The 60,948-nt window shown below is 47.7% G+C and overlaps 1 protein-coding gene across 3 annotated transcripts; it reads left to right on the plus strand.

The window, feature by feature from the left end:
* The first annotated feature begins 13,129 nt into the window (after positions 1 to 13,129).
* bcam (basal cell adhesion molecule (Lutheran blood group)) lies at positions 13,130 to 60,183 on the plus strand. Of its 3 annotated transcripts, XM_076050914.1 has the most exons (17): positions 13,130 to 13,442; positions 43,783 to 43,910; positions 44,018 to 44,234; positions 45,943 to 46,016; positions 46,115 to 46,211; positions 46,339 to 46,521; positions 47,268 to 47,389; positions 47,476 to 47,617; positions 48,033 to 48,148; positions 49,610 to 49,751; positions 50,870 to 50,994; positions 51,791 to 51,932; positions 52,469 to 52,492; positions 53,152 to 53,184; positions 54,585 to 54,726; positions 55,659 to 55,758; positions 57,604 to 60,183. In XM_076050914.1, the coding sequence occupies exons 1-17, from the start codon at positions 13,379 to 13,381 to the stop codon at positions 57,604 to 57,606; spliced, it is 1,854 nt and encodes a 617-aa protein (XP_075907029.1). In that variant the 5' UTR covers positions 13,130 to 13,378; the 3' UTR covers positions 57,607 to 60,183. The 3 variants fall into 3 exon arrangements, with proteins under 3 accessions (XP_075907029.1, XP_075907030.1, XP_075907031.1); XM_076050915.1 differs by lacking the exon at positions 53,152 to 53,184 and having other exon boundaries at positions 13,131 to 13,442; XM_076050916.1 differs by lacking the exons at positions 52,469 to 52,492; positions 53,152 to 53,184 and having other exon boundaries at positions 13,131 to 13,442.
* The last annotated feature ends 765 nt before the right edge of the window (positions 60,184 to 60,948 follow it).

A 60,948-nucleotide genomic window follows, 5' to 3' on the forward strand; every position in this document is an offset into this window, starting at 1 on the left:
TCTATTGGATGCACACCTCCCTCCCCTCCAAACTCCTGCTGCCTGCCTACTGATAATAACCTTCACCCCTTAGTACCATTACTGGGCTAATACACCCCAACCGCCGCTACCACCACTACCCCCACCCCGACCCCCGCCCTCATTCTCCCCAGTTGTCTCGCTATCTCTCTTATCGGGACCAGCAGTGCGCAGCTTGTGGCATCGTCCTCATCAGCGCCGCCGCTGCTGCTCCAGCAGCATGTTAATTGCAGCAAAGGTCAAAAAATATCAGCTCTAGTATTGAAGTCATTATTGGAAATGAACTTGTGCCCCCCCATCCCCTCCTCTTTACTAGATTCCAACTCCTTTATGTGAAACACAGCAGTGACCCGTGCAGTCAGTGTGTTTACAGCTTCAGCGTGATCGCCTTGTGACTTTTCCGAAGGCTTCCCGATTGAATTAGAGCCGGCGGCTGCAGCGAAGCTGTGGCTCAGCCTGTCCCAGCGCAGTGCCACCTCGCTGGGCTGCAGCGCCGGGACGAGACATTGTGTCCAGCAGGTGGGTCAGTCAGTCAGTCAGGGCCCGGTGTCTCACAACCCTCTTTTGGTTTCTTATCCTTTAACCTGCAAGGATTTTTTTTGTTTTGTTGTTTTGTTTGGCACCGCTGGGACTAGACGGTGTAAACAGGTTGAATTCATCCTTTCTTTTACCTTGTATACCTGCACGGTCCGCCTACGTGTCACTCTCGTCTCTATTATCTCCATCATTCATCTTAGGTACACAAGCGAAGATGGAAAAAAAAATGCTGCCCTTGGACTCTGGAAAATCTCAGTTAATAGGCTTGTGTTTGTGTTGCCTTAAAGAGATAAACATGCTGATCCTTCATTGTCAGAGGGAAACTGGAACTGTGTGTGTGTGTGTGTGTGTGTGTGTGTGTGTGCGTGTGTGAGAGAGAGAAACTCTGCGCGCACTTTCCCGTATGGAGTCAACGTGTCTGAGTGAACACAGTGGCAAGGATGCAATTTCGCGTAAGCACAAATCTAATTACCAGCCGAAGCTGCTTTCAAGTCTTGCTTTTCTCTCTTGGCCCCGCAATTTATTTTTAAATGTTATTTGCCCTGCGCCTCCTTTTGACAGGCGCAAAGATGTGTTTTTCAATCAATGCAAATAAAAGCTCCCCCCCTCCACCCCTTCTGGTTCTGTTTACAAAAACAGAACTCCGCAAATTGGCGATGCTGATTATTTGCCATCAGGTTGACGGTGAAGCTGAGAACAAAAGCTGCTATTTAACAATATATAAATAAATGTTTTTGAAAATTGAATCGCACCAGCAGTGGGGTGTCCATCGTGATGAAATAGTATTTGACCAGCAGGGTCCTCTGTGGCAGGCATGCGCTGGCCTCTGGGCCTACAAAAGGTGCAGCGTCTGGGTCTGCAGGGTCCTGATAGAAAAACTGCTCTCTAGCGCTCCGCCTCCCCTCTTCCCCACATCCCCTCCTTTTCATCATTTCATTTTCATTGTCTTCCATCACACGAGGGTTTTTTTCCTCTCCTTGCTGTCGCTGCCTCCTCCGTCCTGCCGCTGCTGCTGCTGCTGCTGCCTCTGCGGCGGTGGCTGGGGTCAGAACCCCACCAGTCAACTGCGCCGCCAGGAAACGACAATCTCATGAATAGCAATGCGACAGCCCGATGGGGCCTCCGGCATTTGGAGGGTGTGTGTTAGAAAGCGGAAGCCATTTCAATATTTTTGATTGAAATACAGATGGCTTTCCATCCCCTGAATTGGAGCGTCAGTCACTTTCAGTTGAGCCAATGAGATTTATTTAACACGTTCATTTTCTCCTTTTGTCCCCACCACCACTTGCAATGATTATTGTTGTTGTGGTTGGCAATGTTATTGGGATTACTACTGATTACTACTTTAAAAAGTAATCTAATTACTTCTTTGACTACTTTGTTTCATAAGTAATCGATAGCTATTTACTAATTACTTTGGTCGAAAAACGATAAAGTAACAGTTGAGAACATCTTGTTTCCTTCACATAACCTAAGATATTTTTAGCTTGCAAAAAGGTTTTGGAAAAGTAATGGAATCGTTACCCAGCAATTAGGATATAATTACCAGTTTTGCCACAGTAATCCCGTTAGAAAAAAAATAGATTACAATTACAGTAGTGGATTACTTAGTAATAGATTAAACACCAACACTGGTCGTTGGTGACGTTGAGTGACGGTGATTTCTTCCACTCGCTAGCTGTATGACGCAGCATTCGGCCCGCAGCCAGGACGCCTTTCGAAGTGCATATCACTGTGCACACTCAAGTTTGTGTCTGTGTGAGAACACTTTGTGTCTGTGAGACATTGCTGACTCGACTCCATTAGCAGCTCCAGCGTATATTGTCTTAACCCGCTGGGCCTCAACGTTTTCTGCTGGTCAAAACGATTTTCCCGACCTCTCTCATCCTCACTTGCCCTTCAATTTGTTGCTGTCTAACTCTGCTTCCTACATCAGCCCCCCCCCCCCCCCCCCCCCCCACACACACACACACACACCCTCACAGCCCCTTCAAACCCACCCACCCGTGTTCCTTCCTCTCTCTCTCTCTCTCTCTCTACTCAGCTGGTGGGCCAGCCAGGAGGCAGCACACGCGTTTGCCGAGCGTAATCTACTCTTTCTCCCCCTTCCCATTTCCATTTCAATCCCATGTTCACAGCTGGAACCAAGGCGCTGTGCATGCAGATGAGCACGGGCTTGGCTTCCTTTTTTTTCCCGGAGAAAAGTGAGGCAAAGGGGTGGAGGAGGTGCAATCAGGCAGAGGAGTAAAAGTTTGCGACGAAGAAAAGCAACAGTCACCCGCAGGAACATCTTCGGAATTCGGGCCTGTTTTGCGCCAACAGAAAAGAAAAGAAAAGAGCGGTAGATTAAATGTTTCGAGTAATTTTGCAGGTCAAACGTCTGCCAGATGTGAAACAGTTGGGGGGGGGGGGGGGAATTGTAAGAAAGGCTGGTCAAGGAACGGCTGTGAGGAAAATTTGGAGCAGACAGTAGCAGTGGAGGCGGGCAAAGATCAGCAGAGTGATACAATTCAACCATGTGATACAACAAGTAACACTCAGCCAACTCCGCCGCTCAAACTCACGAGTCATTTTCCTGGAAACAAAGGATCCGCTTTGTTCTCTTTGGTCATCGCATGATGTCAAAGCCGCTCATCCCGCTGCTGACGATTGAAGATCACGAGATCATCAGTGAGCACTTCGGTCAGGGGCTTCAGCTGAGTCACAGCGGCCGGTGAATATGAAGACTGTTCACACACTCACACTCACATTGATGCTGCCGCTGTGGGACCGACCGGGAACCCTTAATGTCCTGCCTGCTGCCTACTGGACCCACTTGAGTTTCACCGGATTCCCATTTGTGGCCCCGAACCATCTGCCGCCAATCAATCTCCCCCCCCCCCCCCCCCAAAAAAAAAAAAAAAAAAAACCCACAGACATTGATTTTTAACGGGGGGTTGGGAGGGGCGCTCGGTGGCAGAAGTGATTCAATCACGTGAGGGCAACGAGCTGTGGCCAAATGTGCTGACCACGTAATATGGCCATTAAATATTTAACCCAGTGGGGCCTCATTGTCAGCCCTCCTCTGATTCCACGTATCTTTCTCCCGAAACGGCAACTAATTAACCGGTCACGTGAAACCGGCTAGAAGCGAATGCACCTGACAGCTCTTTCCTCCTCGCACATGTGCACCCAGTCTCCCCCCAGCCCTCCCTCCCTCCCTCCCTCCCTTCACCGCCCCCCAGCCTGCTTTAGCAGCGTGATAAACGGCCCTCGCCGACTCTTTGGCGGCCCGCTGCAGAGCCGCATTAAATCCTGTCATGGCGAGCGGCTCTCTCGGCCCGGCGGGCGGAAGCTCATGAAATAAAGGAAACTACAAAAAAAACAACAAAATGAAAATGCAAGGGACGCTCAGGTGGGCTTGCAGGTGCTCACATTTTATTGACAGAAAGCTCCTCTGTCTGATCTTCTCCTCCTTCTTCTTCTTCTCTCCCCTCACCTCAAGTCGGTGTGAGAGGCATCAGCCAGTCTCTTCTCTTTCCCCTTCAGTCACTCTGGCGCTTTTGATCATGGCTGCACTCAAGCCCGCCCCCCACGTCCTACCCCCCACCCCGACGTCTTTCATCCTCTCTTCATCCCGGCAACATCCCAGCATCCCACACCTACTTTCCCGTCTTTGCTGCTTTTTTTTTCTTTCCTTTCCTTTAACATTGATTGACTCCCAACTTGTCCCGTCGCCACCTATTCGCTTTCTTCCCGGCCGCACTTTACCTTCGCAGCCCCTCTCCCCCTCTGGCCCTCCACTCTCCCCCCCCCCCCCCCCCCCCCTCTGCCGAGCCACAGGACTTTTTTTTTTCTTCCCGTAATGGCGAGCGTCATGCCTCGTCAGCTTCCTCCGCACGGTTATTGTGGTCGTTATGGCGCTGTAATCACCCCCCGCGACGGTGGGTGGGGGTGCGGAGGGGTTTCAAAGAGAGCAAGAGGGGTGGGGCAGAGGGCTTCAGCGGGGCGGGCGGAGTGGGGCTCGAGATTTTAGGGCAGTGTGTAGCAGACAGGAAGGTGGTGCATCAAATCGGTGGTTGGCCCCCTCGTGGCCTCTACTTGGGGGTTGGGTGGGTGGGGAGGGGTGTGGTTGTAATGTTTCAAGCTTCATTGGACACACACACACACACACACACACACACAGATGGGTCCATTACTTACAGCAGTTTTTATCTCTAAGGTCCAATCAATGTCATGGTCAGCCCATGGATGTATTGTTAGAACTGGATACCGATTTTTTTTTCCAGTGACCACTCAAGGTACTGCTGTAAAAAAAAAAAAGAAATCTCATGGAATGCAAATGGATCATGTGAGTTACAGAGGCATGATGGGAAGTGACACTACACTATACTACGCTGGGTGAGCACATGTCCCGTTGAAATGAATGGCCTACGCTTGGGTCAGCCCCACACACTAGTGTGACACATGTGAGCTCTCACCCCTTTTCCCCCTCTGTTTTTATTTCCAAATCAGAGTTAGTGGGAATCCTCTCCCACCTGATGTGGTGTGATGCTCGCTCCGGATGCGCGCTGCTCGTCGTGTCCTTAACAGGCTGAAAATGGACACTGCGTCGTACATATCGCCAATGGCAACGAATGCATATGCATGCGCAATTTGAGAGTACGTGCAGCAAAGGGGATTTCAAATTGCAGGAGAACATCACTGCGGGTCAGAGAAGGGGGGGGAAGAAACCCCACAACAAGGTAGCCATGTTAACGGCACCGATTAAGTTCGACCGAGGTGCTAACACGTTCTTATTCCTATCGCGACCCGGCGGCGGTGAGAAAATGCGATTCCTTGCAGTTCACTTAGTGGTGAAAAGTGATTAATATTCTATAAAACGGTTTATGTATTCGCGCTCAAAGCCTGAGGGGGCCTGAGCGCAGAGATGACACCAACACTGCGTCGGTGCCGGCACGATAAAGTTCACACAGCCCAGCAGGCACAGAGGATTGCAAATGTGTGTGTGAGTGTGTGTGTGTGTGTGTGCGCGCGCACTACTGAGCAACAGAAAGTGAGACGCAGAGACGCGGGAGACTTTGAAGGCTACAAGCTGATTCTTAATTAATACCTCCTCTGAAAGTTTTACATTTGCATGCAATACTGGGAAAAAAAAAAAAAAGTCTGAGGAGAAGCCGCCTGTTCCATGAGGTGTGACGTGCTTGGAAGTTGAAGTTATTCCGTGTGGTCTCTTCCTCCTTCTCCTCCTCCTCCAACTCACCAATGGTCTCCATCATCATCATCTTCTGCTGCCTCCCTCACTCCCAAATTACCTTTTGAGGAGGTAAGGGTTCATTTGGAATTTTAGAAATAAAACCATCTTAATTGGAAAAAAAATATTAGTTTTTAGATCGGGGTCCACTGCGATCATAAAGAAGGGGGTGAGGAGTGAGGTTGGGAGGGGTGGGAGGGAGGCAGGGATCGCACACAAACAGGGTTCATTTGGAATTTTAGAAATAAAACCATCTTAATTGGAAAAAAAATATTAGTTTTAAAGCAAATATGAGCACGCAGTAATCAAGAAACTATTTCAATATATTCAGTTGAATTTTATTCTCCAATATTCACTCATCAAAAAGCATGATAATCCTCACTCCTGACATTGTTTTCTTATTTAAATGTTTCACAGTAATGTAGCATGGTTGAGCTACTTTATGCAAGTGTTGTGCATTTAACCAAGACCTCAGTAAAGGTTCTAATCACAGCCTCAGACGTCAGATGAGACTATACCATATAAATTGTCGAGCAATACCTGGAAAATATTACCTCAAAACTATTTTCCATGGCGTATTAATATAGATGGAAAATGTTGGGAAAATGGGGGGAAAATCCCCATGAAGGGAATTAAATATGCGCAGCACCGGTTAGTCTTTGAAGAATGGCAAGACAAATTTCACTGGATCCTCCGGTTTTTCCCTCACAGAGCAGCTAGGACTGAACAAATTGTAACAGAGCAAACACAATTATAAAAAGGCATTATTTGTGCTGTGCTGAAAATTCTATTTGCCAAGGGTTCGGGGGCATCTCTGCAGTGAATTAGCGCAGGACTTGGGGGGATCAGGCAGCTTTTGTGGTGGAGATACGAGGCAACATGGGTTTTATTTGAATAAAACTGTACAAACACATCAGGCACATAGCTGGTAATGGGCACTGCAGACGTCATGCACTGCTGTTTCTGCAGTGTATTTATTTCACTGTGAGCATGACGTGGTTGACATGTTTTTTGTTCTTTCTTTCTATGTCATGGTGCACAGCCTTTACTGAACTCTGATCGTTTTATTTGTTTATTTATTTGTTTTGGTTTGTATTTATTTTTGTATCAGCAAAGACCTGCCCCTACTTGCTTCTGATTGGATTATGGCTGGGATGATGAAGTCATTTATTTTTTATTCTTAATTAAGTATGAATAGAGTTTGAGGCAGAGTAGTTGCCTATGAGGAGCAAGTAATTACCAATGAGAAGTGATTAGGTGGATTAAACCCCCTAATCACTTCTCTCTGGCCATCAAACTAATGACCCCCTTTGCCGTTATTGCTTTCGTAATGACGAATTTTAGTGTTTCTTCTCTGGAACCTCCCACAACACGGTTTATGCAACTGGTCCACATGTTATGGTGTTGTTGCAGCGTCTTTCTTGTTCACCGACTAATTGAGCAACTTTAAAAATTTAGTGCAGGTGTAATTATCGCTATAAACCAGCAATCCAAGACAAAAAAAAATCTATCTTGTTTACGCAGTAGAACAGAAACAAAACTGCACGTTAGGGAGCTTTTAAACCCCACCAAAGTGTCCTGAGAGTAGTTGACCGCGCCGTTGACTCTGTACGATGCCCAGAGGTTGTGTGTGTGTGTGTGTGTGTGTGTGTGTGTGTGTGTGTGTGTGTGTGTGTGTGACTGCTGCACACCTTCAGCACTGTCTGCTTGTATTCTTGGCACCGTGCAGTGAGCAAGACTCAGACTTGACTCCCACAGACTTACTGCCGGTCTGGGCTGTGATGTGCCTGGCGGTGTTGTCAGATCGGGGTCCACTGCGATCATAAAGAAGGGGGTGAGGAGTGAGGCTGGGGGGGTGGGAGGGAGGCAGGGATCGCACACAAACACATAAAAGACAAACAATCCCTGTGGAACTCTCCGGGGGTGGCGACTTCATCCTATCCCTATGATACATGTGGAGAAGCTCCCTGATTGGTCGGCGCACGACTGCAAATCTGACCGAGATGATGAAATGATGTCACTCAGCTCCCTATTGACCATCGGAGCCCATAAAATACATTCCATCACTGTGCATCACAGTGCGGTATCGGATTGCCAGAGAGCGTCTGTGTCAGAGTACAACATCCCGCACGGTGACTCGCTCTCCGCTGTGTGTCAGTGCCCGGAAGGCTTGTTGGCGTGATGGTGTGAAGCCCAGCCAAGAGACAAGGCAGCCGGGAGAGAGGTGAGACTGGGAGAAATAAGGGTGGGATGGCCAATAAAGATACAAGGAAGATGAGAATGGACAGAGCGACGGAGTGTGTTTGTAGCAAAGGGGGGCTCAAAGAGTGAAGCGTATGGACACATCAAAGAATCATGGTGGGGTGGGGGGGGGACAGATGGAGCATCAGCCTTCGTTTGTTCCTCCTTCCACCGTTGGAATGGGGGAAAAAAAGAGAAGCGGTACAAAACCCCCGGCTAACTTCACTTTCCCTTCCCTCAGCTCCCTCCTCACTTTTTTCCCCGTCCTTCCTCTGCTGCTGCTTCCCCCCGCGGCTAAATGTTACCCATCCCCTGACTTTGGAATTAAAGTCTTCCCCTCCTCCCGCACTTCTAATCTGCTCTCTTCATTATTCTTTCATTACACATCTCCGCCGCCTTTGTAGTGCCTGCGTGTCTCCCTTTTCTCTTTATCCCCCTCGCTTTAGGCTGACGCGTCGGATATTCTCCCCGTCAGGTAGCCTGGTTTCTGACACTAGGGTGGGGGTGCAGGGGAACTCACATGAAACAAGGGACTATAAAGTGGCCCGTCTGACTTGTGTTTTGCAAGGTGCGACAATTTGCCTACAAGGAGGCGCGGCGAGTGTCAAACGATTCTCGCTCCTCGTCAAGCCGAAGACTGCCGACGTGTTTCCGTGCTTGCAGATCTTTTTTGTTTCCTTTTTTGCGTGTCTTACACTGTGTACTGCTTGTAAATGTGGGCACGTTTGATGATTCATGAAAGGCTTTTTATGATGACGATTATGGATGAGATTAACTGTTGCAGTCTGATGGAGGCAGCTCTCGGGCTGGCAGCCTGGTTTATTAGCCTGTCAGTCATCTTGCGTCTTGATTTAGACATGAAAGCCACACTGAAAAATATCACAGCAGCCCTCTTGGAAGACAGACGTTTGTGGTTCCCACAGGATGAATCAAAGGCACTAAATGACTCCAAATTAATGTCTCATCATCTTCACTGGCACAAACATTTTGTTTATGGACAGATTTTTTTTTGTTGTTGTTTTTTGCTGTCCCCAGACAAGGCTTTGGTGAGCTCCATGACTTTACCTCTGGCACCACTGAGCGCTTCGCAGCTTTGAGAAATGTTCACTTAACAGCTATGAAATGGATTGCCATTTAATTTGCCACCGACAGTCATGTCTCCCTCAGGACAAAATGCAATAACCTCGGTGTTCACATAAAGCGGAACCCCACATTTTAGACATCAAAGGCTGTTTGTGGGGTTTGGGGTCGAGAGAAAGTCTGACTGTGGGTTTGAAACTGAAAAACAATTTGAGGATGAAGGCTTGGAAATTAAGTCTACGAGACGGTTCCAGCTTGTCTGAGGCACCTCAGTGTTGCTTCATACTCATCCAACGATTTGCATTGACGGCTGACTTGGGAAATATACAGTTTAAAACTCTGCAAATTTCTTCTTGTCAATCATGAGCTGAGTAGTTTCAATTTAGCTCCAGGCCAGATATATTGATTTCTTCTTTTAATTTCACACATTTTTTTGATCTGTCCCATAATGAAAATATCTTCTGACATATTTCAAGTCTTGCAGAGGATTAGGCCTGCAAGCTCGACTTTCCACGGACTCCAAACACTCAAGTAACACAGTGGTGCATTGCAGATCCATCCTATGTTTTTGGGGGATGTAACTTTGAAGAGAAATGCACAAAAAACAGGTTTTTATTCCATTAAGTTTAGTTCTTTTTGCCTGAGGCTTGACAGTAATAGTGACGCTTGACTCGTCGCCGGTTTATCACAGGGCCTCATATATTGACATCCATCCATGTTTACAGCTAAGGGCAATTAGCCCAACATGCACATTTCTGGACTGTAGGAGGAAACCGGAGAACCTGGGGAGAACCCACACAGACACAGGGAGGACGTGCAAACTCCACATAGCAAGGCCACTGGCCAAGAAATTGAACCCATGACCTTCTGGCTGAGAGGTGAGAATGCTAACTACTTCACCTCTCCACCACTGCAGCGTCCGGTTGCTAAAGTTGACTCATACGGTGAATCTCAAGAGGAAGGAAGAGTTCATTAACCGAGTAGTGAGCCAGCCAAGTATTGTTGCAAAGGTTCTGTCAGTCCAGCAGGAAGTAGTTATGAGGAACACAAGTGCTTTCAGTGCCTACAATGAGAGGTTGGGCCGTTCATGTTGCACGCTAGTTCGCGGTTGCGTCCTCGGCTGCGGAGGTGAAGTGAGATTTGGAACTAGTGATGTCAAGCGGGTTGCTGTCTGTATTACTATTCGGAAAAACATGCAATTGACCAAATTCCAGAGGGATGAAGCTGAGAGCGACTCAAGAGACCTCAAGTCGGTCGGTATTCCGACCTTCTGCAGTCTGTGTGAACTCTGCAAAGAGACCCATGAGGGTCCGCTGAGAAGCCCTGTTGCTGAGCTGTGGTAAAAGAAGGCGCACACAGCAGTTCAGGCATCCCAACGTCTTCCTCTCAATGTATTCTGAGAGCATGGGAGAGATCCTCAGGCAGATTTGGAATGCAGCACTGGGACTGAGCCACATCGGCTCCAGGTGTGTTTCAGCTGCACACACACAAAAAGAAAGAAAGAGTTGCTTGGTAGATTTCTCCAGGTATTCAGAAAGACTGCACTGCACCGGCACCGTTAGATGGCGACGCCTGCGATAGCCGTGCGATAAGTGTTTATGTTGTTTACACAGATACAACTGAAGCATATAATCTTTATGACAAGCTTGAGGAACACGGTGCGCAATACATTTGAACGGCTCCTTGCGCAAGGCGGATTATGTCAAGGAGCTCAAATATGTAATCTCAAAGATGGATGGCGGCCCGGGAGTGGGACTTTTTAAACGACAGTTGGCCGAGACCACTTCAGCAAATTGATTTCAGGGCGTCATGATACTCAAGTTCCGCCTATAGAAGATTGAAATACTCCTTTTTTTTTTTTTAATGGCGCTCTCCTCTCCCGCCTCTCTTGTTTACTACCTTCCCTTCGACTCCTGCCGGTCGTCCTCTCCTCTGTTGTCGTCCCCTCTCCTTTCCTTTGCCTTTACCGCAGCTCCATTAGCTAATGAGCCCGTACAGTAAATCAGGTTGACAGCTACTGTACGGCGAAAGATAGTTTACGTAAGAATTCCCCATGCTGGGCTGAATCAGCATCAAGTGCGGCTCTGCGGCATGATTCAGGTCTTACGTAAGGCAGCGCGAGGTGTAGCATCCTTGCCAAAATAGTTGCCCGTGGATCTCATATTTCACTCCTCATCGTGACTGAGAGGATTATGGCTGTGCTCATGAAAGAGATTAATTACAATATCGATTTGACAATGTCCGTGAAGATTTTTTTTTTTTCCCTTAGGCGGGGGGGTGTAAAACTGAGAACCAAGTCCAGATCAACTATCGGTTCCGAACCACAGGAGCGACTTCTCCAGGTCATGCCGCGGTAGAAAAAAAAAAAAAAAAAAGGGTGCAAGTCTCTTCTCCTTTCCAACAAAGCTCAGAAAATATTAACCAGGAATTTCAGAGCAACTATGTTTGGAATGCTCCCTGAGGATCTGTTACTACCTGCAGGGCGTGTTGATTGTTCAGTGTAGCGCCGCGGTCAACTGGTCTCCACTGGAAACAAAGTAAACAGGAAAAAAACGTCTCGTTGGGGACGTCTGTTGCGTTTGTACCTCGGAACCCCTGTGCTTAAAGGATTTCTCCAGACTCAACCCTGTGTATCACACGGCACCATCTCCAATCAATAAGTCAAGTATTAGAGCTTAGCTGAACAACTCTTTTTCAGTAATTGCCCCTAAATTGAAAATGCCCAGCAAGCTTGCACCACTCGATAAATACCCGAGTTGATTCTGAAGGGATTACATGTCTAGGAATGAATGGTATGTCTGTCAGTGACAGACAGCTTAGCCTACTGCCGAGAAGTGGCCTCTAGGTGCACCGAAAAATGAAAATAACAATATTTGAAACACATGCAAGGTGAGGCCGGTCCAGGTAAGAGTCTCATTCCAGAAGGAAATTTGTCTAAGAACCCAAAAGGGGGCTTTTTTTTTTTTTCCAGCCACTTGGCTGATTGCAAACATGAGTCCTGATGAAAACGCTTGTACTTTATTTTTGTAAGGCAAGGCAAGACAGCTTTATTTATATAGGACAATTCATACACAAGGCAACTCAATGTGCTTTTCGTGATTAAAAGTTCAAATGTTTTAAAAGCATTTAAAAAAAGAAAATAACAGTCTTCAAAGACAAAATGCACAGGAAAAAAAGACAGATTGAAATTAAAATGCATTAAAAGAGCAGAAATAAAGAATAGCGATAAAAAGATGATAATAAAATTCAATAAGATTGACAAAAGCACTCAATTGTAATCATAAGAGAAAAGAAGAGTGTTTAACCTGGATTTTAAAACATTCACACTCAGGGCTGACTTCGCTTCTGTTGGCAGCTTATTCCATTTGTGTGCAGCATAATGGCTAAATGCTGCTGCACCTCTATGTTCAGTTTGAACTCTGTGCTTTTTTTCTGCACTGACCCACATGGCTTGAGCTGGTGTCCCACACTCGCCCTGGAAAAGGCAGGATATCAACAAATTGGCAAATAATACTAAAACAATTAAAACGTACAGGTCCAGTTTATTCATTTAAAATAAGTTGAACCTATTTGTTTTTAAAGCCATATTTTGCCCGTTTTCATTCCCTGATCATTTTCTCTTTTCTCTTTGTACTTCTAGCTGAGTTTTTTTTTTTTTTTTTTGTGTGTGTGTGGTAGGTTTTTTTCTTTCTTTCTTATTTTGGGACTTGCTATGAGTCAGGGATCCTCATGATCAACTGGCTTGAAAGAAATCCTGCGGCCCCCCCATCGGACCTCCACGATTAGTCAAGCAGGTCTTTTCACCGAGGGGGGAGGCGGAAGGAGGGGAGGGGATGGAGGTAGGAGGGGGGATTCGCGGGGGGGGGGGGGGGGGGGGGGGTCACCTTTTGTGCAAATATATCAACCAAGTAAGACTAGCAGCAGCGTCAGATTTCTCCCTCGCGCTCTCTCTTTGTGCGTGCGTGCGTGTGTGTGTATGTGCGTGCGCGCGCTGTAGAGGGAGAGACACTCCTCTTGCTTGGAGGGAGAGAGAGAGAGAGAGAGAGTGAGAGAGAGAGAGAGAGAGAGAGAGAGAGAGAGAGAGAGCGGTCCAGAAAGCTTTGGAGCGTTCGAAGAGGAAAGAAGACCTGCTGCTGCTGCTGCTGCTGCTGCTACTGCCACTGCCTCTGCCTCACTCACTCACTCCTTCTATTCCTTCCTTCCTTCACCCCGCTGCCAGCACAACTACAGTGACTACTTGGGTCCACTCAGAAGTTCCCTGAAGAGGCCATGGACGGGATAACTCTCGGGCGCGTGTCGGTCCTGTGCACGTTGCTGCTGTGGACATTTCAAGGTAAGTCCCAACTCGCACTTCTTTGGCACGTTTACGTTTGAGCAGTTTTTCTCTCTTTTCATTGTCACTTTCACGCGCTACGGATGCCGAGAGCGCCACGGAGCGTTTTTTTTTTTTTCATGGCTCGGGGCTACACTTTTTTGTTTTTCAATGCACCTCTGACTTTCGCGGTGCGCGAGAGGCAAACCTGTCCGCGCGCGGTTCGCAGGCCTGGTTTCGGACCAGTTCGTGGCGAAGTTACGCCGTTCGACCAAACAAGTCCGCGCTTGATTCAGCCCGCAGGTGCATAACATGTTTACGCCGAATCCCACGAGGACCGGGTGAATACTGAAGAGTATTTGTTTCAGGAGGCTCTTTGCGGCACTTTGTGGCTCTGCGCAAGTTCCAGCGCCGAACTTGAGTGCACTTCTGACGCACAAACTGCCGCTACTACAGCCTGCTGCTGGCTTCGCTTCATTCTGTTCTCTGATGACTACAAACATCTATCTATCTATCTATCTATCTATCTATCTATCTATCTATCTATCTATCTATCTATCTATGTTTTAATTGTATCTACAATACATACTGTGTCCATAAATGTTGTTTGTTTGAGTTTATTTGTTGTTTTTATTCAGCTTTTTTTTTTTTTTTTTTTTTATTAATACCTCACCACATACACAGCACCAATATTGAGCTTTTATTCTGAAGAGCTTGTTGAATCTCCGCCGTGCCGCAATGTCTGGCTGCTGAGTGCAGTTTCTATGCTCTTTGATGTCTGATCTGCAGGATTTGCGTCTCTTTCGCTGGCAGCGCTCCTCGCCCCCACCCCAGCACCCCTGGGTGCTGCCAGAAAGACTAAGCCAATTTAAATCCAACCTGACTTCGGCCCGGTATGATCCCCTCCCGGAGATGAGTCTTTGATTACCAAACCCAGTCCAAGTGTTTACTTCGCTTGAGTTGTTCGGTTGCTTTGACGTGTGCATTAATTCTCAGACACTTAGAGCTGTGGTAAGATAATAGACAAATTATATACTGTGTAATTTAATTCTCACAAAATTGTATTGAGAAGTTATTCTATGTTAATTTTGGTTGAGTTGAGCTACGGTAGTAGCTGTGTTTGAGGAGGTTGTGCGCACGGGCACAACTTGCAGTAGTCATTTGGCCGCAGGCCACCTTGTGCAGGCAGGATGAGTGGTAGGGCGGGGCCCCCTATGCTGGGAAACACCCCCCTTCTCATGTACTCAGCCCTTTCCTTCTGCTCAGACCTTTGCACCATGGAATATTTCTCTACAAAAAAAAAAAACAAAAAACAAAAATCATCATGAGCCTTTCACTTTTTTCTTTCTGTAAACATCCATTTCCAAGTGTACCTGGCCTTTCTTCTTTTTTTTTTTTTTTTGCCATTTCATCGCCTCGACCCCACCTCCAGTTTTACCGCCGCCACGTCCTCCCTCTCTGCAGAGACAGACTGCCGACTTAAGAGTCTCTCTGCCCTTCATTGGGCCTTGGCTTCTGCTTAAAAGTGTCTTGTAATTATTGGATGCAGTGTTGATCACACGCCTCTCTGTCTCTGTACAGCTGTTGGCCATTGATTGAAAGGCTGCGTTCCAGCCGCCACCCCCAACCTCCCCATCGCCAGATCCTCTGGTTATTAAAGCCCTTCCAAGTCCGTTCTCTCTCAGGTTTTTTGTTCTTTCCAATTATAGCAGCTCTTGTTGGTCTCTTTGGGATACTGTCACACAGACCTACATTCTCCCAGTTGCTGGTCACACGCATGTTTGACTTTGTGCTATGTCACAATCAGAGGACGTGCAACTCCCAGATGTTCTGCGGTCGCCTACAAGTGTCGCCAACATATTTCTGTGGGCTGCATTTTTTATACATGCGATTGCGACTCTCAAGTATGTGGCGCATGACAGCTGGGTGCTCCCCAAGGTGCACGGGGAGCTGAGAGTCGATCTGACCCTTTGACCCACTCACTGAGATATGTTGGAAGATGACTCCTTCTACTCGTTCCCAGCAGGCCATTGGCCTGTTCTCCGCACCACAAATATTCAAGGTTGAAAAAACATGCTGAAACTTCACTGTGTTTCGGTGCACAAAGTTTGAAAACAGCCTAATTTCAAAGCAGGTGCTTAAGAAACTTCCTAGCCTCCTGAATAAGGAGGGGTGTTGGAAAATGGTACATTGCCTTCCTTTCACTTTAAACTCGCTGTTTTTTCACCACTTTGAAGGGGTAAAACAACCTAAGTGACATTGAGTAAAGAGATGAAAGGATCGTCTGATGGTCAGAGGAGTTTGAGTCAAACTTTCGAGCCCCAAAATTCCTCAGAGAGCCTGGCGGAAAGAATCGGAGTGACAAGCATTCGCAGAGCTCAAGGTGTTAAAGTCTAACACACAGCGTCAGCCTCTTTGTCTATGACCGCCCTTAATTCCCGCAGTCATTTCCTCAGTTTTAATTCTCGCGGCATCAGAAGTGCACCCCCTGCCGCCCTGTGTAATCATTATAGTATTAGGCCAGAAAAAGAGCCATTTACCCAGGAGGAGAGGAAAATCCAGGGGAGCCCTCTCTAATCTGTCCCTGGGGCTCTTGATGTTAACCTTTCTTAAAAGTCCTCTGAGGTAACAAACACTTGCTGGTCAGTGGTGATGCTCGTGGACCCCAAATTTTTTACCGGTTCCAAAATTCTGCACAACAGTGAAACATTAGCTTACATAGCATTTGAGTGACAGGTCGATAATAACAGCCCTGGGTGAGCAAGTTTGTGTTTGCCCCCTTGTCATTAGAGCCTCTGGGGGGGTGGGGGATTGGAATGATGGGGCAATAGTTACTGAGGTGTGTGTGTGTGTGTGTGTGTATGTGTGTGTATGTGTGTATGTGTGTGTGTGTGTGTGTGTGTGTGTGTGTGTGTGTGTGTGTGTGTGTGTGTGTGTGTGTGTGTGTGTGTGTGTGTGTGTGTGTGTGTGTGTGTGTGTGTGTGTGTGAGTGTGAGTAGATCCTTCGGGTGGAATGAGTGGCATTCTCGTGGACACGTCGGAGCTCGCACTGCAATGCATATTCTTTTTTCTTCTTTTTTTTTTTTCGTCGGAAAGCGCCATCCTTATTGTCATGTAAAATCCTCTCTCCCCGCTATACTCAAGCAGTAATCCATGTACAAATAGGCAGCCACAATGTGGCTTCCATGTCACTATTGAGAGACTGCATTATAGGTGCAAAGCCAGAGTTAATTCACTGCCGGGGTGCATTCTTGTCGTTTGAAGCGTTTTTTTTCCTCAGCTAGCTGTCTTGCAGGCACCAGTTAAACATTAGCCACATGAAACAAAGGGGTCGACTTGTGTTGTTGTTTTTTTTTCTAGCCATCAATGAGCTCCAAGTGGGACATTAGAGCGGGTGGCCTCTCACGTGTGTGGTTAGCTGGTAATTATTTGAGAGGATCTTGACACATTAAAGTTCACCGCAGCAGACTGATGCAGAGTGGCAGCCTAGTTGCCGGCACTGACAGTCCGGGATCTGAAAAAAAAAGGCAGGCGGTTTTTGAAGTTGGTTAACGAGGACGGCGCGCTTCACGGTGGAGGCGGAAAAAGTTTATATCCAAAATCCTTTTCATCCCCGTATCATCTGTGTCTCCCTCAAGAGCTTCAGAAGACTCTCTGCCGAAGCTGCGATTAAGCACACGCTCACGTCCATGCGCACACTTCTGCAAGTCCTCATACATAAAAGGTGTATTCCTCAAGATTACCTCCTTGCCTCTATTTCTCTTCTCTGGCCTTTCTTCTGCACCATACTAAAGCTTTATCCGCCTGTCCGTTTTGGCGTGTGCCTCGTCCTGTTGTGTGTTTGCTTGTGTTCACCACTAGCATGGCCCACCATTAACAACCCTGCACAGCTCTAAAAAGAGGGCTGCCGCCTGTCTGGGGACAGCTCTATTTGCTTTCTTTTTCACCCCGCCCCTCAAGCCATTCCTCCGCAGATTTATGGCCTGTATTGATGGTTTTATGAAGAGTGAATGACCGCGCTACTTGTTTCACCTCTGGAATAAACACATCCCAGTGTGGTGCCAGTCTCTGCTCTGAGAATAGGTGAAAGGGAGTTTGGCTTGAAGTTATTTTGGCTCGGGCCTGTAGCTTCAAGGATGTTGCTTTTTTTCATTAGAGCTGGTCCTCGGGAGGGTAGGAAGGAAGTGGAGAGGAGGGGACGACCAGAGAGCGAGATCAAGGCACGGGCATGAGAGATGATTACAGCTGCCTGTTGTGTTGGCGCTGTGCAGAGTTGTGTTGTTCTGTCTCAGGGGATGAAGACGATGCCAGCGAGGGCATAATTTCAGATGCAGCCTTGAAGAGAGCCGCTTGCATGTCTCTGTATACAGTGTCCTTGTCTTTCCATCTATGTATAGGACGAGGGTAGTGGAAGGGGGATGGGTTGGGGATAGGGGGTGGGTGAATGGGTGGATGGAGGGGTGGGGGGGGGGTGTGAGGACAATTCAGGGTTGGAGGAAAATTGAAAATTCACAAAGCACTTTCGCGAGATGAGGTTAAGTGCTGCCAATCCTTTTAGCAGACGAGCTTGGTTCTAAGAAGTGGATAAGAGCGCGTGTTGTAGTATTTTTGTGCGGGAACACACAGAACAGAGCTGGTTGTAGCCACTTTCACTTCATGGTTGCATAGGTATATGTCATAACCAAGCAGTGGAAATGGTTAAGATCTACACAGTTTGTTAATGCCTGCTATGAAAAAATTATTTCTTATATATATATAAATACATGTGTCCGCATCTAATATGTGTCCAGCTGTTTTGATCCATCTGATAGTGTCTGAAAGGAGTCGAAGGGGCACTTGAGATAAAAGCAGAGGCAGCGGTGAGAATCAGACAGGCATAGTACATCAAGATTGAGGAATACCAATTAGGAATGGGGGAATGCCATGGTGGAAGCCTGCATCCATGGCCAAGGAGATCATTTTCTTGGCAGCGGAGGAGAAATCCTAACCCCCGCGCCCTTCCAACCCTAAACCCACCATCTGACTGTTGGCTGGCAGATTCCCCTCTGGGAGCCCTGCAAGCTGTTGCTTTTCAGACATCAACAGTTGCTTCAGCAGCAGTTGTCAAAATCCTCCCCACCCACCCCACCCCACACACACACACGTGAAGAAGCAATGTCACCACAATTTCAAGCAACCCCCTTCTGGGGATCCGTTACTACCTCTTGTCGCTCCACACCATGAGTTCGGGCAGGGGCGGGCGAATGGCGGCTGCTTGATTGCCACTTAGTTTTTGGAGTGTTCATTTGACGTAGCAGGAAATGCCTCTGCAAAATGACCCTCGAAAGAGTCCAGGCTCTATAAGCCTCGTCGGACTCATCTCATGTAACAGCAGAGCCTCAGGGGATTCTTTTCCTTCCCTTATCTGAATGATGTAATGATAACCAAAGGATGGCTCGCTGAAAGGTCAGTGGGCTCGCTACAAATGTTGTGCGTTGACATTTGCGGACATTCGTGTGTTTGAGTGAATTTGCTCAAGCCACAGCCCAAAAGGTGGCTCATAACCATAATGATCTCTTCATTCTTTGCAAGCCACTTTCCAATCTCCTTTTCCCATCTGTCAGAGAACATTCCTGCAATCGCCCCCCAACCACCCAGGCTCCTTAATCTAGTTAATCGTTAAGCAGCGGCGGTTAACCTCCGCCGTGAAGCCGGTCACTGTTTTACAATGAGATCTCATTTCTTTAACTGGGCCGGTGGGACCTTCGAGAAGAGGATTGGGAACGTCGATAGTACGTGCTGGGAAAACAAGTAGCTTTAAGGGCGTAAGAGGAGTCAAGAACGTGTTTGTGTGAGAGTTTGTATCCCAACAAAAATGATACACTGTGTTTGATGTTCGCTATGACCTCATGTCCTGATGTGTGAAAAGAAAGAGAAGGGGCTTTCCAATGTTACCTGAGAGAAAGGCCTGAGTGACGTCGCTGGGGGATTAGATGTCGGCCTTCAGATTTGGGCAAATGGCCTCAGGACAGATCTGGCCTTTTGTCTTTCTGAGGTTTCTCTTACCAGTGTCCCTCAGAAACAACGGCCACCGCGCAAAAGTTCTCCTCAGTTTACTCCTCTGCCTGTGCAAACTTGACTTTGAAAGAGGAAAGTAAAGGAGTAAACTTGCTGCACTTGCACTCTTAATATTCTCCTCCAGTCGCATACTGTTCAAAACTTTGCTAAGAGTCTGTAGCTCTGTTCTGGTTCCATTTCTCCCAGGAGTTTCCTTGTCAGTCTCTCCACCACGTTCTACTTTATGCCCAGCTCCGTAAATCATCCCTTTTATCACCTCATTTCTTTTCTCCTATACGTCTCTGACAGTCCTTTTCCTTTGACTTTGTCTCAACTCCTAAGCATCAGCTGTCTGCCATCCCTGCTGGGAGGACAGACAAAACACATGCATCCCCCTGACTGTGTGTCATCTAATCATCACAGTAGCCCCAACAGAAGGGGCCTGGGAGCAGGGGAGGCTCAACTCCCCGGTGATTCTGCGCAGCAGGGGAAGGTAATCTGTTTCTTTATTTTGACTGACAGTCCAGTTAATGACAATAATCATGCCAGAAGACTTAGAATCGCTGGCGAAACCATGTAAGCAAGTTTGCATCAGCCCAGTGGAAACCCGCTGTGCTCCCTTTTTAAAGCAAGTACATTTCCTTTTTTGCCTTTGGAAGTCTTGTTTTTGTTTTGCAGTGTTGTTACCATAGTTAAAAATACAAGCTTTCTCATATTCCATGTCAATATTTAATCTAAAATCAATGGGGTTCAATTGGGTTATGACTCCATTGGGTTAATGATTCTCTTTCTGTGCATCTGGAAGACCATGATGGATATCCAGTGGGGACAGGCTGGACTCACCAACTGCCTAACCGATTTAGCCTCTTGTTTTTAGAGGCTAAAGTAATTATAGGCAGTGTTTTTGCCTGGAGACCTTCTCGGCTTAGTTGGCCCTCGCGTGCATTTGTTTGTTGTGCCGGACTTCATTTGCTTAATGATTATTTACAGTGAATGATTATCAGGCTGGAGTCAGCTCTGCCGGCACTGCCCGGCCCTCCCCCGACTGACTTATGGAGTGATGAGAGAGGCTGAGAGGTCTAGGACAGGCAGCTTGCCGGACCAGCTTTGATCCCATTCACTGCTCGGAACACACGCACACACACGGGCGTGCACACACACATGTGCGCGCACTTGGATATTTATCTCCATGGAGAATGATGAAAGATGTCCCCACTCCCCCCCGTCAATTAGCTGTTTGAATGTGTGTGTGTGCGTGTGCATGGAAGCGGCGTGTGTGAGGGTGGGGCTGGTTAATGGAAGGGGCAGAGAGGACACATGTTCAATAATAAGGCCTGACAAAAGGGGGACAGGCGGAAGGAGGGATCATGGGAGCTGGAAGACCAACTACGTCACTGCCTTTTCAGAATGTCTTGATTCTGCTGTGGGCTGCAAATCAGTATTAGTAGGTCGGTGAGGAACATTTTCCCACGTAGAACTGAAAATAACTTGCAAAAACGGGCTACCTTTGGTTTTTTTGCATGTCACCTTCATTTGACAGCGGGAGATGCAACACACTGTTACAATTACGTGGATAGTTTAGCTACAAGAAATAAATAAATGAGCAATATGAGGGCTGCTTTCTCAGTGTGGCCTCTCTGTCCTGGGTACCTGAACAACGCCACATTGTCCAGGAGTTTGTGTTGACTGAAGGAATGCAGGTATTAATGCTGGGGTGACCCTCTCTCTCTCTTTCTCTCTCTCTCACACACACACTGAGTGGGACGTCAAAGAGAAGATGGTGGAATGAGGACGTGGTGCAGGGTGAAGGCCTCTAAGGGGCAGTAGGCGTGTTGAGGCACAGTTGGGATGAGGATGATGATGAAGAATGGTGGTTTCAGAACTATGTGCGTGACTGTACACGCATAGGTGCGAAACATGCAAGCCCCCAGGTGATTGGGTTGGGCAAGTGTCTGGGGAGTGGAGCGAGGGGTACTTGGAATGCATTCCCACCCCCCTCCCCTCCATTGTCCACACACACACACACACACACACACACACACCCACCCCTCCCCCCTAGGGGTGAGGCAGTGGCACGGGACCCCGGCTGTGTGTGTGGGCACCCATCACACGGAGCAGTCAAGGCTGTTTTGTGACGACGCCAAGATTACAGCAGCCTCCATGTGAACTGGAATCCGCACTTAGCGAAGGGTATAAATAGGTGTTTGTTCGGGTGCGCGCGGTCTCACATCGACGGTTGTACCAGCTGGCGATGGAACGGCGGCGGTCCTGGTCTGGGGAGACCGCCGCTGGACTCCCAGGAGGTCTGCAACGGCTCAATCTGCCGCCATTTGCAAGGCTCTCTTTTTCAAACACTGTTATTTTCAGACCACATGACAGCTGGTTTTATTGGACCAAACAATATGTTTGCCTGCAAATCTGGAATATCAAGATTTTATCCTGTTTTCATGCATCGTGGGCATGACCCTTTTATCTCTTTCTGTTTTCATCCATTATGAATTAGTGTTCTCCCCCCCCCCCCCCCCCCCCACTCAAGCTTGCATTGTGTGATATGGTTCCACCATGGTTACGGCCCCCGATAGACCAGCTGGTGATATGATCCAGGCTGTCACATTTCAGTGCCTGCTCTTCTTGGCAGCGAAGTTAGATAGCTAAGGCCAGCGGAGAGAGAGAGAGAAAAAAAACACGACCACCATCCAATAGAAACCTCTCGTGTTGCCCCTCACCCACACACACCCCCTACCTCCACCCATCTGTGTGCTGGTGTGAGCAGTTGGTCTGGCTGGGAAGCAGTTGGTGTAACGGTTCAGGAGAGCATAGAACCCGGGAAACCATCGGAATGGCAGATCAAACACGCCGGAGCGGCGGCCCTTAGCGTCAGGGGAAAACTAGGAAAGCGACAAAGCCAAACTGAAAACCTTGTTGCAGCCGTGAACCGTATGGCTACACCGGTGGCAGCCAAACGGTGGCCAAGCTCTTGTCTTCCTGTGGCTCACGCACCTGTTTCCTCTAAGTACTGGGGAGAGCCTGCTGTCTGTCACCAGACACTTTCTCCTTCCTCCACCCACATTGTGCCTCACTCCTTATCTTTTTTTTTTTTTTTTTTTTGCTTTCCCTCTTTGGTCGCCTATAACATTTTAAGCACGATAAAGGAAATGCGAACTGCGACCGAGAGATCAGACAGCCAGGGGGTTGTGGATCCCAGTGAGTGATGTATTTGTTCTCCAATGCCGCTGACTCCGCCCCTCGACCTCTGCGTCCACTGACACTTTCACCTTTCAGTTCCCCTTGAAGCTGCCACTCCCACCATGCTCCACACATTCCGCCTGTCGCTTCAGTCGAATCCATTTACCCGGTGTGACTGCTCGTCTTCTTTTCCTTCACTTTCTCTCCGTTGCTTTTCCATCTCTGTTGTTGTTGTTGTTGTTATTGTTTGCGTCTGTCCGTTCTCTCGCCTCTATGCGCGGAGCCCCCTGCGGCGTATTTATCAGTCCGTTGACTCGCGGAGGGCAGCCAAAACCTCCAGCACAAACACAAGACATTTTCCAAAAATGACTGGCCGGTTGGCGCGGCGCAGTGGAAACAAAACCTCCGTATCAGTTTGAGCCAGACTTGCTCCGCAGCTCCCCCTCCATAAAACCACATTAGCGGGCACCGCTGACACACACACTGCGGCGCTTTGTGTTTGCTTGCGGCAGCTGCTTAGCTTGCAGTTACAATCCAAAATGGAATTAATTATCGGAAAATTACAGGAGCCGCTATCAGTTGTTTTCACATATGGTTTGAAATACACACGGGTGGGAAGGGCGTTTGGACGGCCGGATCCATTGTGTCGGGCGACGCCAAGGACTGTTCTTCCAGACCTTCAGGCCTGACCGTGTTTAGAAACTGCTGACGAGGGCATGTTTAGCCATTTGGGATTTTAGCAAGTTCTGATTTCTTGCAAACCTGATGATCCTGCAATACTCTACAAATAGAATTGTTGCATTTTCTATGCTGATTTATGGCATACCAGCCGCCTTCAGCTGATTATCCACAGAATCCATCCGTCCATCCATTTTGCACCACTGATCGTGCACCCGTGTTTGCAGGGGTTGCTGGAGCCTAATCCCAGCTGTCTTGGAGTGAAGGTGGAGTTCCACCCCGAACAAGTGGCCAGTTCATCGCAGGGCCATCACATAGAGACAAACGCCCATCCACACTCACATTCACACCATTCGCACGCCTCCGAGCATGTTGCCACCCCCTTACCCCCCCGACCCTTTCACCACGTTCAGCCTGCGTCTCAGACCTCATTATGGAAATATGGCATTGCCTGCTCCCCAGTTACCTTTTCCGCCTGGAGATAGAAAGATGAAGTCAGGGAAAAATTCTACAGCTCCTGCAGATGATGGACAGCTTCCACTGCTTGTGTTTGTTGAGTTGGTTTCCTTCTCTCTTACACATTCTTCAGCTCGCAGTCACTCTGTTGTTCCCACCTTTTCCTGGATATGACAGATATGGTCCTTCCTGTGCTTTCCCCCCCGTTTTCGTCACTCACCCCCTCTGCCTTCCATGGACAAGCTTCTGCCTGCCTCTGCAAACCCTTTGCAAACACCCTCTCATCCCGTCGTAAATGTCAAAACTCGCCCCCAACGTAACTCCAGGATATGCAATTTGGCGTGACACTCATTACCACCGCACAGTGATATCTTGCCATTTACACTTCATGTTGACTGTTTTCCCTGCAATGAAGACCATTCCGGCCAACAGAACTTCAAAAGTGTGCTCACGCTCTATTTCAGCAGTATGTTGTTTTTTTTTTAAAAAAAAAGAAAGAAAGAAAAGAAAAAACACATCATTTATTAAACGAAATGCAGTGCTGGACACAGTGAGCTGAATAATGAATGAACGATGCTCATGGGAAGTCCGGCTGCGCCGCTCGCTGCTACCTTTGAGATCATCTAATTGAAACAAGTTCAATAGTGTCAAATCTGCTTTTATCTTCATCTTGCTTCCTTTGTGCGTCCATCCCCCACCCCTGGAACAAAAAAGCGCCGCTCTGACAGCCATGAACACAGTCGAAGGATCACACAAGTGCAGCAGCGTGCCGGGTGCTTCTCATTTTACCCCCTTGCGTTTCATTTACCGCCTATCTTTTCCTTGTGCTCTCCAGCCAAATCCATTAAATTGAACCGGGGTTGTTCTTCACGGTTCTCCATATCATTGTTGTTAGACAAAAAAAAAAAAAAAAAAAAAAAAAAACGGGCTTTGAAATCAAAGAGGTAGCCAGAATGGTTGTCCGCCTGGTAGCCGTCACCCGCCCCTACTCCTCACTCGCCCCCACCCCCTCCTCACCCACTGGTACTCTCTCTCCCTCCACTCTGCTGCCTTCAGGTCTCTACAATATTGCCACATGCTTGAAGATTGTGCCAGAGTCACAGAGGCGTTGACAGTCAAGCTTCAGCGCTCCTATGAACTTCCAGAATCCTCCTTCATGCACATATTCTTGCAAATATTCACACACACACACACACACACACACACAGAGTCAGTCACAGTCAGAGTCACAGTCTGCTTCACTTTCCAATAAATTATGTTTTTTTTCTCCCGATTACTCCCAACACTCAACACCACTTGTTTTCACCTCTCTCTATCCGGACCATCTGTGGCCATAAACAGCTACAGAAAGGTGGATATTTGTTTTTTTTTCCAAAAAAATTGAACTGGTCAAAGCCAGTTGTTATTCAAGGCAGGTGTTCATGGACACACACAAACATACTTCAACGTTCCAGACGCAAAAACAAACTGTCAGGAGAATTCTTTTTCAAAGACGTATTGAAGGATGGAAGTAATAAAGTAGAGAAGAAGACAAGGAACAAATTATTTCCTTTACTGTGGTGACTCGCAATCTGCCGTGACTTAAGTGCCACACGCTCATTTCCTGTTGCTTCTTTGATCTTGATATGTAGAGTCCTCGTGCTAGTCCTGCCGCTGATTTTTTTTTTTTGCTCTTTCCTTCCTTGACTTGTATCAGCATCTGTCATCTTCTCCGTAATCTCCATCTGTTAGGCTCCATCCTTCTGTCAACACTTATTCTCTAATCGGAAGTCACAGATTGTTTCGTTTTATTTCCGATGTCTTAGCTGAACAAATGGTGTGCGCCAATCCCTGAATGTAGACAAACAAGGTATGACTCCAGGTTGAGGCCTCTTTGTCTTTATGATTCAAGCTTTTCATTAAAATGTATTTTTTCATCCATTTAAACGAGAATACGAAATGCCACGTGTCACATTAACCAGATATCTTTGGTTTCTAGCTGTTGGCACCGGAACGTAAATGGAAGTAGCTGGAATATTGATGAAGTGTCAGTGGGAAATGGACATTATTCATGTGAAAATTGCTTTATTTAAATTGACTTGAATGAGAAAGTGTGTGTTGGTGGGTGTGATTGGAAGGGTCAGAGGTCCATCTGGTCCGTAATCTCCTGAGAGATCACGGACCAGCAACCTTGACCTTGTGCGTAACCCTTAAAAAGAAAAGAGGAAAATTTGTAGAATTCCCGGTCTGTGTTGTTTACTTAAAGAGGAAGTTGTATTGGCCGAACACTCCCATTGTTTCCAGTGGTTCAGAATGATGCCTGGTTGTGTCTGAGGGTTGATTAAACCAAACCTCCTCCCCCCCCCCCTCCATCTTCCTCTCAAAACTCGCCTTTTGTCTCATATTCCAACCGTGACGACTTCCCACCGTTTTTGTTTAGCCGTCCCATCAGCGTCCGCCGCGTCGCCCTCTCCTTCTGCACATCCTCCCCAGGCCCTGCAGTCAGTCAGTCTCTCTATCCTTTATCTCCCGGAGTTGCAAGTCCGCGCAGGTTAGGGCACGTGTTGTTTTGTCTTGCTCAGGTTTCACACATTCCAGATATTATCGGTCGGACTCCAGTTAGCTTAGCTGATAGCCATCTAGAGCGGGGCGGTCAATCGCTTAGCAGACAATGACGGACGGTGCCCTCGGTGTCAGGTCCCAAGCACACAAATAAAAGGGCCCCGTCACATCAGGTTTGGGCCTGGGCGGGGACAATGGTGATATCTTGTTGAATCAGGTTATTTAACGTCACATGCTCTCTGTCATTCTGCACATGCATGCACGGACACACACATACACACGCACACACATACGCATGGCCCATCTTATCACAGAATGTTTGTTGAATATTCAAGCTAAAGTTTAATTTCTTCAATTATCCCTGTTGTCTCCCATTTCTCTTCCATTTTCCACCATCAGCCAAGCTATGAATAATGATTTAATGAAGAATTAATGAATATGAAAAATGCACAGTGTAACAGATTTGGATTTTTATGAGAAGTGAAATAATGCAGACCCTGAAAGTCTCTCGCGAGCCTTGATGTGTAAATGAGTTTGACACTTTCGGTGTCTTCGTTGGCAAAATGTCCAATTTAAGGGAGGGCTGCCTGGCGAAGCTTGGAATTGGAATTTTTCACGGTTCGCACGTCCACCCGGCTTCCCGTTCTGTTTGGTTTTTAAGCTCCCTGTCATACAACCTTGAATTCACCAGGTATCGGGCGGACAGTGCTCCCATTGTCAATTTATTGCAGTGTCTGTGGGAGCCTTTGTGTATGTATCCACCTCTAATCCAGCCTTTAGCAGCTTCTGTCCCCCCGCCGGCTCAATGTCAGCAGTCTGACTTTGAAGTCAAGCCACAATTTATTCTGTCTCTACGGGCTTCCCCCCGCTGTCTACGTAATGTTGGCCAATCGATAATAACGCAAGCTACCTATCTACCCGGGCTGCCCACTGCTTTAGCTATTCACCCCTTGGCCTCTCCTCCCAATGCCTGACCTGCCCCTTGAGAAACCCCTCTCTCCCCACCTTTTACCAATAATAGCTGCCTGGCTATGACAATAACCTTTATGTCTGTTTCTGTGGTAACATGCACCCAACCCCCAGGCAGCAACTCCATCAGGCTGGAAAACATTGACGATTCCCTTTGGTACAACATCAGGAGAGGGAAGGGTAAAGATAGACGCGGAAAGAAAGAAAGAAACAATTTGAAAAGCGGTCCAGGTGTTTGTTGATGAATATATTTAGCAACCCTCCCCCTCCCCCACAACCCCCTCAAACTGTGTTTCTGTGGAGGTAATGGGGACTTGGAGGAGACAGGTGTGCCATTGTTTTGCAGATTAGCCAGGAATGCTGGGAGGTCGACGGAGGCAGGAGTTGGCAACATACCGCATGCGCGTGCGCGCGATGGCCGTGCTCATATTCCGTCAGAGTTTTTTTTTTTTCTAACAGCGTTAAAATATGCGTATGCATAAAGACGTGATCGGAATCCGCCACGTGCTCGACCCATATGCCGACCGATTTAAAATATGCAAGGTGTGTGTGTGTGTGTGTGTGTGTGTGTGTGTGTGTGTGTGTGTGTGTGTGTGTGTGTGTGTGTGTGTGTGTGTGTGTGTGTGTGTGTGTGTGTGTGTGCGCACACAGACTTCTTCCGTCTCCTTGCCATACCCATGTTTGGGCAAGGAGATAGCCCTCCGTATCTCCGCGTCTCCGGCTTATCTGCGGGGCTGTCTCGAAGTGTTGGTGCAGAAAATAGAAACTGCTTTGTGAGAATGCGTTCTGTTTTTCTTCTGCTCCTCCTTCAAAATATGCACCTTGCATACGCAGAAGGCACCGGGGGGGAAAAGATAATGGCAGCGGGTGGTTTGGAAATGATGCCGGATGCTCTTAGCAATGTACCACATTGGTGTTTGGTATTTTTATAATGAGTTGTCTGCATGAGAGCGAGGCTGGCATCAGTTAGAGATGGAAAGATTTTTCCTTTTTTTGGGGGGAGAAAGCTGTCTGCATACAAATGAGCGCGCAGCTACTGTATATTTTCTCGAGCTACAGCGTGCACATGGCCCCGTGTGTTTTCCTGGTTGTCGATGGGGTCCCGCCACAAAACCAGCCGCTCAGCCGGGCTTCCACCCGCCTCCCAGCCAGCCATGTGGTCCATCTCCACTCTAATTAAACTCACTGTGGTTCCAAACGCCAACCAGAAAGGCACAACCTCGGTGCCAGACTGTGTCAGCTGCTGCCATACGCGCTCTGTGCATGTGTGCGGGTGCGTCTGAAAGGAAAAAAAAAACAAAAAACTCAAAAGCAGAAAAAAAAAAGATGACGTGGAGCTTATAACCATATTTACCTCCTATTTTACCATCTCTAAACAAAGTGATGAGGACTCTGCCAAGGAGCGAGAGAAGCGGCCTTGAAAAATGGGCCCACAAATTCAAATGACGAGACAAAGAGGGATCTGCGGCAGACAGTATATTCAAATGAGCACCTGATGGAGGGAGAGATGGAGTTTACTGGATTTGGAAGCCCAGACAAAGAAAGAGGGGAAAGCCGGCAAATAGTAATTAACTCTGAATTATTCTATCTCTGCGGGATCAGGGGGATTAATAGGGGCTTTGGGTTTGGATTCTGCACATTGCAGTCTGTTGCTGCATGGCAGCCTGGTTTCCTGTACGTTGTCGTGCGCGCTCGGGTGTGTTTGCGTCAGTGTAAGACTGGTGCGTGCATGTGTGTGCATGTGTGTGTGTGTGTGTGTGTGTGTGTGTGTGTGTGTGTGTGTGTGTGTGTGTGTGTGTGTGTGTCTTACTGTAGTCCACATGGATCTATGTGTCGGTGCCAGTGGGCTTTTGACCATATCTGCCTGCCTGCCAGCCAGCGATTGTGTGTGTACTGGTGTGTGACTTTGTGCCTCACTCCACCCCCCATCCCAACACACACACACACACACACACACACCACCCCTCCTGCTTTACTCACTGAAGTTCATCCAAGCATTATAAGTTAATCCCCCATAATAGGCAAGAAGAAGGAGAGTGGGTGACAGTGGTAGGTAGAGGGGAGAGACGGGACTGGGAGGTGGGAGGTTGGCCCATCAAGAGGCAGAGAGTGTGAGTTTCTCCAAGTGTGTGTGTGGTATGCCATGCAGATTTAGGGCTGGACAAAGTGTACTAAACCTTGGATTCATAAGCTGTTTTGGGTCGGCAAAGTGCTGCTGGCGTAGGAAGGTTGAAAGGCGGCTTTAGCTGCCTCCTTATCGCAACCGTGAATACGCCACAACACGACTCAGGACATTTGTTTTTTTTCTCACAAAAGCATCACTCATGGACGGTGAGACAGGTTAGCCAGCGTTCCTGTGGCGCGTTCAGAGTCGTCTGCATATTATGAGAGGTTACCAAGAGTGCGACCGCCAAAGTCAAGCAGTCGCTGTTTGCCAGGCCTGAAAGGAATCCATCTGTGGCTGCAGTGTTTGACCAGAATTCTCCCCGTATCTCTTAACCTCGAGTGTTTCCACTGTCAACACTGTATCAGACTGTTTGTTCCTGACAGGAAGGGCAGAAACTGGGGAGGGCTGGATGGTCGGGTGGCTGGAGCGCAGGTGCGCTGCTAATTCTCAAGGAGTGGAGGTAGATTTCATTCAAGTCTGTCTGGAGGCGGTGACCCGTGCTGTGTACACCTTTTGTCTCGTCCCTCCATTTTTTTTGTGTGTCTTCTCTGCTATCTCTGTGGCACTTACGTGGGTCCAACATATCCGAGCTGCTGCGAACGCACTCTGGCACGCCGGAATGTTTTGGGATCACCCCCGCAGGAAGGCATTCTGCTTTCATTTCGGGACTCCTTGGCCCCATCTCCCAGCCACTGCCTTTGGCCTGCCCGCTTTCTTTTCTTTTTTTTTTTTATCCCGCTATCGGCCCCGCACACGAGGGCTTTACCAGCCTGCTAAGCACGGTGGCTTCCATCTTTTTTTAATGGAGCAATGGATGGATAAGAAAAACAGCGGAGGGATAAGGGATATGGAGGAAAGAAAAGAAAGGAGGAACAAATCAAAAGCATACTCCAATGGCCTGTTATCTCATTACAGCGGTACCGGCTTGTCACGCCCGGCTGACCAGCCCCCTAAGGAGAGCCCTCACCCCCTTTATAAGACCCTCTTTATTCAGCCAACGCTCTCATATTTCAGCTCGGGCACAAAGGCGACCAAATCTCTCCGGTTTCCGAGCTGTCCACACCCAATTTGTGTGTCCCGGCTCAGTTAAGGCACACATCCCGCCGTCCACACGGAGGCCCACCGTTACTTGCTAGTTATGAAATGATACTTGTGGATAATGGAGGCTAATAGGGAGAGTGGATATCCATTTGTTCCACCATTTTCTCGCTATTCCAGCTCTCTTGAATGCTCCCATGTGGGTATTAGAAGAGGGCATGAAGAGGGAGCTGCTGTCAGCTGGAGAAGTGGAAGCGCCGTTCCTCTTCCCTGGCTTCTCTGCTCTTTTCAGCCCCCCCAAAAAAAGACAGCTCATTATAAGAGAAGGGAGGGATGTTTCTAAATGAGATGGGCAGAGTGCTACTCAGCAGAGTTGGAGAGATAGACATTGCTGGGAACGATGGCAGATGAGGAAATAGATGCAGAGATTTTTGCTCAAGCAGTTCAGAGATACATGGGAACGAACTCTAGGAAACTGCTTCATTATCCAACTAAAGCGAACGGGGAAATGCGGAACTGTGTCAACACAAATCTGTTGTTCACCACTCAAATTACTGTAAAGACAACAGACCAGTCAACATTGTTGAGTGGTTTGTCGAGTGGATTTAGCAGATAAACATTCTGCCTCCCAGTTCTGACTGTTGCAGCTGAACTTACACACTGTTTTGTACAGCTAGGGTGTATTTAGGCTTTAAACTGGTGTCAATACCACTCTTGGCGTGTCTTATAACCAGGAAAGAGTCATTGTTTTGTTCTCCAGTGCGACACCATTCTAACCATTCGATATTCACATTGGCCATGGGGCTGTCCCCATTTTGGAGATTCTGCTGGGTTTTTTTTTTTGGTGAAAAGCCGGGGAGAGGGGAGAGCAGGTCATCCCCACACGGAGCGACACCGGGAAGCAAGCTTTCAGCATCCTGCCGGTATTTGCTCATGCTCTCTCTGCTCCGTCCCTCTGTTTACCTCAGCTTGCGCTGTGTGTGTCTGACCCATCCATTCAGGAACTCACTCTTTTGTGAGTTCAACAAAACACCTGGGTGTTACAATCTAGGCTGAGATGGCTGAGTGGGGGTGGGGGAGTGGTGGGCAGGTGGTTAGCGGGTGGGGGATGGGGGTGGGGGGGGCTCTTTATTTGAAGAACGGAGCTGTTGAAATATGAAGGGCAGGCAGGTGTGTTTGCGCCACGTTTCCCCTCTGTTTGTGGACCTAACAGTGGTCATACTGTAAATAGGCTACTGTAAATAGAGCCGGAGAAATTCGCACCTTCAGTCGTCTGTATTAAAATACACTGGAGTTGGCAGGCCAGCCCGGTTTTCAACCTCTGCATGTGTGTGGCACTTTGTTGGAGGTAGAGGCCAGAGAGGAAATTTGACTCCGGCGCTGGCCTGCTTCCACCTTTTGCTCACCTCACAAGTCAGACCTCACCCTCTTGAGCTGCTGCCTGTTATGTGGAGAAGTTGCTGGCGGTGTCAACATGCCCAGTAAACTGCGCATATTTTGCAAACAATCTCATGAATTCCTGTTTCTATTTCTATTCGGTGTGTCGTTCGCTTACCCTCCATGGAATTTGTTCAGCCGGTCCAATGGACCCTGGACGATGTGCAGTGCAACAACATTGAAAGTGTCTGCTTGTAGACAATTGATGCAAGCCTAAAAATGAACAAAACAGCCATCTGTAGCCTTGACCCTCTGCAAATTATTGTCATGTAATGCCAGTATTTCATGCAATGATGGCTGTGGCATGAACAAAGTGAGTTGTTTCTTTCGTCACCCTACAACATCTCATATAATGGATTGATTAGATGCTCACTTGTAGTCCAATAACCATTTTTACCTTCATTTGCCAATCAGTTTGTTTGCTAGATGTCAGCAAACTGAGAATAAAAGGCAGATGCTGTATTTTTTTAAGCAGTTTTGTGTTTATTGCAAGTCACAACCGGCCATTGCAGCATTTGGCATCATATAAAATGTAAAAAAAGCCAAAACAAATCTGCTAATTGCATACAGCGCTACTTCCCATCGAGAACTTCTTCTGCTTGTTGCTTTTTTTTCTGGAGATGCACCAGCGCAAAACTCGGTAATGGACACGCTGACAACGGCCCCCCCATTTGCTGCCGTTACAGTAAATGGGTGCAGGAGCCGCCTCACACTCAGCATTTATCTGTGCAGTGCGATAGGAAATGACTCTCCGAATAAATTGATTCAGGGACGGAGGGAGAGGGGAAGCGAGAAAGACGGCCCGTGGCAGCAGCACTTTGTCCGAACCCTTTTAGCGAGATTAGCTGCAGTCTTTATGTCCCGCCCCTTATTTATACTGTGACTCAGCCTTCTGACTGCCCCCTGCCTACCACCACCACTACCCTCCTCCTCCTCCTCTCTCTGTGGGACAGTATGTCCTGAGTGCAAAACGAGAGCCGCTGCAGTACGTTTGCATTTTCAAAATCGAAATCGATTACAGTAACAAACGGCGTTGGGGTAAAAGCAGCGGTGAGGGGTCTGCGCTGATATTTCTTCATTTCTCTTAATGAGCCCTTGCTTGCTCTCGTGAGTAAAAGCCACGGCCGTGTGCCTGGTTGCCACAGCAAAAACACACTGGAGCCAAAAAGTGTTTGTGAGGCCGATTTAACTGTCGGAAAAACTCTTCTGTGAGGTCCTGAAACAATATACATGCTACTTTGCCAACAATATTCCCCCACACCATGTCTGAAGGTTGTTTCCATTTGCATATCCTCTGCTTTTCACTGAGCTTTATCCATAATAGGTCTCTATGACTTCTAATTTTTTGTCATTGCATTATATTAAGGGCTCTGATATAATCAACAACCACTTTTACTAGTAAATAATAGTTTACTGCTCAGCCTGACAATAATTCTTCCCTCCAGTTCCAGAGACCGTTAATCAGTTTTGTGGGGGAAAAAAATTAACAAGTCATCAGTTCTTTTGCCCTGCATTTCAGACACTATAAACATTAAAGAAGTCTCTGGCATCTTTGCATCACGTTTAAAAATAAAAAAATAAAAAAATAAAATGCAGTCTAGTGTCTGTGAAAACTTTGTCCATTAGGGGCTTAAAGTTAAGATGCTTTGGGAGCCGCAGCTCTGATTATATTTCAAATCAATCTCTCAGGCAGTCAGACAGTTTTATTAAATTACTCGAAGAGAAACGTGGTGAGACGGCCGCGGCAAACGAAACAACACAGATATGTGGAGGAATACCGCCTCCGCCATTGTCCATCCATCCATCCATCCATCCATCCATCCATCCATCCATCCATCCATCCATCAAACTTCTCAGATTGTCCCTGAGAGGAATTTCAAGCGCCCCTCTCTTCGACGAGATGCGCCTCATTATGACGGCCCATTATGGACCCCGCTGCCGACATTAGCGGCAACATATTCTAGCAGATTGCCTCAGCCAAACATTGCACATCATCCTGGCCCATTAAGGCGACTCATTTACCTTGATAAATAGGCAGAGGCTGAGGGGAATTGAAGATACACGCCGGGGACCCTCCACTTCTCTCACTCCATCTTTTCCCATTTTCTGTCTGCTCCAATTTTAACTCTTGAATCCCGACAACAAGCGAGGACCTTGGTGGGTGACATGTGTCCCCTCTGGTCTAATGCCCACGCCTACATGTGCATCTGCCTCACCAACTCAACTTTTTACCGTTCCACTGAACACAATCTAAAACTCTCTTTCAGCAAATATATGTTGTTGTTGTTTTTTCTGTCCCTCCATTCTTGCCTCCTTTCTCCTTCTACATTTGATTTTTTTTTTTTTTTTTTGCCAGTGGCGGTGGAGGGACTGGCACGAGAGATTGGTGCGGAGGGGGAAGAAAAGGACAGGGTGATTTAATTGGAGTGCCTGAGGGGAGAGGAATGGATGGGAGGGGGGAGAAGGGGTGAGGAGGCCCATATTCAGGGGGCCCCAGAAACATTAAATATTAACACCTTTTCTCATATCTGCCCCTTAAATGACATCGACTGATTGGCTCGCCTCTCGGTTGGTCTGGGAACACGCACACACACGCACACACGCGCACGCGCACGCACACGCGCGCACACGCGCGCACACGCACACTTCCCTCCCTTACCAAATTGAGTTACCCCTGAAAATGAAAGGTGCCCAGGAGGAGGCATGGTGGGGTAATTGGCCGACACTCTCGGTTTTCCTCGCTTTGATTGAAAAGGGAGGAAGAAAGAAAAGTCACGAAATTCTCTCAATTTATTATTTGCCCCCTTTACCTTGTTACCATCTAGTCATAACTAGCTATAATTGAGCTCTAATACGAGCAAGACACTGGCTAGCCGCCGCACTAATGCGTCACGGACGGCGTCACGTGATTTGGGGCCAAGATTGTGCTGCCAAGATGGAAGTCGTTTGTCAGATAATTGGCCCTGAGGTTGTTGCACCAAATGATCGTTTCAGTTCCCTGCAGTGGACGAAACACAGGGCGAATCCTCGGTGGCTAAAAAACAACATTTCACAGTATGTCGCAGATTGAAACGTGTATTCGGCTCTAATCCTTCAAAGTGGTATTTGTGTTTCTGCACGTTTTCTGTGAGATGTATTCTGACTGAATGTGCAGCATCTAGTCAATTGTTTGATTTCTTCATTTTTCTGTAGAACAGGCAGGAGAATTTCACTTGCGCAAATTCATATTCTACTCATGCGCCCGGTCCAGGTTCTCTCCCGTTGTTTCCCCTCTCCTTGCTCCCACCATCCATCCTTGTCGTTATTTCCTCCTCCTCCTCCTCCTTCTTCCCGACTCGCTGGCTCATGTTTTCAAAGAGGACAAACAAAATGCCCTGCCCCCCCATTTTCCCCCCGTCCCGCCCGTTCCTCCACCATATCCCCTCTCCAAACGTGGCATCCACACAAACGCACTCTCGGAACACACGGCTCGAAACTCTCCTGTTTTGAATGGGCTTGACTTCTCACCCCGTTGCCTGGACAACAGCTGTGGCCAGGGGGAATCTGCCACCCCCCCCCCCCCCCCCCCCCGCAGACAAAGGAGTCTGTGAGGGGCCGACCTTGTAGCCCACTCCACTCTGTTTGTCCCCAGCCCCTAAACTGCCGTGAGATGACACAACAAGCACACACACACACACACACACACACACACACACACACACACACACACGCACTGGCAAAGTTGTGATTTATCTATCACAGCCGCACACACTGCAACGCCCCCTCGCTGCCCTCCAGCCACACCACTATTTGCCAAGTCACTGAACCCTGTGGAAGCTCTCTGCCCAGCGTTATATCGTGTTTGAATGGGGCACGCAGGTGCGAACATTGCCGGTTTTATGGCAGTTGGGAGGTGCTATGATGTCCAACGGCTAACTGCTAATAGCCTTATGCTTGACTCAGCTGCATTACGTCAACATCAACCCCCAGGAACTCGTGCCAGTCCTCGTCCTCCTCTACCATGCCCTCCGTCTCTCCTCACTCTTTTTGAAAAAAATAAAATAAATACAGTTCCTCTCGAGAATCCAAAATGAAGTTTGTTTGAAGAGCTAATCGCTTCATCTTCAGCCGTGGGCACGCTTGCACTTGAGATGTGATGAGGTAACGGATTTCAAGGGGAAACAAATATTGGGTGTAAGAGTCATAAAACTTTAGCACGACAGGAGAGAATCCAATCCACACACAAGCAAAAAAGGTTACAAGATTCTTGCAATAAAAAAATATTTCCCATCATACCAGGGGGAGACCTCAAGGCTGTGATTCTGTGTCACAGTTTGACACAATAGCCACAATAGCCAAGTTTTTCAGACAGTGATAATCTGATAATATGATCCAGTCCTTCCGCCTGTCAGCGGTCCTGCAGCTTTTTGTTTACTGCTTGTTCAAAGACTAAAGCAAGCGTGTCATTTAAGCAACACTCTTGAAGTGCAAGTTAGAAAATCTACAGAGCAACTCCAAAAAGTCCAAAAATGTTCAGATCTACCAACTTGACGCTTGAGAAAGCGCTCAAGAAGGCACTCAGCAACAGTAGAGTGGCTACAGCCAGTTAGCCAATAGCCTGATACTATCGTTTATCAAGATAAAGTAATTTTCCCACTAATCCTGTAAAATAGGTTTCAGACATATTAACAGTCCCTAGAATTGGCTAAAATTGGCATCTGCAGGTTTTATCCTCGTAAAATAATTGGCAGCTGGGAACTGGGGACAGTACAGCGCCATTATTAGCCCACCTTGAGATAAATCTCAAATCTCCTGCAGGACCCATATGACCAAAAAAGCGAAAAAGCAAAAAAAAATAAAATAAAAAAACCCCCACCATTAAACCTGAGACTGTGCATGCATGTCTGTGCGGCGCCTCGGGGTCGCAGGTGCGGTTTGAACTCCTTCTCAGGTGGTAAAACCTGCACAAGCCCAGACAGGAAGACGGACGGTCCCATATCCTGTTATTGCCGAGTGAGAGCTTTACATGTGGCACCGGAACATCCTGGAATCGGTCTATCTCACCTTTAATCACATCCCCTCTGCCCCGCCGCCGCTCGCTCCCCTGATGCAACAGCAGATATTACACAAGAGGGTCATAAAAAACTCCTGTGCAATCTGTAATAAAAGCGGGAGGGATGGACGCCGGGTTTGACTGAGCCATGAAACCACCGCACCGCTACTCCACCTCAATTAGACACCCAGATACCGTCTTTGAAGTGGAGCAGATGGCTGCTAGTAATTATTTGTCGAGTCCTCTGGCCGGTGGGTTGCAAAGCATGATAAGGTTTGCAGGCCGGAGGTTTTTTTTTTTCTACTGCTGATTCCTCTGATTGCAGAGCTTCGCCGAATAAACGCTCTGGAGATTTCTCCGTTTTGAGGTAGTTTGTTTCAATCCGACTCTTAAAGCTTGGCTGCGTTCAAGAGCTCCTTTTAAGAGTTCTTTCTCTCTCTCGCGAAGGTGCAGTCACACAGCGCCTCCTTCGTGAAGGAGAGTTGCGTTTGCCTGGTTGGACGCTGTCGGATCTGCTTTTTGTTTGTTGGATATTTTGGAATGCGACCCGACGAGATATTTATTTGACTTTTCACAGCAACAGGATATTGGCGAGGATTGTTTTAAAGGCAGCAAAGGGCGCAGACGTTGGCAGCCCCTGTTGGGGGGGCCCCTGTTAGCGCCTCGGCAGCAGGGCGGGGCGACTTCTCACAGTTTAACAGGATGTGGAGGACATTTTAAAACCCTGAAAAACAAAACACTGTTTTGTGTCTCCTCCTCCTCCACAATGCCGGACTTTCCGTGACCCTTTTTCGGCGCACAGCTATTTTTGAAAGAGTCCGGGGAGACAGACACTGGACTATTTCAGTCCAATTTTTCAAGCAACTGTGTTTTCTTTGTTGTTTTGCCTTCTTGGTTGCTAAAAGTTTTACTTCAACAAAACCCCGAGTGTTCTTTCCGGTTGGCAAACTTCCATACCTGTCCCTGTCTGTCATCTCTGTGTCTCACCGCGCCTGTCGCTCTCCCTCCGCGCTTGTGTGTCTGTGAGTGTGTGTGTGCGTGCGTGCATGAATGAGCGCCTTGCCGCTGCTGCTGCCGCTGCTGCTGCAGCTGCTGCTGTTCCTGAACTGCACCTGTTCTTGTTTCATCAGCCAGGCGCTGATGGACTCCAGGCCTTACATGGTCCCGCCCCGACACTGGCAGTCTGACCCGGTCTGCCCTCATCTCACTCACTCACACGCACACACACACACGCACATGCACAAACACACCCTTTCATAATCATCTCCCCCTTCATCAGCTATTCCAACATCATCCAATAACGGCCAATAAATTATTAAAAATCCACTTTATCCCTCCTGCCTAATCAGGACGGCAGAGACGCCCCTTGCAGTCTTTTTAGGACAAACAATTTGTAGCTTTTAAAAGGCATATTTTAGTTTCAGAGGTTTTCGGGAATGGTAAGCCCAGTCTTTATTCCGCTACGCCGCTGGCTCTCTGTTGGGGGCACCCGTTGAGTTCTGTGGGCCTAATGTGCATGCAAACCGAATTTCCTCAAAAAGTGCACGCCGTTCCCATCCGGACAGACTAATGCGAGCACTCAATGAGCGTCAGTGGGTCTGTTTCTCTTGAAGATGGGAGCCAGACGGCACCGTGCAGCAATAACAGCAGCCCATTACTGGACAAGTTGCCACACCTCTGAGCCCAGGAAGCACAGAGAAGTTTGAGTCAAATATATGATTTAAAAAAATAAAATAAAATAAAACTAAACACACAAATAAAATGAGTTTTAGTAGATGCGTGCTGCTCCGGGGGACAACAAGTGCTTGTTGTCGCTACGCCGATGATCCGCCGCTGTTGGTTGCCTCTCAGGTTCCTGTGACATTGAGGCTGCATCTTCTGCTGCAGGTCACTGTTTGCTTTGCCAACAGACGGGCATGCTAATCCTGTTAGAGCCAGGGACCACACACACACACACACACACACACACCATCCAAATGCAGGTTTCCTGCCAGATTTCTCTTTTGTCCTCTTTGGTCTGATAAATCAGGGTCGATGCAGGTCTTTATCTCCTTCTTTCTCTCCCTCCTCTCACTCTCTCTCTCTCTCACACACACACACTAAATGGGGTCTTGCTCGCCCATAGCACCGTTGTCCAGGTGCTCACAGTAGAATCAAGGGGAGATGAGCTCAGGTGTTTGTGTTCAACAGCGGGGTGAGCAGGTTCGAGCAGCGCAGGAAAAGTTTATGGTGGCTTCGCCGAGGTTCCAGTCGGGTGACACTCATGGAGGCTTTTACACACACACACACTCACATGCACACACACACACACACACACACACACACACACTGACTGACTGCTGCGCCGAGTCTTTGTGCCTCTTCCTTGCGCCATCTCGAATTCTCTTTTCTCCCCCCCCCACCTCCCCTCAAGCACACGCGCAGCGAAATTTTGTGCACTGGCTACTAACGAATGCTCTTTGAGAAGGAGGGATGAAAAGAGTGAGAGTCGGCCAGAGGGCGGGAGGGGCCGAGTGGGTGATGGGGGCCTCCTGGTTTAATGTCCGGGATACAGCAGTGAGGTGAGGAAAAAGGGAGAGGGGGGGTGGGGGGGGGTAGGGTAGGGGGGGGGGCAGGGTCCGGCTGCTTGTTTTCATGTAGGAGGAGATGAGATGGATGGAGAGAGAGAGAGAGAGAGAGAGAGAGAGAGAGAGAGAGAGAGAGAGAGAGAGAGGGGCGTTCGATTAGGGAGGCTTGAAGGAAGCACAGAGCGAATATTAAAGGCATCTTCACATTAACTTTTCAGTAGATTAGGGACCGACTCTCTTCTACTGGCTTCTCTTCCACTCTCTCTCTCTCTCTCTCTCTCTCTCTCTCTCTCGCTCTGTTTCAGCTGCAGACGCCCCCCCACCCCCAACCATATTTTAGTTATTTTCCAACTGTACTTAAATCAGGCTTTTTGGGATGTTTCACTCGCTCATAAATTTTACATGTTGTGTTGTGTGTGTGTGTGTGTGTGTGTGTGTGTGTGTGTGTGTGTGGGTCACAGCCTGACCGACCGTCTCGTCCCCATCTGTCTCCCGGCCCGGTCACGCACCACCTCACACACACTTTCCCTTCTCTTTGGCCAAATCCGATTATCTGGCCTGTGTCGGCTAACGAGACCCCCATGAAGCTGCCTGCCACCCCCCACACTGCCACCCCCCCCCCCACCCGTCTCCCCCGTCCCCCCACCCACCCCGACTGAAAAACAGCCCCAGACCCTCTGCTCCTCTCACACAATTGACAAGGTGACAGCAAACAGCCTGCGCCTTCTCTCTCTCTCTCTCTTCCTCTCTTCCTCTCTCTCTCTCTCTCTCTCTCTCTCTCTCTCTCTCTTCCTCACACACAAACACAGACATGCGGTGGCAGCTCCAGGCTCAGATCGGTCGTAGGTCTCCCTAATTACGCTCTAATTGTGCGACTCTGTCCGTCCAGCTGCCTCCCGGCGGACGTGACTGATCACTCCGGAGCCAAAACATATTGTCAAAGGATGTGTGCGAGAGGTGAAAGGAGAAATCGGGTGTTGCACACTAGGGGGGAGGGGGTCAAATCAAATCAGAGACGGCGGACGAGGGATGGCAGATGGCTCACATCACGACTCGAAGCATCTTCTGCGGAAGGTTCGATTCCTCCTGACTCAGATCGAGGAAACGTTATGTTGGATGCGGCCGGTTATGAAAACTTAAAGTGATATCGAAGCAGAAACATCCAGACGTCTCCGGTCGATGGCTCACTCTGCGGTTCACGATGGCGACCACTCAAGCCCGGCAGGCAAGAGAATGGACTTTGAAAGAAGTTTTTGGGCCGATGAGTCAGCGACTCGACTCGGTTGTTCGAGTTCCACGATTTCATGCTGCGGAGGGGGGAAAAAGTGCACGTCGGTGGCGACATTGTAGCCTGTGATGCGTCTGCAATATGAGCGAGTGGCTGTAATATTCCATTTTCTTTGTGAGTGCCTTCGGAAAAGTCACTGGTGAAGACAGAGCCAATGGAATTCAGCAAATTAAATAAACCTTTCAATCGATCCAATCTTATTGAATCTATGGAGAAAACCAATGGATTTCATACACACTGTGGCCTCAACATGAACACACAGGCCTGAGCAGCAGCGCTGCCCCTCTCCTTCCTACTGACCAACTCCTGTGGGTTAAAGCATGTGATCCATGTCTCGCACTCCTCTCCTCAGCACTGACACAACAGTCCAACTACTAAAGGTCCCCCTCAACCTCCCAGTCTTCACCTCTGAGATTCCATCCAAAACACAATAAAGTGTCCTTCAGCTTGTGGCATCCAGTCTCTTGACTTAATGCTGTGTATTTTTTTTATTTTTTTTTCCCAAACCATGCTGCACTTGACGGGACACTTCGATTCCAAGGGCCGCTTTGTTTACAATCACATTCCTGCGCTCCGGATCAGCCCAGCTCCACCTCCCTCCGACCAAACCGGAAACATGAGACCGCACTTGGACAACTAATGCTGTTACACTCGGGCGCTGCCGAGCTAATGGAGCCAGACGGAGGGGAGAGAGGGACAGGATGGAGGGATGACAGAGGGACGAGGGAGGGGCAAGAATAGAGCGGGAGAGGGGAGTGGGGGGGGGAGACTGGAAAGTGAATTAAGGAGGAAGTGAAAGAATGCGGTGGTGGCCGGGGCGGAGGTGGGGGTGGCGCGGACGTCGCATCTTTTTCATTAGATGTCAGCGCCTGGCCGACCTTTTGACCCCTGTTGGTTTTGCGAGCCGCCGTGAATCACGGCCCGCGACCCCGACTGGAATGTGTTTGGCAAACACTTGTGCAAAATAAACCCCCGAATTGGGCGGCTCGCCCTCTTATCTCTCGCCGCTTCTTCTTTCCCACCCTCTTCCCTCCCTCCCCCCCTCCCTCTCCCTCTCGTCCCTTAGCCCCTCTCATCTCTCCTTAAGACGTTTTCTTCAGCAAATAGCCTTTCATCTTCCTCGCCTGCATCTCTCTCGCTGCCCTCTCGCTCAGTAAAAAAAAAGCCCCGCCCGTCTGTCAGACGGCGCTGACTCCCGGCAGAAGTTGCTCCTCTCGCTCTCGTCGGCTTCTTCGCAGCGGCTGAATTATTCAAACCTCGATGTTGATGCGATGACATCACACTAGATGAGATGCGAACGCGCGAACACATTTGGCTGTTCGCAAATTTGCCGACCAACGACCAAATGCTATTGTTTTTAAAGCTGCGTTTTGTCGTCTTATTTAGAGAATATTAACAGTTAAAACCCAGAAAGCGACCAAAACATGAAGCTTTTTCAATTTCTTTATTTTTTAAAAGGGACGAGTATATTAATCGACATTTTCTTGCGAAAGTAAATATACCCGAGTTAGCTTAGGGCTAGTTTCCATCGGTGGTCCTTTTTCCAGATGTTAATAGACGCTTCAATAAGAATACACAATTAACAGATCACACGGCATCATAAAAACAGATAAATCAATACAGTATAGATAAATAGATAAATAATTGGTAGTGGTACTACTAGTGCTCACAGTGTTGGGCGTCAACAAGCGGCCAAAAGTCCTTTGCGGTGACTTTAAACGAGTGATATGATGGAGACTCTGATTGACTGTGGTACTGTATTCCATTGGTGTGATGCTCTGAATGAGAATACGGACTGACTGAATGCTGTTCTTCTGAAGGGGATTGTGCAATCGTGTCCTCTGGTTGCTCTGGAAGCAGCTTGTGTGAAAAATATGTTATTGTCTCAACTTTATTCAACCTCAAGCCCTCTGATTTCATTTGTGGCTATTGTTTCATTGTTGTTTGCTATCGTTCTATAAGTTTTGCAACTTGTACTTTATCTGTATAGATTTTGTCCTAAATGAAAAGAATATGCCTGAACTTGGCAACGCTAGTTGCTCTTGTGTTTGTGGCACTCAGAGATGACGCAAAGCGTTGCTGTTCCAACTTGCAGTGGCTCCTTTCTGAGACCTCTGCGATGAGGCGCTCCATGAAAAATGTCAAGCCTGACCCTGACTTTTCCTACGTGACCGTTTCTTGCTTCCCGTCCACTGTTCGTGCTCTTTTTCACTCACCCTCCTCCTTTTTTTTTTGCCCACTGCTTGTATCTGACTGTTCTTTTTCTTTTGTCGTGCTGCTGAACAAAGATGTACAAAGAGTTTTGCGGCGCTCCCCACAGGCACCAGCCGGGGTCGGCGCTCTGGCCCCGCCTGCTCCTCTCCCATTGATCGCGGCGGACGCTGCTGCGCATCTTAATGTCTCTGTTGAATTGGGGCGCTGACAGTGATATCGGCCTCTCTGTCTCCCACGGGGCTCGAACACAGAGCAGAAAGGGGATCATTCTTGCGAAATCAAGACGTTCAAAATAAAGAAGAAATGTTATTTTCGTCACCAGACATAATCCATCCACCTGCTTCTCGCTGACGTTTGTGTCCGACGGGAAAAGTCACATTTCACACCAGTCGGCCGCTCCGTTTCTTTGCTACATTTCTAGCAAACCAGACGCAGTGGGTTTGTTGTCAGTTTTGTAGCAAAGTCTGTAGCATAGTTTTTGGCCGCCGGTAGTTAAAACAACTCTACAACGTAACAACCAGATATCGGTGCATCCTGTCCTCTTTTTTAATTTGTCCGCTGCGGTTTGAGATACAAAACATTTTTTGCCATCTTATCTCATTTTTGTTGCTGCCTTTTTTTCCACGGTGCAGCTGAGGCTGCTAAAAGTTACATAGCGGCTGATGAACTTGTTCTTCTGATTCTCTTGTTTGCATGCAACACATCGGACATGTGTGCCTTCTCTGACCTGCGTGACCTCGTTTCTCCTCCAGGGTGTCGCGGGGCTGTGACCGTGACCGTGCCGGACAAAGTGGAGGTGCTGAAAGGCAACTTGGCCAAGCTGCCCTGCACTTTCAGCGTCTCGCCGGCGTCCAGCAGCAACTTGGTCGAGTGGTACATCGTAAGTGCTCCTCGCGCGTCGACGCGTCCTTCTCCAACGACGGAGGTTCGGAGTTCCCGCAACTTTTTTTCTGTCTCCATTTCCTGCCCCCGGCCCCTATCCAGCAGGAGGAGTCGGGAAACAGGAAGCGCGTGGCGTTCCGCTCGGAGGTCGGCGAGCAGCAGAACGACGACGGGACGCGTCTGTCGGGACGCGTCTCCATCGACGAGAGCTTCGCGCTGAACATCGCCGCCGTGCAGCCTTTCGACGAGCTGGTCTACTACTGCCAGGTGACCGCCGGTGCTGCCGGGGTCGGCGATGCCTCCACCATGCTCAAAGTCTTCTGTGAGTAGACCTGTTTTGACCTTTGGCCCCCGCCCCTTTAAAAAACAAACAAACCCCCCCCAAAAGAAACGCCAACCTTTTCTCCGTCACTTTCTCCATCAGCCCTGCGGTGACACGGAGAGGAATTTACGGCTTGTTTTTGCAGCCCAAGTTTTTACAGCCTGAAGCAGGTCGGCGCACGCCGGCCATCGGGAAAGTGGCTTTAATCGCGCTAATCACTTTCACTGATTGTGTTTCACGCGCGCTCCAAAATAACCCTTCCTTAATGGAGACGTCGCAAGCGGGAAAAAAAATGTTGACGTCTCTTTTAAACAGCGTCGGTTTGAACTTGTTTGTTTCACGCACAGGAATACCGAGACTTGATTTTTTTTTTTTATTATTACCAGAGGCCAATTTTATTTTGATAGGTTCCCCCCGCAGGTCAATTAACAGCAATCTAATCACTTGTGACGTGGCTGATTGATCGTGCAATCACACCTGTCATATCTCATACATCTTGGCTGGGCTGTGAGGCCGCAGCCTGAGACTGACCTCAGTCTGTCAACCAAAGCAAAAAAAAAAAGAAAAGAGGGTCATCATTTTTTGTGGTTGTTTTTAAAATGTTGAGCTCAAATGATCTCGACATGAAGTCACTGGGACTCAGAGGTGTAAAACAGCAGCAGGCCGTTGACTGTCAGCAGGCCGGCTGGTGGCAGGCGACACATCACAGTGAAGCCCCCCCCCCCTTCCCAAGTGTGTCACTCTATGCCCACATGTTGTGAGAAAAAAAAACGTCAGTGGCCACAGACCCGCAATTACTCCTCATCCGAGCACTCGACTCATTGTGAGGTGAGTTATTGTCTTTCCGTCCCGCCTTGGCTTAATAGGCCTGAGTTATGAGCTCTCCTGGGGGGCCGGAGCTGCATCGCTCACGGCCGGCTTTGTCTCTCCCAGGAGCCGTGGAGAAGAGTAAACTGCCTGTGTGTGTGTGTGCGCGTGTGTGTGTGTGTGTGCGTGTGCACAAAATACAAAACAGATCATGCATGGGCATCTCTATTCATCTTGTACAATTCTGTGCTTCAAACATTTGAGCTGCTGGTTTCAATCCTGGAAAACCTTTATTCATCAAAAAAACAAACAAACAAAAAAAGATTTTAGTGGTTGTTGTGGTTGCCAGTAATGAAACTGCTGAAAAAAAACAGACCCTGTTCTGCGACAGAATTACGACAGACTGCGTTGTGGGTCACATGTAAAATGAAATAAAAGCCCTTCAGCTCCAGTTTTGGACCGAACGATGGCAGCGAGACGGAGAGGAAAAGCTGTCCACTGTTTGTTTTCACAAGCAGCCGGCAGCTGCCGGCGGCTGTCAGATGACCTTGGGTGTGTACGAGTCGCTGTGGAATAAAGTGGCAGCTCAACCAGGAGGCAGCACTCATTCACACCTGCGGTGCTCGGTGCCGCCACTGTGGGAGCCAAAGAAATAAGTTGCTGTTTTTTAGCTTCTTTTGTTCTGGGCACATTTGATCCTTATCCGGGGTAAGCGTATAATAATGATGTTATTTACTGCTCAGCTTAATTAAGTTGGGTCAGCAGGCTTGGAAGCGTTAGAGAAGTTTGTGCGGGGTTTTTTTTTTTATGTGTCTTTGATGTTTTGTTTTTTTCTCTCCTCGCCGCACTGTGAATCATCATTAATGACGGCTCCTCTCCCTCACTCTCCTTGTTGCCTCAGTCGCTCCTGAAAAGCCAGAACTCACCAGTCCGGCATCCCAGAGCATTTTTGTGGGAGGGACCACCAGCTCAGAGGTGTGTGTGTGTGTGTGTGTGTGTGTCTCCTAAATAAAATAAAAAAATGTGATTTTGCCATTGTAGCCGATCTAAATTCTTTTTTTTCTTCCTTTTAGATCGGTAAATGTGTGACAATGAACGGACACCCGATGCCAAGAATCATCTGGTACAAGGACGAGCAGCCCCTGCCGGAGGTCAAAGACAGGCAGGAGAGTACGTAGCCGCAGCAGCAGCAGCAGCAGCAGCAGCAGCAGCAGCAGCAGCAGCAGCAGCAATGTGAGATGACGCTGCCTCAGATTCGCAAATCAGACGCTCACTGGTTGTGTGGCTTCTCTCTCAGAGACCTACATGGTCCCCGCCGTGGTGAAGGAGGCGTCGGGTCTCTTCACCATCATGAGCACCCTGTACATGCAGCCCACCAAGGCGGACAAGGACTCCGTGTTTCACTGCGTGGTGGAGTACAAGATGCCGGGAGAGCAGATCAAGCAGAATAATTCCGACACCATCAAGATCAACCTCAACTGTGAGTCAGCCGAGGGAAGGGCGGTTTGGCTAGTGTGGTGGGTGGGGCTTGTTTAGTTGTTTTTTTTCACTTCTTAATTTCAAAGTGGCTGCGGGGCCTCTTGATGAACGAGTTCAGGCATGAAGTTCTCCGCAGGGGAAAATCAGATGGAGATCAGAGAGGAAGCAGCAGCTATGGCAGAGATGGAGAGAAGTCTGTTTAGCTTAGCTTAGAGGCTAATAGAAGAAGAAGGTGGTCGCTGCATGATTCTCATTAAGTCTCATTAGCTGCGTTTCCATTACACCTAGAATTTGCGCAAAACCTAAATATCGCTATAAAAACCTGGTCACGTGACCAGTTCACTTTAGGTGAAAATGGTGCGTTGTTTTTGGACAGAATATCTTTTGCAAGGAATCAAAGAGAAAAATGTAACAAGCATTCTTGACAGCAAACATACGTAAAAAAAATAAAAGCAAACGTAATTCTCGTAAATTTCGTGATATTAAATATATCGAGAATTACGGCTTAAGCGTTTCACACCGTTAAATTGAAACACCTGCAAATCGCAATTGTACTTGGTCGAAATTTTCGAAATACCGCTTTTATTTTGCGAAAAACTTTAATGACAACGCAGCTATTGTCGTCATCCTGTTTTGTTTTTTTCTGTCTTGCTTTTCACTGCTGGTTGTGAATCAAAAGAAAAGAAAACCCTCAGGGATGACTCGAGTTCCCTTGAAGCAGCTCTCACCTGTTCTCCATCCATGCAGATCCCTCGGAGACGGCGACCTTCGTCCTCGTCAACGCCGACCCGGTCAAGGAGGGCGACACCGTCACCATGAAGTGCGAGACCGACGGAAACCCGCAGCCCGAGTTTGACTTCTCCAAAGATGTGCGTGTTTTTTCTCCACCTGCTCTTCCGCCATGGCTCAGTGTGGTGTTGAGTTCAACTGTTTGTCTCTGCCCTCCCACCCCCAGGACAAAGCCATCAGAGGCCAGGACGGCCTCCTGGTCCTCAAGTCTGTCAAGCGCACCGACAGCGGCATGTACAATTGCAAGGGGGTGGATTACGACAACCTGGACGCGGACCTGACCGGAACTGTGGCTCTCACCGTCAACTGTGAGCGAGCGCGACGCATACGGGGAAAAAAAAAAAAAATACAAGCGCCACTCGGGGAAAAAAAAAATCCCACTCCATTCTTTTGCAGCCGGGGCGCCTCGTCCATAAATCACAGAGCTAATAGGGAATGGAATGAACTTGAATGGAATTCTTTCAGAGGGCCGATATCCAATTTAATTCTTCACAGTTTATCTGCGCTTTAATGTTATCCCAACGACACTCCCTAATGTGATTTTATCGCCTGCATTAAGCAAGATAGCCTCGGAATATCATGGAGCACTCCCAAAATTCAACTTGGAAAATTGGCATAACTTCAGAGCGGTTGCTTGAGTGTTATGCATTGCAAGAATATCACTTTTGTTCATCAACCGTTGTGAGAATGTTCGGGTTTCAACCTTTTTTCTTTGCCCTCCAGACATCGACCCGGTGAGCGTGATCCCTGACCAGGCCCAGGTGGTCATGCTCGGAGACAAGGTGGAGTGGCAGTGCAAGACCAAGGCCTCGGCTGCACACACCGTGCACTGGATGATGGTGCGCCCCGTCACCTCCTCCTTCCCCCTCATGCCTGTTCATGGAAAAATGGCTCGTTTCCAAGAGCAGAGAGAATCAGTGAACGTCTGCCTGCAGAGATTTTTCTTCCCTTTGTTTTTTTTGTAACATTCCCAGATTAAGGTTTTTAAAACACAAACATCATCCGTCTTGAACACTGCGGCCCGTCATGGCTCCATATTTGGCCTTGTGTTTTTCTGGCTCGACTTTGAAGCCTGTTTTTTTTTTTTCTGCTGCAACTCTTGCCTTTTTGACTCGCATGTTTGAAAATGTGTAAACGTGGGCCCTCCACTCGGTTACTGAGTGCGCAGCTGCTTTTTAACAGCGGAGCCTTTGGATTCGTGGGCAGCAGCCACAGTCCAGTTATGCAAACGGCCTCGTATTGTCTTTCGCACAGCTGCAATCCCAAATGCATGTTTAACTTGATGGGCTTTTGCGTCGTATTCCAATTGCTTGCTGCAGATTTAATCTCCAATAGTCATGCTGTGATCCAATTTGCATGCTTGCCTTCCCGTTACCTCACTTCAGTCGAGCACGCTTAACGTGTGGTGCATTCACTTGTCTTTGGGTTTTTTCCCACCTCATCTTCTGTTTTGTGTGCTTTAACTATAAATTGCGAAGCCTCAATTTACCACAAAAACTAAACACACGCTTCAGGGTTAATGGCTGATTAAGATGAGCTGTCGTAGAAAGGAGCATGTTAGCGGGCTAGCAGGCACTAAAGTTAGCCTGCACGTCAATACCGTTGGGTTACGTCACCAGTAGGTGCGTCTTTCCACGCTTTTTTCTTCTCAGTGTGAAAGTCTTTTATGCATTTATGTGATCAAGATGCAACAAATGATCAAAACTTGGGCCAAAATGCATAAAAGACACCCTGGTCGATTTGTGATTTCTTATTCAAGATGTTTGCCCTACAATCATTGCAGAATATAGATTGCATCATTGCTGCATTTAGGTTTAACTTGTGGTAAAAAACAAAAACAGCAAAAATAAAATAAACACAAAGTCGGGAAGTTGAGCAGCCTGTGGGTGTTCAACTTTTGCTATCAGCGCGCAGCATTTCTCTGCTAGCCGGTCCGTCGTCGTGGCCAGAGTATCTGTTGTTGTGTCTTTGGAATGTGGGTAGAAAAAAACACAACAAGAAAGAACACAACAAAAAAGGCTTTTTCTCCAGTGAACCCATTAGTTCTCTGACGCAGACGACTGTGAGAAAAAGTTTAGAGGAACTGTGAGGCACAGATTCATCATGACCAGCTGCCTGAACGCTGAAATACAGTGTGGGGGGGGGGGGGAGGTGTTATTTTCTGCTTTTCCAGCATGCGATGGGCTGGGTTCTTCAACGGCACCTGCACTACTTGCATTCAAGGCGTCGAAAGGTGCATGTCAGGCGGCGGATTAAATGTCTTTCTGTGCGTGTGTGTGTGTGTGTGTGTGTTTCCCCAGGGATCGAAGGTGCTCTCCCAGGACGGCACGCTGTCATTACAGGAAGTGAACTACGATCACGTCGGAGAGTACAAGTGCGTCGGAGCCGTGCCGTCCGTGCCGGGACTCACTGCCGAGGCCAGCGTCAACCTCACCGTCAAAGGTAACTGAGCTTCCACGTGCGGGTTGTGCAATACAAAAAGGAAAAACACTGCGTTTGGTCACGTTTCCGACAAGTCAGAATCCGTCTTGTTGTATTTATCCACACGCACAAGAGTGGTTGCACAAAGAGTCGAGCATTTCCTCCGCTGAGGTTGAGGTTGAGTGAAGTGGAAAACATCACAGTCAAGTTTTCTGTTAACACAATCGCGTGTAGAGTACAGTTTAAATCACGGCTTCACCTTTGAACAAACCTCCTACTTAAAGGTCTCATATGTGCCTGTTTTTCCCGATCGCCATTTTTCACTCCAGCCTCCGACTGAGCAGCATCACACTGTTGACTATTCAGAAAATGACGCAGGTCTCCACTAAGCTGCGTGTTTAGCCCTCTGTATACAAACAAAAGAAAACATTAAAACTGATGATTTCTTAAAGGGTCGTACCCAAACCTGACTGGGCTAGGAGGAAAAGACGCCCTCTATGACATCACACGGGGTCGCTCTTGAGAGCTGCATCTTTAAGAGACCTTCTTTGACCACTGTCAAGGAAGTAAGGGAAGAGCCTTCGTCATGCGCAGGCAGCTAGCTGGCCGACAGGACTGAGACGTAGATCAGCGCTGTGGAGGGATGGGGCGTAATAGAAAATAGCTGTTCTGGGGAAGTCGTTGAACCAGTGTTTTTTTCTTATTCTGATGCCTCTTCCAACTCTGTTAGTGTCAGTACGGGTGGCGTGGCGGCAGGAGCCAGATGCGGATTTTCAGGTTGCAGACCAAAAAAAGAGTTTTATTTTAACTATTAACAAAACTAAACTGAGGGTTCCGTGCGGGTGACTAATAGCAAAACAAACTGGGAGACTTAACACAAAAAAAGACTTGGCAGGTAGGAAAGAAAATCATAACAAGAAACTCAGGAAAAAGCAGGAACAGACCTTAGAACACCTGGGCAAAAAGATGACTTCAAAATAAAACAGGAAATACATGGAACATGACAGTTAGGTGCTGAATCCCAACCTAACCTATGTTCCCCAGCAGTTTTCTCTACTCCTCATGTATGTTTGCCGTCCATAGATGCTTTTGATTTATATTTTCCCCCTTGTTCCGTGGCTCTCCTCTTGCCCTTGCAGGAAAGCCGGTGATCGTGGCTCCGGCTCCTGGAGAGGTGTCCAAGGAAGGAGACATGGTGACGCTCAAGTGCTCAGCCTATGGCCTCCCTTCTCCTCAGTTCACCTGGCAGCCTTCTGGAAAAGAGGTACGGAATGTGGGATCTGCAGGGGGGTAAACACACAACGTGCTATTACCTGATCCACTTCCTGTCCTCGTGCGCAAATTTATGGGGAGTTGAGGCGCTTACGGAGCTAATTGCTGTTTACCTGATGGGAATGTACAAGCAGAATGAATCAGATAGAAACGGGAGCCTGGATGGACCCCCGGGATGGCCAAGTCACAAAGACCTCTCTCACTCGGCCCTTTTGTGGGATGTTTCAAACGTGTCATTTCGTGATATGTAAACGCTGTGTGAGGGCCGCTGTGTCGGAACTTTCAAACAGCAGGGAAACCCCGAGAAGAAATGCCCGTGTTTACATCCACACAGCTCCACAGTGAACTGAACTGCTGCCACCAAAACAGTGATAGCAAGCGACGTTGAACAGACTTGAACTGACCCGAAGCGTCACTTGGAAAGGAAAGAGTTGATTTGATGAAAGATTCTAGCAAACTTATTTCTCTTATGTTGGTCTCTGGTGGAGCAAGTTGCATAATCCACTTAACCAGAAGCTCTATTGATCCCCAGAAAGCAGCTTACTTTGTTGGTCCTTCTACCACTTTGCAAGAAGACATAAACAAGCTGTTGGAACCAACACCCGGCTGCGGTTGAGCTGCGACAGCGGCTCCCTTTGTGACATCACAAGGGGGTCAATTGGCAGAACTGCAGCGCCTCAGCACACACTTTCCTTCGGAAGCGAAGCAGGCGGGAGAAGCTCCAGAGGGCGGGATGGGACAGGGCGACTTGCCGGGCGTTAACCCTGTGTTTGTTCCCTCCCTCGCAGTCGGTGTCGGTGGAAGGCAACATGGTGGTGAGCACCTTGAGCCTGCAGGCCACAGCCGACATCCTGAGCAAAGGGGTGTCCTGCGAAGCCTCCAATGAGCACGGCTCAGATAAGAAGAGCTTCCCGGTGTCTCTCAAACGAGGTGAGTGCATTTCTCCAGCTCCTTCCGAACCTCTGCGGCACACTTTGATCACGCTGGTGGTAAAACTCAACGCTTTTCCTCCGTAGTTGTTCGAAGAAACTCTGACGAGTCAGGTTTGAGGAAAACATTTAGGGAAAAAAAACCCAAACAAAATATGTTGACTGAATATTTTTGTATGTCCACACACAAGACGACTTAGATAGTGAAGCCCCAAAGTACTTTCATGTGAATCTTCAGAACCTGTTTTAATATGACAAGCCTGCTGGTTTAAGCCCAAGTCCTTATATGACCGGTAACTTAAAAAAAAAAAAAAAAAAAAAACGGTTTTCCATGCATTACGACTCTTCATAAATGACGCTTGTTTAGCTGATTGTCAGTTTAGGCACCTGGTCCTTCCAGGTCCGTACAGGCAGGGAGCGTCAACGGCAAGGTCAAACCTTGTCATCGGTCTGTGCGGCCCGAGCGCAGGCGCTTCCTCTTTTCCTTCTTCATTTCTTCTTACCTCTCTGCTCTCCGTCTCCTCCTCTCTCTTGCAGCAATTGACAACTCGGCCAACAGAGGTAGAGCCTTCTCCCTTCTCGCCCTCCTCTCCTCCCTCCTTCTCTCAGGACTCTTTGTTGTACAGACCCTTTAATTAGAAAGTCACCCCCCCGAACCCCCCACCCCCCACCCACCCACCACCACCAACACCACCTCCCATCTCTTCTTTCCCCCAAATCCCTCCATCAGACACACACACACAGACACAAACACACGCACGCACACACACACACACACACACACACACACACACACACACACACACACACACACACACACACACCTCCTCCTCTGCTGTTCTGTATCTTGTATATTTGCTCTCTTGCTACCAAACACTGTGGATATTGTATATTGTTATTCCTCCTCTCTCGTCACCTTTGTATGATGTCTGTCCTATATTTTGTGGATGCTACTACGACTTTTTTTCTGGCCCCTCGGGCACAATAAAGAACTCTATTCTATTCTACTCCTTCCTTTCCTCTCGTCGTTTCCTCGCTGTGCCTCCTTGTCGGTCACTTCCTCCTCCTGATTCCTTCCTTCCTTCCTTCCCACTTGCCGTCTGCGTCTGCGTGTGTAGACCTCTCCTAACCATAGCCCTCTGTTGTGCGTTTGTCCTTCCGACGCCGTTTGTATGCCGTTGCTGTGCGGCTGGGACTGAGCAACTCTCTTTCTTTCAAAGTGCTGCTCTCTGGAAACCCTGTGCTTACGTCAGGTCTGTATCGCTAACCCTCCTTAACATTTCTCTGTGGCGTTTGTCCGCGACTCTGTAAGTCCGCGTGGGTGTGTGGTGTCTCTGTGTGCTCACGCTAGTTCATACATTGTGTGTTTTGGAGTTTTTGAGTGTTTTGTCTATGTGAACTTGTATTGCTATCACTGAGAGGACTCTGAGGGGAGTTTGCATCGTAGCCGTCCCGGTTCCCAACACACAATAGCACAAAAAAAAAAAACAAAAGCTGGGCTGCCGGAGTGTTTAACAGCTGCAAATATTATTAGCCTTTACTTTTATTTTCAGTTCTTTATCAGGTTAAATTTTTATCATCCACTGTAGTGTAGAGATCAGTAGAACCAGTTTTGATATAGCTGCAGTGTTTATCAAAAAATGTTTCAGAAAATCACTGAAATTCTAAAGCCCAGTGTGTCGCATTTAGCAGCATCTAATGGTAAGGAGGCGTATTGCAGTGCTATTGGTCCGCACTGATTTTGTTTGTTTGTTCAAAATGCCAAAGCCCAAAGTGAAAACAGGTTCTGGACCTGGACCTAAATGCTAATCTGACGTAAGACGTCGACGCCGTATTGGTTATTTTTTTCCCCCATCCATTTCATACCATCAGATCCCCCTAACTGTGACACACTGGGGCCTTTTCAGAATTGCAACACTAGCATTGACCCTAAAGATTATATTCTTGCCACATAAGCTAAAAGAGAATTCCCTAAACTGTGGAAATGATAGATGAAACACCATCTAGCATTGTTCAGTACCATGAAATGGACTCTGCAGTGCCTTTTATCCCCTGGAATACCAAACCTGTCGCCGTGCTCCCAATCAGGTCCTCAAAGCTATGGTAATACAAGCGTAGGTGAATGGGTGAGTATGCTCAGTGTTGTATTTTCTGCCGCTGGTTAGCTGTCTCATATTTACCTGTTAGTAGACAGGCCCCTGTTTTGGGGCCCCATCACTTTTTAGCCATTGCATTGTAAAGTTAGGCTAACAGCACATCCCAAACCCTCCTTCTCCTCTCCACCCATCCATCCATCCACCCATCCATCCATCCTGCCCCTTCCTCACCCTCTCCTCATACCTTGTAAAATTAAAAAAAAAAAAACAATCACACTCTGCCCCGCCTCCTTCCCTTCCAACCAATCAAACACCCCCCGTGATGACCCCTCCCTCCCTCCCCCCTCCGTCTACCATCTCAAAATCAAAACCCTGCCCAAACTTCCTCCCCCTCCTCTGCCGTGATCAATCCTTCACTCCCTCCTCCACCCACCTGCCCCCCCACTAACCCCCACCCCACACACATCCCACCCCACCCGACCCCCGCCGCCCATCCCTCTCCACCTCCCTCCATGTGCCCCCCCAACCCCCTCCCTACCACCCTTGCGACGCTGTAGCCGATACGCAGCAGGGAGGCTCCAGCGGCGTGGTGATCGCCGTGGTGGTGTGCGTTCTGCTGCTGCTGCTGATGGTGGCCCTCATCTACTTCCTGAACAAGAAGAACAAGCTGCCCTGCGGCAACAAGAAGAAGAAGGAAGTGTGAGTTTGGGGATGGGAGGTGGTGGCGGTGGTGGTGGTGGGAGGAGGGGTAACAGTTCAGTTTTATAGCTATATGGGTCTGTGAATGCCTGCCACGCTGCCCTTTTTTGCCTTCCTGTAAAAGTAAACCGCCCTTTATGATGTCATCAAGGACACTAACAGTTCCAATGCTGGTGACCACACCCCCCAGCCAGGTGTGGGCCACGCCCTCTCTGAAGCCACATTTTCTTTGTCTCACTTCCAAACTTGTGGAAGCTGCAAAGTAGCATCACTGTTAGCATCCAATGTTTGTGCACTTGGCTTTAAACACAGGGCTAAACGTGCAACCCTCATGTAACAGACCACAGTTAACAAAATGAGAAACTGTCAAGCATCACATGAACAGGATGAAACAGAATGAAATCAAATTGTTTGAGGAATAAATCCAACTGAATCCCTTCTTTCGCCCCAGAAATTCTCTTGGCTGAGATTCTCTGTGTATCAACAGCAGAGCAGCACAGTTTCCTCACACTTGCTGCCAGTGATCTTGATTTAGTTCTTATCGTCATCCCATGTAAACACTCTCTCTGCCCCTTCTCTCTGTGGGCTGCCGCTCGCTGGTCGGCTTCAGCTGCGTGTTGCTCGCGGGGCTGTGCATCTTTGACAAATCTCCCGCTCGAGCCACTTCCCCCTCTAAGACAAGGCCCATGTGTCTCACAAAAAGAGGGCAGTGCCTCTGCACCAGTGCTAGCGCAAACACAGCAATCTGCCCAACTGCATTCCCAGTCTTCCAATTTGCATATTAATTGGATCATATTATCCTTCTTGTCCTCGCTGAGACGCTGCATTGGCATGTTGTGTGTGGTAGTCAGGAAAACGTAGGACGGCTGTGCGTGACGCCGCTGTCATCATTAGCACCTCAGCTCATCGTGGTTGACTTGTTTCCTGCGCAGCACCAGCGGCGAGGTGAACAACGACATTGTGGTGGAAATGAAGACGGACAAAGCCAATGAAGAGGCCGGCCTTCTCAACAAAAGGCCGCCCGCTGGTCAGGTGAGACTATTCACAGGAGCCACAGTCCAAAACTGTGTGAATTCTTTTTTTTTTTTTTTTTTCTTACTCCACCCAGAAGAATCCTAACCACCCAACGTTGGCCTTAATTTATAGTCAGCTACTTAAAAAAAAAAAAAAAGATCTTATGCACGCACTCTCATAAATGTAACTCATGACAACCACAGGATCCCTAAGTGGGAAAAGGGTGCCTTATCAGATGCCTTTTGACACCAGGAAGTCATAATAGCCATTTTATAAAATGCTCAATAGAGCTTTTAGGGGCCTCTTGACTGGAGGGCAGATGATGCAGGGAACTAAGAGACGTCTCCCAGAGGCCCAGTGTGTAAGATTTAGGTTCTAAAGGTGGAGAATCCCACTGCAAACAGTCTTCACGTTAATCCCCCTCTCCTGATGTCCTGCCTGTCTTGCCTCTTTCGCTGTGATGTCAGGAGTAAAATCTACTGCTGCCTCCATGAAAGTGGACCTTCTTTCTATCAATATCAATGCTTATCATTATTATTATTACATGCTTAAAAAATATAATAGTTTCTTATCTTAACCTTACCTTACTTATTTACTTATTTTCAAAGACTTTATCAAAATTGCTACATGTGTCTCCATGTCATGCTAGTTGATTGCAATAAATACTTACGCATTTGGGCCTTTAAATAGATCAAATATGATGCTGGCACTGTTTCAATTGCTGGGAAACAATCATTTTTTTTGTTGAAGGTTAATTATGAAGGTTTGGAAGTTGCACAGTTCCTGTCCCAACTGAGGTTGGTCACCTCGTCCTTTTGCCCTTTTAATCATTTTCACCCTCTGCCCCGCGGGGGCCACCGCTGGTAAAACACATCAGAAGCTCCCAACGAGTCACCAAAGCCAGTTTTTTTTTTTTTGCTCCAAGAGAACAGAGTTGAGAGCGTTCCCGCCTGCCCAGATGACGAAGTGTGACAGCTGTGCGGCGCCATCTGGAAATGTCATGATGAATATCAAGCGCCTCATGGTGAAATTTTGTTGGCACCAGCGTATTTGACGGAGAGCTATAAAGGCACTTTGAGTGAGCCTTGTTTTGAGCAGTATCTTTAAAAAGAGACGGAAAGAGAGAGAGAGAGGGAGAGAGAGAGAGAGAGAAAACAAAACAAGCAGCGGCAGCCGAGCCGGTGACATTTTCAGAATTGCAGGGAGATTGCCAGCACGCTTGCTTTGCTCTTTTTTTTTTGAAGTGGATAAAAGCAGTAGATGACGGGATGGCAATTAATGTGATCCCACAGATGTCATTAACTTTTTTTTTTTTTTTTTTTTAATGTTGCAGCAAGGGTACATAAAGTTTAATTTTAAAAAAACAAAACACAATACTGTGTGGTATTTTTATTTTTATTTTTTAATCATTAGGCAATCAATCTTTTAACACACTGGGCAACTTCAAGTCGTTGAATTTGACGTTAAACTGCTTAACAAACTTCTTCGGACAAAACTTTTAATAAATTTGCAGTGATCGTGAAAATTTTGAATGAGTCGTGTAGCTTTTATTTTGACGGGCATTGTAATCACTGCAAGATACGTGACGCTGTATTCATTTACACAGTGTTTACAAACCATAATTAAATAGCCATTGAACATAATTTGTCATTAGCTGATAAATTGTTTAAATGAACAAAATTTTGGTATAGCAGGAATATTTCCTGCTATAATTGCCGTTAGTTTAGGCCATGTTTATCTAATTTCCAATATGATTTAAAAAACAACAACATTATAACAGCTTCTTTTTTTTCATTAATAGCACGGGAATTCTCATCAATATTTATATCTGTCTTTGTGTATTTTTGTCTCTCCCTGTCAAAGTGATGAAGCCAGACAGTGAAGGTGCCTGATGGAGGGATGAAGGGAAGGAGGAGGAGGAGGAGGAGAAGAAGGAGAACCAGGAGGAGGAGGAGAGCGGTTTGAACACACCAGGGCAATTTTTTTATTTTATTTTTTCCCCCGGGGTTTTCTACACTTGACTGAGGTGACCTGCACGGCGTGGTTGATTTAGGGACCTTGGGAGGTTTTCCGTGTCGGGCACTATGCTCATTTTCTGACCTGAAGCCAAAATTTTGTTGCCAAGTTTCTCCCCCCTGTGATTTTCATATTTTAATGTCATTCCTTTTCCCTATTTCTTTTTTTTTTTTTTTTTTCGGTCTTGATTTTGAACCTGGTTGACAAAGACAGGAAAAGCTGACACAGTGGCCAAAAATTTCTCTTCTTTTTTTTTAAATTTTTTAAATCCATTTCAAATTTAAAAACGGCAACAACAACAACAACAAACGGAATGCCATTAAGCCACTGTGTTGGGAGTGTGTGTCTGCATGCAAGTCGAGCACTGAATGTCTATTCTGCCTTGGCAGACTGGCACTTAAAGCCCCGGCGCTCTCCGCCGGGGTTATTGGGAAAATGAATCACGTGCTGCCGTTCTGTCTTACTGGCCGCAGTAACGAGCGATGATTTACGCTCACATCATTTATTGCCCGCGTGCGCTGTTCTGCACGCGCTGCCGTAACACATTCACTCAAAGGCGCTCAGCGCTGTTTTGTTTAATTGCTCCCCTTTTTTTTTAACCTATAGACGCTGATGTGTTGTTTTTTTTTTTTTTCTCGTCGCCAGAATCCGGTTTTATCATTCCATAGACGCAACGCAGGCATTTAATTACGCCAAATCTTTTTTTTTTGACAAATAGAGTTCTAAACATACCCATTTTGGAAGCCACCATGACAACAAGCTATTAGGTTGTACAAATTTGTTTGGGTATGTTTTGCATCGCTTGTTTTTTCAGAGGGAGGAGGGGAGGGAAGGGGGGAGGGGTTTCTTGCCATGTTCTCTGTAAATGTCGATAACCAAGTTATTACCACCCTGTGCATCAAACAGGAAGTGGGCTGTCATGTTGGCTGCTGGGCTGCTGCTGCTTCTCCTCTTAAAGCATATTTGCCATCATTTTTTTTTTTTGCTGCATTCAGGTTTTTTTTTTGTCTCAACCCTCCACCACCGCCACCACCACATTGCACACATATGCTGATGACAATTTAACATGGAGAGCACATAAGTGGCCATAATGGGCAACTTCCTAACTTTCTCTTACACTCATTTTTTGACAAAATTGAACTTTGAGGCGTGGCTGCTCAGCGGCCAGCATTGAACATGTAAAGTACAAACCGGCAGTTCACGCCTGTTTGATTCAAACAGGGACTGAAAGGGAGGGATGAAGGTTGTTTGTTGGACTATACTGTGCGTTTTCTTTTCTCGTTTTAATTTTATACCAAATGACTTGGAAGTGTAACAGCAGAGGTGTATTCTGCACGATAGGTACGCAACACTGGCATTTCTGTTTCTCTCCGACACCGTCAGCAGGCCACAGAGGTCCGATGGCGGGTTAATGTGCCCTTTTTTTTTTAACCTTTTACACTGGAACCAATGGCCTTGTTTTTTTGTTGTTTTTTTTTTGGTTGCTTTGTTTTCCATTTGTTTCAAAGGTCACCTTGAACCACTATCTGTATCCTAGAAGGCTTACTCTTTGTCTGCTCATGTCTCTCCACTGGTCTTGTCACATTTTGACTGTTAGCAAACCTGCAGGGGAGGATAGATAAGGTCGGCTGCACACCGCCCGATTTTGACAATCGCACAAGTTCACAGCCAAAGCGACGCTGCGTGACGCGGACTTCACAGTCTCCGGGGACGACGCCAACATTCGTGTTCGCTGCTCGCGCGACGGGAACGCAAACCGGATCCCAGCTGGCGAAGTCCATGAATAAACGTCAAAAGTGCACAGGAAGCGAGAGTGTCCCGAGTGTCACCTCTGCTCATCTGGTAGTTGCGGGTGGTCGCAGCAGCTCTGTCGCAGTCAAACGGCGACGTGTCCGTGGCCGCTTGAGCGAGAAAACAGCTTGACCCCCGAAACCGAGACCAGAGGTAGTGCCATGTTCCACTCGCAGTGCTCTGGCAAGGTTGAAAATCACACAGTGTGTAGCTGGCCAAAGTGAATTACGGAGCATTCTTACTCATTTTTTTAATGCTTATATTATGAAAAAAAATGATGAAACATACTGTGGTTAAAAAAAACAAAAAAAAAACAGGGAGTCTTAATTTCGGAGCTACTGAGTTTTTATTTCCCCTCGCCTTTCCGTTTGCTCAGAGAAGAGGATTTTATTTTTTGTCTGTTTTGAATTTATGACATGTTCACAGTGCTTTATCTCTATCTCTGCTCTGTATCCTGTATATTTTGTGGTACGCTGTTGTGACATCTGTGGTGTGTTGATGTATCTTTTTATTTTGTTCAGGCTGTGTAGAATTTATAATGAAAAAAAAACACAAAACAATCACAACCAACTCCTGTGTATTCTTTCCTGTTTCCATGAAAGTTTTTTTCCCCTCACCAAAAGCTCTTTGAAGGTCTGAGCAGGATAGCGCTTCATTTTTCTCATAATAACCAATGTGTGCGTGTGTGTGTTTGAGTGTGTGTGTGTGTGTGTGTGTGTGTGTGTGTGTATACTTGCACAAAGTTTGGTTCCCTCTGTCTGACACGCAGCTCCGCTGAAACCACTGAACCATAAGCGAAGGCCTACCCGCAGCTGAAATTGCCTCTGATATCATTTACCGTGCGTGTGTCTTCTCGGGAGATGACATCTGAATTGATTCCACGCCCGCACCCAAAGTTTAATCTCTTTGATATAACTAGCATTATGTAAATTTCGCCACGCATTGATTGATCCCATGATTTGTTGTGACAGACCAGAGAAATGGAGGAAGCTCAGGTTTTGCATCGATAACTGCTGCAGGGATCGGCTGCTTTCTAACTTTGTGATGGAGTGAGCTGTGATTTTTTTTTTTTTTTTATTATTATTTTAGCCAAAAAAATGAGTTAAAATGAAACCATCGATCATCTTCAACATAGCGTTCGGCTTCTTTTTTTATGGATCGGAGGCAGATATTGGGCCATTGTGACAGGAGTGGCTGGAATCTAGCTATCAAAACGCAAAAGCTATTTAAGCTGTTGTGACAGATTTTTCTTTTTCTTTTTTTTTGTTGTCAATAAATCTTTGCAATCTCTCTCCCTTATGTAACAGTGCGGTTCAACCTTGTGCCATCACTCATGCAGGCGGACTTTTGAGTAACGGACCAATCAGCACAATTGCCCTCTTACACACCCCCAGCTCCGCT

This window comes from Nelusetta ayraudi, unplaced genomic scaffold (assembly GCF_046127955.1).
Source record: "Nelusetta ayraudi isolate G7.1 ecotype Tasmania unplaced genomic scaffold, CSIRO-AGI_Nayr_v1 ptg000131l, whole genome shotgun sequence".
NCBI classification, from domain to species: Eukaryota; Metazoa; Chordata; class Actinopteri; order Tetraodontiformes; family Monacanthidae; genus Nelusetta; species Nelusetta ayraudi.

What these genes read in the sequence shown, in the direction of transcription:
- bcam (XM_076050914.1), top strand. Translation starts at nt 13,379, where the DNA reads ATGGACGGGATAACTCTCGGGCGCGTGTCGGTCCTGTGCACGTTGCTG. An exon ending in AGTTTGACTTCTCCAAAGAT is followed by an intron (nt 47,390 to 47,475) that starts GTGCGTGTTTTT and finishes TCCCACCCCCAG; the next exon opens with GACAAAGCCATCAGAGGCCA. An exon ending in CCCGGTGTCTCTCAAACGAG is followed by an intron (nt 51,933 to 52,468) that starts GTGAGTGCATTT and finishes TCTCTCTTGCAG; the next exon opens with CAATTGACAACTCGGCCAAC.